This window comes from Spermophilus citellus, assembly GCF_964194105.1.
Source record: "Spermophilus citellus genome assembly, chromosome: 2".
In the NCBI taxonomy this organism is placed as follows: domain Eukaryota; kingdom Metazoa; phylum Chordata; class Mammalia; order Rodentia; family Sciuridae; genus Spermophilus; species Spermophilus citellus.
The window spans coordinates 147,515,179-147,587,267 of record NC_138183.1 but is presented as its reverse complement, the minus strand read 5'-3'; the positions used below and the strand labels follow the sequence as shown (position 1 = coordinate 147,587,267).

At 43.3% G+C, this 72,089-nt stretch overlaps 2 pseudogenes across 2 annotated transcripts; both read left to right on the top strand.

The window, feature by feature from the left end:
• The first annotated feature begins 43,065 nt into the window (after nt 1-43,065).
• On the top strand, nt 43,066-43,946 carry LOC308632804 (olfactory receptor 8G1-like; annotated as a pseudogene). Its single transcript has one exon. The product of its transcript is annotated as an olfactory receptor 8G1-like (transcript).
• Nucleotides 43,947-50,038: 6,092 nt separating this feature from the next.
• LOC308642651 (olfactory receptor 8D2-like) lies at nt 50,039-50,965 on the top strand (annotated as a pseudogene). The gene has a single exon. The product of its transcript is annotated as an olfactory receptor 8D2-like (transcript).
• Nucleotides 50,966-72,089: the final 21,124 nt, after the last annotated feature.

Sequence of the window (72,089 nt, the reverse complement as noted above, 5' to 3'; positions counted from 1 at the left end):
GTCTATTGAGTTGCCATAATATACCCCATAAAGATATATAAATGATATATTTGAATAAAAATTTAATCTGGGGGAAAATATGATTTGTGAGAAATCTAAAGCCATGCTTGCATTTTGTGTTGTTTTAAATATTATGCTGTAATAATATTGTATTTTATTATTACATTTTTAAATCTGAAAAAAAACATCAGAATTTTGTATCATAATATTGTCCAAAAGGGAAAATTTTATTGATTAGAACATATGCTTTCCTGTTTTTAGAGCTAACAGTTGAATTAAAGTTTTGCACCAGGCACCAACTCCATCAGAACCTCAGTCTGGTGAAACCACATCTTGGTGCCTGCCCAGGCCAGTGCCCATGAGCAGGTCCCAGAAGGAAATCAGGCTGGCTCTTCCCAGAGCCCTCTGGACAGAGGTTGGCCTCCTCCACTCTTAGTGTTATTTTTTTTCTCTGATTGCTTGGCTCCTCTCCAGGCTCTTCAAGCTGTCCTCTCCCATCTTTGTTGTTCAGTGACATCACCTGTCATTCATGTTTTTATAGACCTCTGAGAAAGAGAAAATCCACATGGGTTTCAGAATGGCTCAAGATGTAAATCACTGGTCATAATTGGACACCCTAAAAGGGGATGGTATTGATGGCACAGGGGTATAAATCTCATGATGGGCCAGAAAACTCATTTACAGAGCAGCCAAAGGTCTATGTAGATCCATAAAATGGCCACAAACAACCTGAAAATCTAGGTAGTAACTCATCTGGAGCAGTCATAACCTTTCTGCTGGAGAAATATCAGTGGCTTCTTTTGGAATTGAATTAGGTGTGAAAAATAGCTCCTATGCCATTTGGTCAGGAAAATGGTAATGATGATGAAGGTGATAATGCAATAGCTTATATTCATAGACCACTTTGCATACATTATTTCATTGTATATTCACAAAGTCCTTTCACTGACTGTCCTAGTCAGTTCTAGCTGCTAAACAAAATACCCGAAGCTTAAGAAACATTTATTTCTCCCCATTTGGGAGGGTGGGAAGTTAATGGTCAAGGTACTGATAGATTGAATTCTTGGAAAGAGCCCTCTTTTTGCTCATAGCTGGCTGCTTCTCACTGTATTCTCACTTGGTGGAGAGCAAGTAAGCCCTGGTCTCTTTCTGAAATTCCGAGAACACTAATCTCATCTTGGGAGACATGCCCTCCGCCCAGCAAATCAAAATCTGATTACCTCCCAAAGGCCCCACTTCTCATGCCATCATATTGGCATTAGGGCTTCAACATGAATTTGGAGGAGACACAAACCTTCAGTAGGGAATGCACTGTGGAGTCTTGGGCATATTCTGTATCTTCTCTGTGCTTCTGCTGCCTCATAAAGAAAAAAGATGGTAATAACACCTGATCAGTGTGTGTGTGTGTGTGTGTGTGTGTGTGTGTGTGTGTGTGTGTGTATGATTACATTGAATTAAAAACAGGTGATTAGATGATATATGCAAGTAATCCTCGATTTAAAAAAAACTGAATATACAAACACAGGTGTCAAAATAAAAGCTGAAACCAAGTTTAGGAAAAAATTTCAGTGTGGGAATAGAAAATATTTCCCAGGAAGAGGATAAAAGTGGAGTTTTTTCCTGATATCAACTTTTTAGGAGATCTAATAGATATTTATGAAATTTAACATGATAATTTAGAAACAATGATATATGCTTATATTACACATATATTACTTTATTCTGATTCCACATTTAGAAATCAATTTTTAACTAAAACTCATCATAGTCCTCTCCAACACTGGTGTTCTTTTACCCTCTCCAAAACAAATTTGGAGTCTTAAAGGCAGTTTCCAGGACTTGGGTTCTGTTCCCTCCAAGGCAAGGGAAAGACGGGTCCTTGTGAATCAGGATGATCTTGACAAACCACACTGAGGCCTTCATGTGGCTTAGTATATTTGCAAGTTCATCCTACAGGTGTATGTTTGCGACCACCACAATGTGTATTCCTTTTAAATGACTGAACAACACTTGTACACAACACTATCCATAGACTCAAACCCAAGGCCACATTCCAAGGAATCTTAGCAATCTGTACTTTCTATCTGATCTACCCCAAGCATGAATTGCTGATTTAATAAGAAATAAAACAAGAAATAAAGACTGTGTTTACCTTTGTTAGTAGAAAATAAAGAGTTTGGCCAACCTCAGACCTCAGGACCACTCAGGTGTGACCCACATTTGGTCACCCTGTCCATCAATGCAGTCAGTACCCTGACTCCAGAGGCAGGCAAGATCTAGGAGGGTGTCCATTTTTCCTCCCTATGCAGCAGGAAATGGTGACAGAAAGAGGAAACTGAGAATTTCCCAGCCTGTAAGCCTGTGGGGAGGCCTATGGTGGAGGACATAAACCCATCTTCCAGCCATTTTCTCAAAAGCACTATGATTTCATGACACTGGGGAAGTGAAGGAGCTTCTGGTTCTGGCCACTCCAGAGGAAAGTTCAAGATAAGTGCCAATTCAGCTGTGTGGCATGAGGAAGGACCTATAGACTGAGCCCCAGGACCATGTTCTTGGCAACCCAACTCCAACTTTGTCACCCACTGCATGTCTGTGCTGCACTGGCCCATCAGGTGATTCCATTACTTCCAGGACCCTGATTCCCAATGCAGCCTACTGGGCAGCACCTCGAACTGGGTTCAGAAGGATACCATGCCAGGAATTATCCCACCAGGAGAGATGAGCACTGCCACAACCTCACCCAGCGGCCTTCACTGATTACTGAAGGTCCAGTGGACCCAGAAAAGGCCATGGGCAATGCAAGGGGCCCAAGGAGCACCCACTTGGGACAACAGTCCCAGGTGAGGCTCCCTCCAACCTCACTCCTCCAGGTCCCCACTCACTGATATTTTGCCCAGTTCAGAAGCAAGCCCAGAACTCCACCAGTGAGGAGGAGGGACAGTTCTTAATAGCTGAGTATGGAGGAGCATACAGGGCTGCTTAGTGGGTTATGGGAAGCTTGAGCTTGAAACCTCACAGCTAACCCTGGCAGGGTGCCCTTCCATCCAGGAAAAGCCAAGACCCGTCACAACTGGAACCTCCAAAGAGTGAATGCTGAGTGGATCTCTGGGTCTGTAGGTGTCTGTGTTGGATTGGACTGGTGAAAGGTAACATATCTTACACTGTAGGAACAGTAGGAGGCCTAGTATTGTCCCCAGAACAGCTAAGCAACGAAGACAGTCAAACAATTGGAGAGCTGGGGTTGTGGCTCATTTGCAGAGTGCTTGCCTAGCACGTGGGAGGCACTGGGTTCAATTGTCAGCACTGCACAGAAATGAATAAAGGCCTGTTGACAACTAAAAAAATAAATTTAAAAATGGGAGAATCTTGATAACCAAAATTCAAAGGAAGCAACCCAAATATGAATAAAACTAGATTTTGTGAGCACACAGCTGGGTTTTTCTGTTTTTCACACAAAGAGAAAAAACACAGAGGGTAGCATTCCCTCCCAGCCTGCCCTGCTGAACCCCTCAGCCAGAGGCTGGGGGATGCCTTAAATGCATTCTCAGCAGCTGTTCCCTCCACTGTTCCCAGAGGAAGTGCAGGAAGACACACAGGTCATGATCCCAAAGCTGCCACCACCTGCAAATGCTGCTCAGCCAGGAAAATTGCCCCCCAGCAGTTCCCCTTCTAACTGGCCAGGCCCAGGCAGCACAGCAGACAGAAGTCTGACAGCTCAGGGGCGGGGCATGGGCTGAGGGATTCCTGCCATTGCAAGAGCTCCTGGCTGTCAAACTAAGCCACGCCCACCCTCACCAGAGCAAGGCTAGATACAAACCCTTGCTCACACCTTCAAGGAAGGACAAGGTGTCCTTGCCCAGCCCCAGCAAGCGAGATCCTGGAGATGCCACCACGACTTCCTCCCCTGCTGGTGCACCCCCTATCTAATGACATTGCTTTCATCCCTTCCGAGATGACCCTGAAACCTCACTGGGTCAGGAGGTGGACCAGCGGGATCTGCATCACCTCCCAGTGTCAGCACTCAACAGTCCCCCCAGGACCCACGCACCCACCAGGCACGCAGTTCCCTTGCCTATTTCATCAGCATCTGGTGCACGCACCTGGACTTTGCACGTGCATGCAGACTTTGCACAAGCACGCGGAATTTGCACGCGCGCGGCCATTCCTGGCGCAAGCCTGCCTCTTTTCCAGTACTGAGGGTTTTCCTCATGCGCTCGCGTGTTCTCCACTCATTCCTTCCTCAGCTGCACCCTTTCAACAGTCTGACAGCTCAGGGGCGGGGCATGGGCTGAGGGATTCCTGCCATTGCAAGAGCTCCTGGCTGTCAAACTAAGCCCCGCCCACCCTCACCAGAGCAAGGCTAGATACAAACCCTTGCTCACACCTTCAAGGGAAGACAAGGTGTCCTTGCCCAGCCCCAGCAAACGAGATCCTGGAGATGCCACCACCACTTGCTCCCTTGCTGGTGCACCCCCTATCTAATGACATTGCTTTCATCCCTTCCGAGATGACCCAGAAACCTCACTGGGTCAGGAGGTGGACCAGCGGGATCTGAATCACCTGCTAGTGTCAGCACTCAACAGTCCCCCCAGGACCCACGCACCCACCAGGCACGCAGTTCCCTTGCCTATTTCTTCCGCATCTGGTGCACGCACCTGGACTTTGCACGTGCATGCAGACTTTGCACAGGCACGCGGAATTTGCACGCGCGCGGCTGTTCCTGGCGCAAGCCTGCCTCTTTTCCAGTACTGAGGGTTTTCCTCACGCGCTCCTGTGTTCTCCACTCATTCCTTCCTCAGCTGCGCCCTTTCAACAGTCTGACAGCTCAGGGGCGGGGCATGGGCTGAGGGATTCCTGCCATTGCAAGAGCTCCTGGCTGTCAAACTAAGCCCCGCCCACCCTCACCAGAGCAAGGCTAGATACAAACCCTTGCTCACACCTTCAAGGGAGGACAAGGTGTCCTTCCCCAGCCCCAGCAAACGAGATCCTGGAGATGCCACCACCACTTGCTCCCCTGCTGGTGCACCCCCTATCTAATGACATTGCTTTCATCCCTTCCGAGATGACCCAGAAACCTCACTGGGTCAGGAGGTGGACCAGCGGGATCTGAATCACCTCCCAGTGTCAGCACTCAACAGTCCCCCCAGGACCCACGCACCCACCAGGCACGCAGTTCCCTTGCCTATTTCTTCCGCATCTGGTGCACGCACCTGGACTTTGCACGTGCATGCAGACTTTGCACAGGCACGCGGAATTTGCATGTGCGCGTCGGTTCCTGGCGCAAGCCTGCCTCTTTTCCAGTACTGAGGGTTTTCCTCACGCGCTCCCGTGTTCTCCACTCATTCCTTCCTCAGCTGTGCCCTTTCAACAGTCTGACAGCTCAGGGGCGGGGCATGGGCTGAGGGATTCCTGCCTTTGCAAGAGATCCTGGCTGTCAAACTAAGCCCCGCCCACCCTCACCAGAGCAAGGCTAGATACAAACCCTAGCTCACACCTTCAAGGGAGGACAAGGTGTCCTTGCCCAGCCCCAGCAAGGGAGATCCTGGAGATGCCACCACCACTTGCTCCCCTGCTGGTGCACCCCCTATCTAATGACATTGCTTTCACCCCTTCCTAGATGACCCGGAAACCTGCATGAGTCAGGAGGTGGACCAGCGGGATCTGCATCACCTCCCAGTGTCAGCACTCAACAGTCCCCCCAGGACCCACACACCCACCAGGCACGCAGTTCCCTTGCCTATTTCTTCCGCATCTGGTGCACGCACCTGGACTTTGCACGTGCATGCAGACTTTGCACAGGCACGCGGAATTTGCACGCGCGCGGCCATTCCTTGCGCAAGCCTGCCTCTTTTCCAGTATTGAGGGTTTTCCTCACACGCTTGCGTGTTCTCCACTCATTCCTTCCTCAGCTGCGCCCTTTCAACAGTCTGACAGCTCAGGGGCGGGGCATGGGCTGAGGGATTCCTGCCATTGCAAGAGCTCCTGGCTGTCAAACTAAGCCCCGCCCACCCTCACCAGAGCAAGGCTAGATACAAACCCTTGCTCACACCTTCAAGGGAGGACAAGGTGTCCTTGCCCAGCCGCAGCAAACGAGATCCTGGAGATGCCACCACCACTTGCTCCCCTGCTGGTGCACCCCCTATCTAATGACATTGCTTTCATCCCTTCCGAGATGACCCAGAAACCTCACTGGGTCAGGAGGTGGACCAGCGGGATCTGAATCACCTCCCAGTGTCAGCACTCAACAGTCCCCCCAGGACCCACGCACCCACCAGGCACGCAGTTCCCTTGCCTATTTCTTCCGCATCTGGTGCACGCACCTGGACTTTGCACGGGCATGCAGACTTTGCACAGGCACGCGGAATTTGCATGTGCGCGTCGGTTCCTGGCGCAAGCCTGCCTCTTTTCCAGTACTGAGGGTTTTCCTCACGCGCTCCCGTGTTCTCCACTCATTCCTTCCTCAGCTGTGCCCTTTCAACAGTCTGACAGCTCAGGGGCGGGGCATGGGCTGAGGGATTCCTGCCTTTGCAAGAGCTCCTGGCTGTCAAACTAAGCCCCGCCCACCCTCACCAGAGCAAGGCTAGATACAAACCCTTGCTCACACCTTCAAGGGAGGACAAGGTGTCCTTCCCCAGCCCCAGCAAACGAGATCCTGGAGATGCCACCACCACTTGCTCCCCTGCTGGTGCACCCCCTATCTAATGACATTGCTTTCATCCCTTCCGAGATGACCCGGAAACCTCACTGGGTCAGGAGGTGGACCAGCGGAATCTGAATCACCTCCCAGTGTCAGCACTCAACAGTCCCCCCAGGACCCACGCACCCACCAGGCACGCAGTTCCCTTGCCTATTTCATCAGCATCTGGTGCACGCTCCTGGACTTTGCACGTGCATGCAGACTTTGCACAGGCAAGCGGAATTTGCACGCGCGCGGCCATTCCTGGCGCAAGCCTGCCTCTTTTCCAGTACTGAGGGTTTTCCTCACGCGCTTGCGTGTTCTCCACTCATTCCTTCCTCAGCTGCGCCCTTTCAACAGTCTGACAGCTCAGGGGCGGGGCATGGGCTGAGGGATTCCTGCCATTGCAAGAGCTCCTGGCTGTCACACTAAGCCCCGCCCACCCTCACCAGAGCAAGGCTAGATACAAACCCTTGCTCACACCTTCAAGGGAGGACAAGGTGTCCTTGCCCAGCCCCAGCAAACGAGATCCTGGAGATGCCACCACCACTTGCTCCCCTGCTGGTGCACCGCCTATCTAAGGACATTGCTTTCATCCCTTCCTAGATGACCCGGACACCTCACTGGGTCAGGAGGTGGACCAGCGGGATCTGAATCACCTCCCAGTGTCAGCACTCAACAGTCCCCCCAGGACCCACGCACCCACCAGGCACGCAGTTCCCTTGCCTATTTCTTCCGCATCTGGTGCACGCACCTGGAATTTGCATGTGCATGCAGACTTTGCACAGGCACGCGGAATTTGCACGCGCGCGTCCATTCCTGGCGCAAGCCTGCCTCTTTTCCAGTACTGAGGGTTTTCCTCATGCGCTCGCGTGTTCTCCACTCATTCCTTCCTCAGCTGCGCCCTTTCAACAGTCTGACAGCTCAGGGGCGGGGCATGGGCTGAGGGATTCCTGCCATTGCAAGAGCTCCTGGCTGTCAAACTAAGCCCCGCCCACCCTCACCAGAGCAAGGCTAGATACAAACCCTTGCTCACACCTTCAAGGGAAGACAAGGTGTCCTTGCCCAGCCCCAGCAAACGAGATCCTGGAGATGCCACCACCACTTGCTCCCTTGCTGGTGCACCCCCTATCTAATGACATTGCTTTCATCCCTTCCGAGATGACCCAGAAACCTCACTGGGTCAGGAGGTGGACCAGCGGGATCTGAATCACCTCCCAGTGTCAGCACTCAACAGTCCCCCCAGGACCCACGCACCCACCAGGCACGCAGTTCCCTTGCCTATTTCTTCCGCATCTGGTGCACGCACCTGGACTTTGCACGTGCATGCAGACTTTGCACAGGCACGCGGAATTTGCATGTGCGCGTCGGTTCCTGGCGCAAGCCTGCCTCTTTTCCAGTACTGAGGGTTTTCCTCACGCGCTCCTGTGTTCTCCACTCATTCCTTCCTCACCTGCGCCCTTTCAACAGTCTGACAGCTCAGGGGCGGGGCATGGGCTGAGGGATTCCTGCCATTGCAAGAGCTCCTGGCTGTCAAACTAAGCCCCGCCCACCCTCACCAGAGCAAGGCTAGATACAAACCCTTGCTCACACCTTCAAGGGAGGACAAGGTGTCCTTCCCCAGCCCCAGCAAACGAGATCCTGGAGATGCCACCACCACTTGCTCCCCTGCTGGTGCACCCCTTATCTAATGACATTGCTTTCATCCCTTCCGAGATGACCCGGAAACCTCACTGGGTCAGGAGGTGGACCAGCGGAATCTGAATCACCTCCCAGTGTCAGCACTCAACAGTCCCCCCAGGACCCACGCACCCACCAGGCACGCAGTTCCCTTGCCTATTTCATCAGCATCTGGTGCACGCTCCTGGACTTTGCACGTGCATGCAGACTTTGCACAGGCAAGCGGAATTTGCACGCGCGCGGCCATTCCTGGCGCAAGCCTGCCTCTTTTCCAGTACTGAGGGTTTTCCTCACGCGCTTGCGTGTTCTCCACTCATTCCTTCCTCAGCTGCGCCCTTTCAACAGTCTGACAGCTCAGGGGCGGGGCATGGGCTGAGGGATTCCTGCCATTGCAAGAGCTCCTGGCTGTCAAACTAAGCCCCGCCCACCCTCACCAGAGCAAGGCTAGATACAAACCCTTGCTCACACCTTCAAGGGAGGACAAGGTGTCCTTCCCCAGCCCCAGCAAAGGAGATCCTGGAGATGCCACCACCACTTGCTCCCCTGCTGGTGCACCGCCTATCTAAGGACATTGCTTTCATCCCTTCCTAGATGACCCGGACACCTCACTGGGTCAGGAGGTGGACCAGCGGGATCTGAATCACCTCCCAGTGTCAGCACTCAACAGTCCCCCCAGGACCCACGCACCCACCAGGCACGCAGTTCCCTTGCCTATTTCTTCCGCATCTGGTGCACGCACCTGGACTTTGCATGTGCATGCAGACTTTGCACAGGCACGGGGAATTTGCACGCGCGCGTCCATTCCTGGCGCAAGCCTGCCTCTTTTCCAGTACTGAGAGTTTTCCTCATGCGCTCGCGTGTTCTCCACTCATTCCTTCCTCAGCTGCACCCTTTCAACAGTCTGACAGCTCGGGGGCGGGGCATGGGCTGAGGGATTCCTGCCATTGCAAGAGCTCCTGGCTGTCAAACTAAGCCCCGCCCACCCTCACCAGAGCAAGGCTAGATACAAACCCTTGCTCACACCTTCAAGGGAAGACAAGGTGTCCTTGCCCAGCCCCAGCAAACGAGATCCTGGAGATGCCACCACCACTTGCTCCCTTGCTGGTGCACCCCCTATCTAATGACATTGCTTTCATCCCTTCCGAGATGACCCAGAAACCTCACTGGGTCAGGAGGTGGACCAGCGGGATCTGAATCACCTCCCAGTGTCAGCACTCAACAGTCCCCCCAGGACCCACGCACCCACCAGGCACGCAGTTCCCTTGCCTATTTCTTCCGCATCTGGTGCACGCACCTGGACTTTCCACGTGCATGCAGACTTTGCACAGGCACGCGGAATTTGCATGTGCGCGTCGGTTCCTGGCGCAAGCCTGCCTCTTTTCCAGTACTGAGGGTTTTCCTCACGCGCTCCCGTGTTCTCCACTCATTCCTTCCTCAGCTGTGCCCTTTCAACAGTCTGACAGCTCAGGGGCGGGGCATGGGCTGAGGGATTCCTGCCTTTGCAAGAGCTCCTGGCTGTCAAACTAAGCCCCGCCCACCCTCACCAGAGCAAGGCTAGATACAAACCCTAGCTCACACCTTCAAGGGAGGACAAGGTGTCCTTGCCCAGCCCCAGCAAGGGAGATCCTGGAGATGCCACCACCACTTGCTCCCCTGCTGGTGCACCCCCTATCTAATGACATTGCTTTCACCCCTTCCTAGATGACCCGGAAACCTGCATGAGTCAGGAGGTGGACCAGCGGGATCTGCATCACCTCCCAGTGTCAGCACTCAACAGTCCCCCCAGGACCCACACACCCACCAGGCACGCAGTTCCCTTGCCTATTTCTTCCGCATCTGGTGCACGCACCTGGACTTTGCACGTGCATGCAGACTTTGCACAGGCACGCGGAATTTGCACGCGCGCGGCCATTCCTGGCGCAAGCCTGCCTCTTTTCCAGTATTGAGGGTTTTCCTCACACGCTTGCGTGTTCTCCACTCATTCCTTCCTCAGCTGCGCCCTTTCAACAGTCTGACAGCTCAGGGGCGGGGCATGGGCTGAGGGATTCCTGCCATTGCAAGAGCTCCTGGCTGTCAAACTAAGCCCCGCCCACCCTCACCAGAGCAAGGCTAGATACAAACCCTTGCTCACACCTTCAAGGGAGGACAAGGTGTCCTTCCCCAGCCCCAGCAAACGAGATCCTGGAGATGCCACCACCACTTGCTCCCCTGCTGGTGCACCCCCTATCTAATGACATTGCTTTCATCCCTTCCGAGATAACCCGGAAACCTCACTGGGTCAGGAGGTGGACCAGCGGGATCTGAATCACCTCCCAGTGTCAGCACTCAACAGTCCCCCCAGGACCCACGCACCCACCAGGCACGCAGTTCCCTTGCCTATTTCTTCCGCATCTGGTGCACGCACCTGGACTTTGCAGGGGCATGCAGACTTTGCACAGGCACGCGGAATTTGCATGTGCGCGTGGGTTCCTGGCGCAAGCCTGCCTCTTTTCCAATATTGAGGGTTTTCCTCACATGCTTGCGTGTTCTCCACTCATTCCTTCCTCAGCTGCGCCCTTTCAACAGTCTGACAGCTCAGGGGCGGGGCATGGGCTGAGGGATTCCTGCCATTGCAAGAGCTCCTGGCTGTCAAACTAAGCCCCGCCCACCCTCACCAGAGCAAGGCTAGATACAAACCCTAGCTCACACCTTCAAGGGAGGACAAGGTGTCCTTGCCCAGCCCCAGCAAGCAAGAGCCTGGAGATGCCACCACCACTTGCTCCCCTGCTGGTGCACCGCCTATCTAATGACATTGCTTTCACCCCTTCCTAGATGACCAGGAAACCTGCATGAGTCAGGAGGTGGACCAGCGGGATCTGCATCACCTCCCAGTGTCAGCACTCAACAGTCCCCCCAGGACCCACACACCCACCAGGCACGCAGTTCCCTTGCCTATTTCTTCCGCATCTGGTGCACGCACCTGGACTTTGCACGTGCATGCAGACTTTGCACAGGCACGCGGAATTTGCATGCGCGCGGCCTTTCCTGGCGCAAGCCTGCCTCTTTTCCAGTACTGAGGGTTTTCCTCACGTGCTCGCGTGTTCTCCACTCATTCCTTCCTCAGCTGCGCCCTTTCAACAGTCTGACAGCTCAGGGGCGGGGCATGGGCTGAGGGATTCCTGCCATTGCAAGAGCTCCTGTCTGTCAAACGAAGCCCCGCCCACCCTCACCAGAGCAAGGCTAGATACAAACCCTAGCTCACACCTTCAAGGGAGGACAAGGTGTCCTTGCCCAGCCCCAGCAAGCGAGATCCTGGAGATGTCACCACCACTTGCTCCCCTGCTGGTTCACTGCCTATCTAATGACATTGCTTTCATCCCTTCCGAGATGACCCGGAAACCTCACTGGGTCAGGAGGTGGACCAGCGGGATCTGAATCACCTCCCAGTGTCAGCACTCAACAGTCCCCCCAGGACCCACGCACCCACCAGGCACGCAGTTCCCTTGCCTATTTCTTCCGCATCTGGTGCACGCACCTGGACTTTGCACGTGCATGCAGACTTTGCACAGGCAGGAGGAATTTGCACGCGCGCGGCCGTTCCTGGCGCGCGCCTGCCTCTCGTCCAGTATTGACGGTTTTCCTCACGCGCTCGCGTGTTCTCCACGCATTCCATCCTCAGCTGCCCCCTTTCAACAGTTGTGACAGCCGTTCCTCCTGAAGCTGCGTGAGCCACCGAAGAAGGCCTTCTGCGATCAACGCTAGAATTAGCCACTAGCGCCTTCGCTGAGAGTGCCATGGAGACTTCTCACAGCAAGTGTTGTCCCTCACCCCTGCCCCCGGCGCTGAGGGCCAGAGACCTGCCAGAAGGGTCCCACCAGAAGCCCGATCATGGGCCGCGCCGACATCCCTATACTGGTGGGCCACTAAGGGCTTCCTGGGCTGTGCGCAGGTCGTCTTGCCGCCATCCTGCAACTGCTCCTCAGCGGTTGCGAAATGTGCCAGCTGGGTGCTTTTCCAGGGTCCTGAGGGCCCTTGGATCTTTTCTCGGAGTCTTGGATATTGCCTCCTCCCTTGGCATGCCAGGTCTCCTGAAGAGGACGCTGCTGTCAACTGCAGCTTTCATGAATTCCTGCATCCCAGGCCGCAGACTCAGACAGCCGCCTTGTAGGGTGCAGGGGCAGGAAGTGGCTCCTTGCCAGCTTCCAGCACCCCAAGAACCCTGCCCAGGGAGGACTGTGATCACAGCCCCTGGGGACAGTGGCCAAGTGGTGGCTGAGCAAGCAGAGCACCCTGTAGACAGAGACCATCAGAGGGGGCGCCCTCAGGTCATTGGAAGAGCATCTGCTTTTAGGCCCCTGGGGGCCCATAGCTGTGTGCCTGCCTTTGTGCCCAGGCCTGGGCCTCTGTGGAGTAACCTCTGCACCCAGAGCTCCCAAGACAGAGCTGAGAGCTCCCGGGCCATCTGCATGAGCTCCTGCCCCAAAAGAAACCCCATCAGCAGCTCCTACAGCTCCACGCGAGGTCTGCGAGCCCTGAAGAGGAGGGCTCCAGACCCATCCAACGGGGAGCCGCCCCTGGGATGTTCTTCATCCCCAGGGATTGCCCCAAAGAAGGCCCAGGGTGAGAAAGTGGCAGAAGGCAGGGCGGGACACCCATTTCCCAAGAAGAAGTCCTCACCCACGGGAGACACCAGTGGGCCACGGAAACGCAAGTTTCCTCTCCTGCAATGCCGCCGAGGGGAACCTCTGAAGCTGCCACCACCTCTGTTACTGGCCTGTGTAGTGACTGCTGAAGACCTAGACAGGGAGAAGAAGAAAGCTCTGCAGCGCATCAACGGTTTTCTGATGGGTGAGACCCAGGTCATTGGGAACAGCTGTGCCATGGCCCCACAAGCCCATGGGGGGGTCCCCTCTCCACCGGGAGGGGCCAGGCCTCTGGCATCAGTGGGCCTCAGCCAGACCTTTCCCCATCCCCCCAGCAGCACAACCATGGTGGCCCACACCCCAGTGTGGGTCAGCTCTGCTGTCTCTTCCCAGAGCCATCCTCCCATCACCAACCTTACAGGACCGCTCTCCCCCAGCCTGCCAATTGCTGCTTTGGCCCTTCCTCCCAGGCCCTCTCTCAGCACATTGGCAGGCTTGGCTGCACAGCCAGTGGCCCCCTTTGGGGTCACACTTTCGAACACCACTATGCCTTCACAGCCCCCACATCTGGGGCCTCCCTCCACCTTGGGTAGGAGCTTCCGGCGCTCTCACCAGGGCCCAAAGCCCTACTGTACACACAGGCCCTCACCTGTAGCAAGCTCCAGCTCTCCAGCTCCCAGGGTGCGAGGACACATTCTGCAGGGGAAGCAGCCTCTCACCCCTGGAGCCACCGTCTCACCCAGTTCTGGGGTTCCTGGTGGGATGAAGCCTGGAGCCCCTAGCTTTGTCAGCTGTCGTCAGCATGGACACGTAGGAGCTCCAGGTCCAGGGGGGGCAGCTCCGATGCCACCCTTGAGCGTGGGCAGCCTAAACTACTCAGCCCTTGGGTCTGAGAAACATAGAAACTCCACTGTGGGTCCTCGTGGCAGCACCCAGACACATGCAGTGACCTCAAAGGCAGATGGGAGGAGAGACTTGTCCTTGGGCCGTACATCACGCAAGGAAATATCAGGCTCAGAAAGTAGAGAAACCCCCAAAACTAGAGAGCACCGTGGGGCAAGTTTGGGAAATGACACCTCCAGTGCCCCTAGCCAGAGCACCACCATGGCACCCAGAAAACCCACAAAAGAGGGTAAAAAAGGGCAAGGAAAGAGTGGAGTTCCTACCCCGAGTGCCATTCCTCAAAGCCTGCCCACCCAGAAACACCAAAGCTCACCTCAGGGGACAAGTACTACAAAGGGTATCTCTAGTTGCCCTTCAGTCCCTGGGACATCAAGGAGATCAGAGAGCCCAGACTTGCTTCCTGACCTCATGTCAGCCTTTGGGGCCTGGTGTAGCTCCTCCCAAAGAGGAGAAACCCCAAGCAACAGGCAGCAACAAGGAGCAATGTTGGAACAGAACACCTCCAGTGCCCCTAGCCAGAGCACCACCATGGCACCCAGAAAACACACCAAAAAGGGTAACAAAGGGCAAGGAAAGAGTGGAGTTCCTACCCCGAGTGCCATTCCTCAAAGCCTGCCCACCCAGAAACACCAAAGCTCACCTCAGGGGACAAGTACTACAAAGGGTATCTCTAGTTGCCCTTCAGTCCCTGGGACATCAAGGAGATCAGAGAGCCCAGACTTGCTTCCTGACCTCATGTCAGCCTTTGGGGCCTGGTGTAGCTCCTCCCAAAGAGGAGAAACCCCAAGCACCAGGCAGCAACAAGGAGCAATGTTGGAACAGAACACCTCCAGTGCCCCTAGCCAGAGCACCACCATGGCACCCAGAAAACACACCAAAAAGGGTAACAAAGGGCAAGGAAAGAGTGGAGTTCCTACCCCGAGTGCCATTCCTCAAAGCCTGCCCACCCAGAAACATCAAAGCTTACCTCAGGGGACAAGCACTCCCACTGAAAAGGGTATCTATAGTTTGCCTTCAGTCCCTGGGACATCAAGTAGATCAGAGAGCCCAGACTTGCTTCCTGACCTCATGTCAGCCTTTGGGGCCTGGTGTAGCTCCTCCCAAAGAGGAGAAACCCCAAGCACCAGGCAGCAACATGGGGCAAGTTTGGAACAGAACCTCTCCAGTGCCCCTCACCAGAGCAGCACCGTGGCACCCAGAAAGGACACCAAAGAGGGTCAAAAAGAGCAGGGAAAGAGTGGAGTTCCTACCCCGAGTGCCATCCCTCAAAGCCTGCCCACCCAGAAACACCTAAGCTCACCTCAGGGGACAAGTACTACCACTGAAAAGGGCATCTCTAGTCTCCCTATGGCCCCTGGGACATCAAGGAGATCAGAGAGCCCAGACTTGCTCCCTGAAATGATGTCAGCCTTTGGGGCCTGGTGTAGCTCCTCCCAAAGAGGAGAATCCCCAAGCAACAGGCAGCAACATGGGGCAAGGTTGGAACGGAAAACCTCCAGTGCCCCTAGCCAGAGTACCACCATGGCACCCAGGAAAAACACAAATGAGGTTAAAAAGGGGCAAGAAAACAGTAGAATTTCTGCCCTGAGTGCCATCCCTCAAAGCCTGCTCACCCAGAAACACCAAAACTCACATCAGGGGACAAGCCCTACAAAGGGTATCTCTAGTTTCTCTTTGGTCCCAATGACATCAAGAGGATCAGGGAGCCAAGACTTGCTCCCTGAACTCATTACAGCTTTGGGGGCCTTGTGTATCTCCTCCCAAAGAGGAGGTACCCCAAGCAACAGGCAGCAACAAGGGGCACAGTTGGTACAGAACACCTCCAGTGCCCCTAGCCACAGTACCACCGTGGCACTGGGGAAACACACAGAAAAGGGAACAAAGGGGCAAGGACACACTCATGTTCCTACACTGACTGCCATCCCTCAAAGCCTGCCCACCCAGAAACACCTAAGCTCACCTTGCGGGACAAGCAGTACAGCCAGTAAGGCTACCTCTAGTTACCCTTTGGTCCCAATGACATCCAGAGGATCTGGGAGCCATGACATGCTCCCTGAACTCATTATAGCTTTTGAGGCCTTGTGTATCTCCTCCAAAAGAGGAGGTACCCCAAGCAACAGGCAGCAACATGGGGCACAGTTAGAACAGAACACCTCCAGTGCCCCTAGCCAGAGCACCACCATGGGGACCAAGGGACAGAAAGCAAGGCACACCCCAGGGAAAGCAACGTCTGGTGTGGCCACAGTTACTGCCATCCCCCAAAGCCTGCCCACACAGAAAGGCTTAAGCTCTCCTGGGGGAACCAGCACCACATCCTCAAAATCAACCTCTACTTTGACGTCCACCCATAATGCATCTATGAGGCCTGGGAGCCCAGACTGGCTCCCAGATCTGATCTCTGCTTTTGGAGCCATGGTCATCAGCCCACGTGGAGAAACAAGAAGCGCCAGAAAGCGCTAAGAACACACTTGGGCTTTAACACCTTCAGCCCCTCTACCCAGGTAGGACTGACGCTGCCTAGATCCCAACAGTCTTCCACTGCCCCCATCTGGGCCTCAGCTGGCCCTGCCTCCACTCCATGGGGCCACTGGGCATCCTATCACCTCTACCATAGGATGGTGAGTCTGGCATGCTGTAGCCCTTGAAGACTTGTGAGGGCACTCAATTTGGCCAGGGCATCCACCCCAGTGAAGCTCCATGTGTCACTCAGCAGGAGTGAGACTTTTAATATCACAACTTTGAAACTTTTCAAAATAATTGTGAGATTTAGTGGGGTTATATGGGATTTTGTTTCCCCCTTTTTGTTTTTAAAATTGTAGAAAAAAGTTGATATAAACTGGACCACCATTAGCTTTAGAGAATGGCCCAGCACTGTACAAGTATTTAAACAGCAAGAAGTGACAATACATATTTTTATTTGGCCAGGAAAATTAGCAAGAGTGACCTGTGATGCAAGGGAGGATTGTTAAAGTCCATGCTGTCGAACCAAAGAGGGCACCACAGCAAAAGGAGGCCTAGATTTTTGTTGTTTTGTTTGTTTTTATGAGTCTTATGATTTCCCTTTGTCTCTACTAATGGGCTAAGCAATAAAAGTATAAACTGGGGCCAGTATAGATACTAAAATACAGAATTACAACTTGTTTGTCTTATAAGTAATCACCTTATTATTATAAATTACCTTCAGTTGTTACATTAAAATTTGTACTTGCATAAGGCTTTACGAGATAATAGTTTTGAAACTTGTAAGGATACTACAATATAAAACTAATAAGAGTAAAAGATTTAATTTTATAATAGTTATAAATTAAGGAATATAATTTTTATAATTTGAAACATTTACTTATTTATATATAGTGTTTTTGTTTACTTTAGGAATAGAGTAATCTTTATGACAAAAGCCTATCTTCTGAATTTAATTTTAAATAAACTTGAACAATTGTCTTATCTTGGAATGATATGAAAGAATTTTAACGTAGGTATGGTGGCCGCTTGTTCAATCTTAGGCAAGATGTTTTGATTTTGAAACTAATCTTAATTTTTTACTTGAATATTATTTTATAAAAACTTATACCTAATTTAAAAATTAATATTAATTAGTGAACATAATTTATCATTATGTAAAGGTAAGAGAGCCTTTAATTCCCTCTTAAGGGAAAGAGGCAAAACATTTTTAAACTTTAAATAAGCTAGGCTCTCTTTGTTGTCTTTTAGAGATATATTTGAGTTGACTTCTCAGGAGAACATAAAATTTTATAACATTTCTCGGTAGTCATCATGAACCATAGAGTGAAGCTGCTTGAAGAGGTATCCCATCGGCTTATAGGAGGGTGCAGTTGGCTGAGTGAGGAGGCCAGTGGTGATACCCTGTCTTTCATCCATAACGAGGTGGAAAGGGTGTTTAGGGTTAGGAAGAGAGAGAGAGTGTAAGAATATGTAAGAGCATTCCTGAGCTTGTAAAAGGAATTGGCTACTAGCTTAGGGGAGGTGAGGGTCCAATGAGGGGGTCTCCTTAGTGGCCTTGTATAAGGGGTTGGTAAGAAGTGCAAAGTGGGGAACCCAATGCCTGAAAAAGTCTGCCAGACCCAGGAAAGAGAGGATGTATTCCACTGTTTTGGGTGGTTGTAGGTCATGGAGAGCTTGAATTCTGTCTGATGTGAGGCTTTTAGAGGTTGAAGTGAGAAGTGTACCTAAATAATTAACTGAAGAGGTAGTAAGCTGGGCTTTGGCTGGAGAGGCCCAATAGTCCAGGGACCCCAGGAGATCGAGGAGCTGAGCAGTGTGAGTTCACAAGCCTTGAATGATGAACTGCATAGAAGGTCATTCACATATTGTAAGAGTGTGCTGCCCCAAGTGTGCTGTCACAAGCAGTTAGATCCCATGCCAAGCCTTGCCCAAAGAGATAGGGGCTGTCCCTGAAGCCTTGGGGTAGGACTGTCCAGGTCAGCTGATGATACCTTCCCATGTGAAGGCAAAGAGCTAATAAGAGTCAGGATGGAGGGACACAGAAAAGAAGGCATCTTTAAGATCCAGGACAATAAAGTGAGTGCTCAAAGGGGGGACATGAGAAAGAAGAGTGTCAGGGTTGGGAACCACCAGGTGGATGGGACTAACTGTCTCATTCATTAGGCGAAGATTCTGGACTAAGTGATAGGCTCCTGAGGGTTTGCATCCTGGCAATTTGGGAGTGTTTCAGGGGGAGTCAGTAGGAAAGCGGGGTCCCTGGGCAAGTAAGCAGTCTATAATGGGTTTAAATTGCTCCCTATAGGTTTTGGAGATGGGAAAATGGTCTTGAAGGGTCTGAATCATCTGTCTCATCCACTAGGGGCCCCACTGCCCACACTTTGCCCTTTCTGAGGTGGCCTCTTCTTTTGGATCCTTTGTGCAGTTTGTGAGTCTTGGGCCAATCACCATCACAAACATCTTAAAAGAGAGTGCAGGCCTGGCATCAGAACACCTGGGCCAGGAAGAACAAGAAAAGAAAACTCACTTGTTTTTGAACCTAGGGAAAAAATCACTTCAAGGGTGTAACATATTCTTGAGGCATTGGTGTCATTCTGCTTTGACAGAGGAAGAGTGCCCCCTGAGTACATCTTCCCACTTTCTGGAATTGGGATGGCAGTAGAGTGTTTTCTGTGTGAACAAAAAACTTAATCACAGTAGAATACACTAAGATGGTTATTCTGCACCTATTTTATAAATTTCATGAGAAAAAATCAAACGGTCATAACTACTACCCAAAGTGGGGGTGGGGGAATGTAGTATCCAGGAGCAGCTCTTGGTTGGGTCATCACCTCTAGGATTCCAGCTGTCCTTTAGCTTGATTTGGATCACTTCACATTTCTACCAGGACACTTAATTTACTGAGAGCCATGTTGCCTGCCTCAGAAAGCTGACACCTGTGAAGACTTGTGTTGGAGTTTCTTTTAGGGCTTCCTCCGATGCCATCAAACAAATATCTTGTGGCATTTTGTCTCTATTAAAGGGTAGGCTAATTGACAAGTCCCCTCTCTCCCCACCCCCCAAAACAAGCAAACAGTGGTTTTATGCGAAATGAGATACCTCTCAGTTTTTGAGAGCTGTTCCATTCTCTTAATGACTGGTTGTCTCAGTTGTTGGGGTTAGTATCAAGACTTCCGGGAAATCTTTATCATTTTCCCCATATTTTTACTGATGCAATATGGCTCAGTTCCCCTACCCCTACCACTTGGTCCCTTTTCTCTACTCATCTTTCCCACATTCCTTTTCCTTTTTGTTCTTTATTTTTTTTGCATATCAGAGAAAATGTACATCCAATATTTGTGCATCTAAGTTCTTTGGGGATGTTGATGTGTAGGTTTTTTTCCTTGATGTGTCCTTATCTGGTTTGGGTATGTGTGCAATGCTGGCTTTATAAATTTGGAATGTGTTCCATCCCTTTGTATTTCATGGAGTAATTTGAGGAGTTTTGGCATCACTTCTTCAAAGATTTTCGGTAGACCTCAGCTGGGAGTCCAGCCAGCCCTGAGTTTTTCTTTGTTAGAGACAGTAATGAAAAGCCTTCCATCTCATTACAAGTCATTGGTATGTTTGGGTTTTCTTTTGCTCTGGATTCAGTTTGGGGAGATCCTATTTATCTAGAAATGTATTCATTTCTTCTAGGTTTTCCAATGTATGGGAGAACAAGTTTTCAAAATAGTCTCTAATGATCCGCTGGATTTCTGTGATATCTATGATATCTATAATCTCTAATTTTATAAACTTGGCTTTTCTCTGCTTTTTTCTTGGTTATTTTAGCATGGGGGCTTTTCAATCTTGTTTTCCTTTTTAAAGAAACAACTGTTTTATTGGTCCTTAGTGTTGTTATGTTTGTTGTCAAGTTCATTCATGTTGGCTCCGATTTTATTTCCTTCCTTCCTTCAGTGTTTGCTCCTCCACCATAGCCTGGATTTACATCATTTCCCATTTACACAGTGCATGCTGTCGGCTTCCTCAGTAGAGGGCGCTGAAGTGACACCGCAGGAAGCAGAGGCCTCTTGTGGTTAAGCTACTGCACCATTGCTCTGTGATGCTGGTATGAGTCCATGTGAGGGCAGCGTGGATCAGGTGAGGAGATCCTCAGATCCTGAGTGAGGCTTTGGTCTCCAGGAAAATTTCCCAACACTTTCCAAGCTGATCTTAGGTGATGGTGCCCTCCTAGTGAATGGTCCAACTGCAGTTGGAGGCACCTGACCCTGAGTTCAGAACTTGGCAGTCCCTGGCTCTACCCATGCCCACCTGAGTTGTAGCACACCAAACACACTGCCCTTACCAGGCACATATTCCCAAGGGTCCCCCATCCCTTTCTGTTCAGAGGACACTGTGAGAGCCATGGCTGCTGCTCCCTCAGGTAAGGAAGGTCAAGGTGGGCTGGGGAGTGGACAGCCCTGGATGCTCCTACCATGTGGTCACCCATGCCCACCGGCTTGTCCCCTAGAGATGAAGACCTGGCATAAGGCAGAAGCTGCTGCAGAGTATTGAAGCTGCTGCTGACCTTGAGGAAGAAGGTAGGTGCAGGCCGCACATCTGGGAAGGCACAGCCAACTTGGGTGGGGGCCAATGGTTCTTGGAGGGGTGCTCCCTGGTGACAGGAGCTGCCACACTGTAGGCAGGCTCACCCAGGATGAGCATCTACCTCTGGAGGGCTGGAGGGATGACCCATGTGTTTAGGGTTCTGGGGCTGGAGGTATGGGGTACCTGTGGTGTCTTTAAGCTGTGTGCAGGGGTGGATGCAGTGTGAAGATCCTCCAGGTTGGGGGCACACCTTGAGGTGTCTGGTTGGGACCCCCTGTTGTGCAGGAACAGTTGTGTGGGTCTCAGTGAGGGGGCCTTAAAGGAGAGAAAAGCTCCTGGGGACAGGTAGGCCTGTTTGGGGAGGACCATGTTGAGTGGACCTGCCAAAGAGGGCCCAGCATTCAGCAAAGGAGAGGTTCAGTTTGGGGACAAAAAGACTCCCTCCTGCACACACACATTCTCAGTACCCAGAGCCACCACCACCAGGAGACAGAGGCCACTCCTTGGGGGTCTCAGGTCTGTGGACTGCTCCATTGGCAGGCAGCATCCCATCATCTTAACCACCTAACACAGGAGAATGACAAACAGACTTCTGCTGCCCTGCTGCCCATTTACTGTCCCTTGGGCCATGGTGGAGATTAGTTCAGCCTCTGGATGTATAGCTAGTCACCTCTGAGGTCCCTGTAGAGGTAGGGAACATTTAGAGTGGCCGGGCTGAGGATGGCATCTGCAGGTCTGGACTGAGTGTGCGTGGGTACACACATGGCTGTGTGTGTGTGTGTGTGTGTGTGTGTGTGTGTGTGGTGTGCATATGTGTGGAGTTTGGGCTGCAGTGTGTGAGTATGAGAATGTATGTGCATCTGTCTGCAGATGTCCAAGTGCATTTCCAGACATTGCATGTGAATCGGTGTGAACAGTTTTTGTGAGTCTGTTTAGTGTAATGCATGAGTATATATGAATAAATAAGGCTATGATTTGTGTGTGTGTGTATGTGTGTGTGTGAGATTTGCCCTTCTCTTGTCACCCCCACCATTGCTCAGCCTGGCACCCCTTTGCAGCCATGTTTGCATCTTGTGAGCTGTCAGCTCGAGATCTTACAATGTGTAGACATTTTGGGCCAGCCTGGTCTGTCTGTCTGTCTGTTGTCTGTCTGTCTGTCTGTCTGTCTCTCTCTCTCTCTCTCTCTCTCTCTCTCTCTCTCTCTCTCTCTCTGTGTGTGTGTGTGTGTGTGTGTGTTAGGGGTGGCATCATGTGGTGGATGAACTGAACACCACTGAGGCTCCCCTCCTCGTGCAGATGCAAATTGAGCACTTACTCACATGCTTTCATTGAGAGTACAATCCAGTCTGAGGACAGGTAGATAAATAATAAGTTCCATGGCAGACATGAAGGTCAGAAAGACAGGGAAAGGGCTCACCAGAGGTGGTGGTCAGCTTGGCCTCGCTGAGGGGATAATGTTTGAGCAGAGCGTTGAAGGAAGGGAGGACATACACTCCTTCAGGAAGGGTGTTCCTGGCAGAATTATCAACACCTGCAAGATCTTGAGCTGGGAAGACAGAGTAGCAAGGTGGCCAATGAAACCAGAGCAGAGTGAAGGAGGAGAGTGATGATGCTGTCAGAGAAAGAACAGGGTCCACCTTGCAGAGTCTCGTGGCTGCTGTGGTCTTTGGCCCTCACCCTGGGTAAGATGGGAGCCCTGGGGGAGTTTGGACCAGAGGAGGTACATGGAAGTATCAGGGACCAGTAGGAAGGAAGCACGGTCACTAGGGTGTCAGGCCAAAGAGGAAACTTGGGCCTATTCTTTGCAGAATTTTGCCTCTGGGCTGGGAACCCCAGGCTCAGCCTCCACTTTTCAGCATTCAGAGTAGGGGTGGCAGAATCCTTGTTCATTGAATGGGCACAGAACTTCCAAGAAGGACATTTCTGGGTCCCTTGAGTCCTGTAGGATTGACTCAGTTGAGCCTGTGTGTAGGCTCATGGGGGCAGAACTTCTCATGAATAATGCTGTCCCACCCATACGATGTGTTTTGAGGCTGTTTCGGGACTCTGGCAGCACAGCTCCTGGGAGCTTTGGATAGTGTCGGGTGTCTGGTAGCCTTGATCTTCCTGGTTATCAATAGTGAGAGTGGCAAGAGGGGCCTGGCTTTCTTGTTTGCTTGTGTCTCCTGTGCCATGCTGTTGGGTCTCCCTGCAGAAGCCTCGTGAGGTGCTGTAGTAGCTTGGGGGAGGATTTTGTCATGGGTTAACAAGTAGGAAAGGGCACTTTTGTCACCCCCATGGGCCTGCAAAATTGCTAGGGCTTCAGGCACCTGACGCAACAGGACATGGCCTGAGCCTTGTTCCCAGGCCTCTGTCCCTAACAACCATGTGATTCCTAAAAAGTCCCTGCTCACATCCCCTGTCCCTGCTTTCTAAGCACAGGAGGTTCTAGAGCTGACCACCACCTCTGGTGAGCCCTAGGTTCTAGCCACCAGCTGGCACCACGCTCTGTGACCGGTCCTCCCTGGAATTTGCCAAGGCTGTACTTAAGATATAATAAAACAGCAGCTGATAAGGCTTGCTCCCCTCCAGGAGGCCTAGGATTCAGTTAAAGACATCCTGAGTAAATAAAGGCATAAAAACAAACAAACAAAACAAAAAATTACCATATGATACCTAGCTGTTCAATAGACCATCTCATTTAAGCACCCCCATGCTCTGTGGAGTGAACAACACACCTTCACTGGTGCATTAGAAAACTGGGACAAGGACATGGCAGGTATCTTGCCTAAGGTCACAGAGATAGTGAGTAGTTCACCCAGGGATCTGGCTGCAAACCGTGCTTTACATTGCTCTGCAGCTGCAACCAACAGCCCACAGGCGGTTGTGACCTATGCTGGGAGTGTGAGTTGGAGTTGGCAAAGGGCCAGAGTTTGGAATCAGACAGTCCTGGGTTCAAATTGTGGTCCTGCCCATTTAGCAGCACCTGAACCTCTGGAATGACAGTCTCTTTTCCCTTGTGCAGCAGTGTTGCTGACCTGTTCTAGTGGTGCCATCTGTATGCAGGAAGGACTGCTTCGCTCACTCCAGTGGGAGCAAGATGGACTCAGCTGCAGGGGGTCAGTTTCTGCCATGTGCTCACAGATGACTTTGCAGATGCTCTCAGAGCATGAGCTTGATCACCTGGATAAGCCCTTGGTAGGGGTGCCGCAGGCCCCAGAGCTGTGCTATATGTTGAATGCAAGGGGTATTTCTTGATGTCCAAAGGGAAAAGCTCTTTGGGGGGAGCCTCCTGATCCTGCCATGGAGTTGTCCTGAGCCCTTGGGTGAGGGGTTTCAGAGTTCTAAATTCAGATGGGTCACTGTGTTTTTCTTTTAGTGATATGAGAAGATGGAAGATCCATATTTTTATGCTTTTTCTGTTCCTGATGTTTTAGGAGCTCAGATTGTGGGTGTTCTACGGAATGCAACAGTTGCTGCCATACCAAGGCCACATTGAAAAATCAGATAGCTGAGGCCCTAGGAGTCAGACACTCAGTGATACTTGGGTCTTTGAAAGCATTCCCTGTAGTTATTCTTCAGTCAATCATGCTTAATTAGTAGACTAGAATTATAGAATCTTCAGTTCATCAAACATCAATCCTAAGTGCTTTGCCTTGTCTCATATAATCTACAAGGCTGACTTCCTCTTGTGTAGGTGAAAGTAGCAACTCCTCTTTACTAGGAAGGAAGTTGAAGCTCTGAGGGTTTAAGGACTTGAGCCAAGGCCAGACAGCTATGAAGCAGCAAAGCGGCCCACCTTTCAAATTGGATAAACCCTAACACTGTTAGCTAGATCAATAAGTAAACAAGCATAAGTTTACAGGAGAAAGAAAGGCTGACAAGTGGATTGCTTTGGTTCACATGTTTGGGAGTTGTGGGCTGAACACAACAGATTCAGGCACAGCTTTATCCAGAGGTTGCAGTGTCATCATCAGGACACTGCCTCGCTCCATCTCCCGACACTGCCTTCTTTGCCCACCCTGTCTCTGGGGGTGGTGGCATGTTGCCAAGCAGCTTTAGAGACACGATCTTCTAGTTTGGCATTGGAGGAAAAGACAGTGTCCTAATGATGAGAGTGAAAGTCATGGGCCAGCCTGGGTCACTGCTTCTTTCTGCCCATCATGGTGGGATGGGTTGATCTCAGTGGTCAAGCCTGGAGGGGCTGAATCATTGTGTGAGAGAAAGAAAGAGTCACCAAAAATATTCAAGGGTAAATGATGAGACAGGGAGATGAAAGCCAAGCAGGCAAGCCACAGATGTCCCCACTGAAGGGGTGAGAGCAGCCACATTTAGAACACAGCCCCTTGCAGTAGAGGTGGCTGATTTTGCCCCTGTGCCTGTCTGTGGTCTTAAGTGCTGCCTGCAGGCTTACTATTTGCCAGGTGTCCACTGGATCATGTGAGCAGACCCTGATATTGTACAAACAGACACCAACTGGCTGCATGGACAGAGCATCCTCAGCTTTCCTGGGTACCTCCAAGTGTCCTGAGTGCAGTACCCAAGCCTGGCTCAGATTGCCCAGGTCTTAATCAGTGGAGGCAGTTGTAACTATGACCATCAACTGTGTGGCTTTGAAACATCAGAAACTGATTTCTCACAGATCTGAAGGCCGGCAGGCCAAGATCAGGGGGCCAGGATGGCAGGGTATGGTGAGGGCCCTCCCTCAGGTTGCAGCTGACCCACTTCTCATTATATCCTCACCCTATGACTTTTCCACAGCTTCCAAGCCCTCCTTTCCAATCCTGGGGGAGCTTTGGAGACAACAGTGAGCACAAGGAAGGCCCCTACCCTCTTGGAGCCCACAGTCTAGAAGGAGAGACCGAGCGAGGACAAGTAAACTGATGAAGAAATAGGATGAATTCAGAAATGGTTGAGGAAACAGAGGAGAGAGAGGGTCAGGGTGTTCCTAGGTGGCAGTCAGAATGGGCTTCTCAGAGGAAGTGTCATGAGCGCTGAGAGCTTATTGATGGACAGGAGCTGCTGGGCCAAGAAGTGGGAAGGGCAGCTCAAAGGTGCTCAGGCAGCAAGCAGCTGGCAGCCTCTGAGGGAGCAGGGGTGGAATGGAGATAAGTAGGGACAGCCCAGGGACAGAGAGGGAGAGGTGGGCCACCCTAAATCTGAGTCTCCCCTCATGGCCTTCTGAGGAGGTGTCAGGCAGGGCTTCTGAGCTGTCACCATCAGACAGCTTCTCTATAAAGACCCCAAAGCCCCTTGAAGACCATGCTGTGCTGAGCTTGGAGAGAGGCAGGTTGGGAAGGAGGTGCTGGGTCTGTTTGCCCCAAGCTCTGGTTGCCTGCCCTCAGCCTCTCCCGGTGCAGAGTGACAAAGCACACTTCTTCCTCCTCTTGTTTTTTACTTGATAACTTTTGAGAGAATTTTTAAGCTCAAAATTGAGGGGAAGACAGAGATTTCCCAAACGCTCCCATCCCTGCCCAGCCTCTGCCTCTGTCACCATCACTACCCACCAGAGAGTCACATTTGTTCCAGTTCAGAAACCCACATCATTGTCACCTAGAGTCTGGAGCTAACCTTAATCTTTCCTCTTGCTGATGCACATTCTGTGGGAATGGACAGTTGTAGAATGACATGAACCCACCTTTGGCCATGACCATGATGTTTCCTGGCTGTGATCTGAGGAAGCAGGTGCGTTGGCCATCAGGAAAGAGCAACCTGAATCCATGTGGAGCTTCACTGATGCAAAGTGCAGTCTCCTCACAGGCCTGATGGGCCTTGCCTTCCTAGGTCAGCAGCCTCATTGGAAGCTTGGGAATGGTAAAAGTGGGACCTACATTGCATGGGTGCTATGAATCTTTGGGCTTACACAGGAAGCACTCACTTCCAGGAGGCACCCATAGGGGTTTGTTGAATGAGTGAATAACGGTACTCTCTTCCAGACTTGGTGTGGGACAGCCTGGATTTGAATTCCCACCCTGGCACTTGTAGCTGAGTATTCTGTGGCAAGTCATTTCATCTGACCATGACTCATTTTCCTCATCTCTAGAGGGGGGATATACCCATCACATTGAGTTACCATGAAGAGTTGAAGAAACCATATCCATGAGCATGGGCCAGAAACACAGTGGTAGGTGGTGCTACTAAAACAAATGTATGCACACTTACTATGCAGCAGCTACTGTCTTCAATTCTTGAAAGGTACTGCATTCCTCCCCAAATTTGGACATTCCTCAGAAGGTGCTGGAGCTGCTGTGTAAAAGATGTGTATTGCTTCCAAGCCCTGGCACATGTCCATCTCCTGCGTGGTGCTGGGAAATCTGGGAACTCAGTCAGCTCTGGAGAAAGTAGTGTTTTCAGAGGAGCATCCTGCCTGGATGTTTAGAAAACCGAGTAGGATGAGCCCAAAGAGTGTCTGCCTCAGGTCTGGTTCTGTGTAACTATAGGCAGCCTATAGCTCTGGCCTTACCCTGTGGGCATATCCCCTCCCTGTGAGAAAGTTCTCTGCCTCGGGCCTCACCACTCTGAGGCTTCAGGAAAAACAATTTCCACATTTAGGAAGGAGTCTGTGGATTGCATCTGGGAGCATTCCAACCTGCATGTAGCCAGAATAGGGACACCTGGGGAGAAACGAATAGGGTCCTGGCCCTGAAGAGCTAGGCAGTAGGTGGTTTGGCTCAGTCATCACTCAAATGTATGTGTAGCACCTCCATGGGCCATCATTTGGCCTATTCTTTAGGAATCAATGCAGACAAACCTACTAGTCCTCCTGGAGTTCCAGTATTGTCAGGAAGTTAGTCAAGCCCACCAGCCATCTTGGCAGATGAGGGGCACAGGATGTTAGAGGTGTCAGCCTCCTCACCATCTCTAGGTATAGAAACATGCAGCCAGATGTTTGTGAGGAGTAGCTTCAAGGAAAGAAGGGGGTGTTCTTTGGGCCAGTCAGGAGGGCTCCTGTTTCATGGGGAGCTCTTATAAATGATGGCTGGGCAAATCCCAATTTCCACCCTGTGTGATTTCCTGCAGAGGACTCAACTCTGGGGTTTACCCTGTAGAAAGAACATATTGTTCTGCATTTGATTCTGGGCACCAAAGGAACAGAGTAGTGGTTGGGGCCTCAGAGCCAAGCCCTGTGTGGATCCCTTTCCAACACAGCCAATCCAAACCCAGGATGCCACTAGTTATCTGTACAGAGACCGGAGAGCAAGTGTGGGGAGCCCCTTACCCACACATGTGCCTCACAGGTTGCCCTTTTGATCTGGTGCATGGACTTGCCTGGCTACTGTTTGGGAACCCATGATGCAGGGACCTTGGGAGGTTCCAGTTAAAAGAGAGGCCCTGTCCATCATGACTCCCTGTTTCACTCCACATTCCACAGCACCCTCTGCTCCATCATCAAAATGCAGCTGTACCTCTATCCAGAATATCTTTGAGGTCCCAAGACTTGGACAACCTGAAGCTTCTCAGGACCTTCCTGTTGATCATTATGCCTGAATCAGAGGGGAACTTCCATGTGCTTCCCGAGCTGAAGAACACAGATCCTGTAAGTCTGAGCTCTCTGATGATGGGGTCTGGGGTGGATGAGTGAAGGTGTGTGCAGAGGAATCTCAGCTGGTGCCCCTGGGATCTGCCATATGTTCCCAAGACACACAACTCTGACATCCTTCAGCTGGTGGAACCTAGTCTGGGAAGATGGCCAATTGTGGAGGAGGGCCAGGACTATTCTCAGAGGCAGGGTTCTAGTGTGAATTGGGAAAGGCCCAAGGAAAGTCAGTCATGTTGGGTGTTTTCTCCTGCAGCTCTAGCACCATATCAAGTGATATAATTGCCTCCAGCAGCCATGGCTCAATTTACTTGCTTACATTTGGGGGAGCATATCATCACATTCCCTGTGAAGGAGAAGAAATAGCCCTCAAAATCAGAGGTTGGTCCTCCACCAGCATTGACCACACAGGAGGATATGGAGCCACCAGTGGCCACTGAACCTTCAAGAAGAGGAGGTAGCTTAGCTGCCAATAAGCAGGTCAGTGGATATTGAACATTACCTTCCACTTGGTATATATGTATGGTACATATGGTGCTCCAAGCTGCCATCCCATCCTCTGAAAGAGAACCACCTTTCCTGGCAGCAATATAAATTCAGGGTCCAAAACAATAGAGGCAGGAGGTCAAGAAACTATTAGGCCACAGCCCTCCACATCTCCTAGAATCTATCCTCACTTCCCTAGTTCTGAACTTTTCAATGGCATCTCCCACATGTGAGCTCCTGAGCATTACCCAGTGCCATAACCCCAGCACAGCTATCCTTCCCCTCCCCTCTGAGATTATCTACTTTATTTTTTCTGATGCTAATTCTTATGGCATTGTAAGTATTTTTAGTGACATTCTTTTATGTTGACCTAAAAGTGCTTAATACATTCACCAGGCTGTGCCACCACCAGTACTACAAAGCTGCTGATGGAGCCCATGTAGAGCTCATAGGTGCTGTGAGAGAGGATACAAACAGGCCATCCAGGAGGAGGTGAGATAGATGCCCCTGTTATGGAGCAGAAGGGACTGCCTAATGAGTGTTGAAGATTTCAGGCCATTATAACTCATACTATGATCTACTTTAACTGTCATGTGGCACTACAAATCCTTCTCATATAAGATGAAAACCTTAATATGTACATTCTTATTGCTCCACAGATCATGGCTCACCATCATCTTTTTCTTCAAGACACAATATTGAAGTTAGAACCGTTAATGACTCAGTAACGGTCTGTATTGTTTACATAAAAAGAAGAGTCTTACGTTTTGCACTTCAAATAAAAAGCTGTGCATCTTACACTACTTTGTCACACTGAGAATGCAAAGGAAATGTTCAAGAAGGAAATTAAATTGCTGCTCCAGGGCATATGCAAATGACTAGAAAGCAAAAACAGCCTTATTGCTGATCTGGAAAAACTTTTTATATTCTGAAGAAAATAAGAAACAACCCACGTTCTATGAAGATGAAGTCAAATCCAGATAAGGCCATCACTTTAGATTGTTATACTGACAAGAGAAGTGAGAAAGCTACATAAGAAGTTTGAAGGTGCCAGAGTTTGGTCCATTATGTTTTTGGCAAGAGGCCCCTCTCCATAAAATAAAAGTGCAAGGCAAAGAAACAAGTGCCGATGCAGAAGCTCTCGCAAGTCATCCAGAAGGTCAATCTTGGGACAGCAGGCCTCAGAGGGGCTCCTCCAGGCAACTGGTATTGCTCCTGGTAGGGCCTGCCTGCCCACGAAGCAGGGCGCAGGAGCTGGTGGTACCCAGACACCTGGTGAGGACCTTATGCTGCTCATTCCAGCAATGCCTGGCATTGGCCTTGAGTCCACCAGGCTGCTCACTTAATCCTTGAGTTCACCCTGCCCCTCCCTGAGTTGCAGCCTCTGAGGGATGAGTAGGCCTGCTGCCAGCTGGGGAGCCATGGGAGAAAGCCCCCACCCTCCCCATCTACATCTCCCCTGGGCTGTGGTAGCAGAGTGCAGAGGTGGGAGGTGGGGGGGCCTAGAAAATCCTCACCCTCCAAGTGCATCCCTGGGGCGGGACAAGGGTGGAGGGCACAGGTGGCAGTGGGAGTCTAAGAGCAAGCAGTTCTCTGTCTTGGTCTTCTGCCACCCCCAGCCACAGAAATGCACTTTGGGCGTGAAGATGTCCTAGGACCTCTGCTTTCTGCACCCACAGTCCATGCAAGATGTGGCTGGGGATGGTGAGGTTCTCTCCCAAGACCGCCCCAACCTAGCAGACAGCCTAGTTCCTCAGTAGAGAGGCTATATCAGGTGATGGGGTGAGCAGACACACAGTGGGCTCATGGCCAGAGCGAGACATGGCAGCTCTGGGAAGTATAAGGTCATGGGCTGCTGCCTGGGTACCACCGCCTCCCGCATTCTTCTTCCTGAGCAGCCCAGTCGACGAGGCGCAAGACCAGGTCCTGGAGCCTCCACCACAGAGGACATCCCATCTACTGGTTACCTTATCACTCTGACACCCACTATCCCATGCCCTTGCTGCCATGCCAGCCAGGAGCTCTTCACTGTAGCCAACCAGACTCCCCACATGGCCACTGGATGCCACCTTCACTGTCCTGCAGCTGGACGCCAGTTATTTCTGCAGGATCAAGATGCTCACTGCTGGACGCTGCCTGTTGTTGCTGCCCCTGCTTCTGAACTCTTATGGTGTCACCACCATTGTGCAGCACTCAAACTTCCAAACTCCAGATGAACTCCAACACTGCCCACCAAGGCCCCAGTGTCATTGTACTTTATCCCACACCTGGTGCCCGACCCCTATACTGAGGCTGGACCCCTGATGCAGCTGCATGTTGCTCCCGCCCCTGCCAGACTCTGGAGCTCCACCCTGCTGCCACCAGACTTTAACATGGATACTAGACAGTGACACTCAGTACTGGGGCCAACTTCATTGCAACTGCCAGAGTTTGGTGCATTATGTTTTTGCCACGAGGCCCCTCTCCATGAAATAAAAGTGCAAGGCAAAGAAACAAGTGCTGATGGAGAAGCTCTTGCAAGTTATCTAGAAGGTCTTGCTAAGCTATTCGATGAAGATGTGTTGTTCTTTACGTAGTAGGGGTCCCCAGAAGCTCATGGGTGAGCCAATACAAGAATTGTCAGTGAAATGATTCAGTTCTGAGAGCTTTAACCCAATCAACGGTTAATTCCCCTGACAGATATGAACAGGCAGCAGGCATGGAAGGGCATGTGCTGGACCCTTCCCAAGCCTGGAGGTATAGGTGGCACCTGCAAGGGCATCTAGTGGCTGTGAAAGAAGTCTGGTTTCTAGGACTGAAGCATATAGAAGCCAAACTCAGCGTTCCACAGCAGGGTTTCTTTTGGAGGTTCCCAGTGACCAGGAGCAGTGTCAGAATCCTGTAGCAGGGGCATCCATCTGTGGGGAGAATGTCAAAGAGCAAGCCTATGTGTCTTAAGGGAGTTTGAGGAGCCCAGATGTATCAGTAGCAGGATGGAGAATTGGCCTCAGGCTTGGAGGACAGCCATGGGCAGGAGCCTGGGCAGTGAAGCCTTGGCGTTTGGAATCTGTGGAGGTATTGGTGTCTGAAGTGCAGTTATGGCAGTGGTGGCAAAGGCAACTGAGGAGTCTGTAGGTGGCAACGTCAAGCCAGGCATCCAGAGAGTTGCATTCTCATCCTCTGGCAGTGGCAGGAGTCTGGCCCCAGTGCAGTGATGGTGGCAGCGGCATCACTGGTGGCCCTGTGGGGACTCCAGTGGCTTCAGTATGGAGCTCTGTTAGCGGTGATGGTTACAGCTTGGGACAGCAGGCTTCAGAGTCAGAGGGCGACTGGAGGCTGTGATGGCCTCTGTAGTGGCTCCTCCAGGCAACTGGTATTGCTCCTGGTAGGGCCTGCCTGCCCATGAAGCAGGGCGCAGGACCTGGTGGTACCCAGACACCTGCTGAGGACCTTATGCTGCTCATTCCAGCAATGCCTGGCATTGGCCTTGAGTCCACCAGGCTGCTTACCTAATCCTTGAGTACACCCTGCCCTTCCCTTAGTTGCAGCCTCTGAGGGATGAGTAGGCCTGCTGCCAGCTGGGGCAGCCTTGGGAGAAGGCCCCCACCCTCCCCAGCAACATCTCCCCTGGGCTGTGGTAGCAGAGTGCAGAGGTGGGAGGTGGGGGGGCCTAGAAAATCCTCACGCTCCAAGTGCGTCCCTGGGGCTGGACAAGAGTGGAGGGCACAGGTGGCAGTGGGAGTCTAAGAGCAAGCAGTTCTCTGTCTTGGTCTTTTGCCTCCCCCAGCCACAGAAATGCACTTTGGGCGTGAAGATGTCCTAGGACCTCTGCTTTCTGCACCCACAGTCCATGCAAGATGTGGCTGGGGATGGTGAGGTTCTCTTCCAAAACTGCCCCAACCTAGCAGACAGCCTAGTTTCTCAGTAGAGAAGATATATCAGGTGTTGGGGTGAGCAGACACACAGTGGGCTCATGGCCAGAGCGAGACATGGCAGCTCTGGGAAGTATAAGGTCATGGGCAGCTGCCTGGGTACCACCGCCTCCCGCATTCTTCTTCCTGAGCAGGCCAGTCAACGAGGCGCAAGACCAGGTCCTGGAGCCTCCACCACAGAGGACATCCCATCTACTGGTTACCTTATCACTCTGACACCCCCTATCCCATGCCCTTGCTGCCATGCCAGCCAGGAGCTCTTTGCTGCAGCCAACCAGACTCCCCACATGGCCACTGGATGCCACCTTCACTGTCCTGCAGCTGGACGCCAGTTACTTCTGCAGGATCAAGTTGCTCACTGCTGGACGCTGCCTGTTGTTGCTGCCCCTGCTTCTGAACTCTTATGGTGCCACCACCATTGTGCAGCACTCAAACTTCCAAACTCCAGATGAACTCCAACACTGCCCACCAAGGCCCCAGTGTCATTGTACTTTATCCCACACCTGGTGCCCGACCCCTATACTGAGGCTGGACCCCTGATGCAGCTGCATGTTGCTCCCGCCCTGCCAGACTCTGGAGCTCCACCCTGCTGCCACCAGACTTTAACATGGATACTAGACAGTGACACTCAGTACTGGGGCCAACTTCATTGCAACTGCCAGAGTTTGGTGCATTATGTTTTTGCCACGAGGCCCCTCTCCATGAAATAAAAGTGCAAGGCAAAGAAACAAGTGCTGATGGAGAAGCTCTTGCAAGTTATCTAGAAGGTCTTCCTAAGCTATTCGATGAAGATGTGTTGTTCTTTACGTAGTAGGTGTCCCCAGAAGCTCATGGTTGAGCCAATACAAGAATTGTCAGTGAAATGATTCAGTTCTGAGAGCTTTAACCCAATCAACGGTTAATTCCCCTGACAGATATGAACAGGCAGCAGGCATGGAAGGGCATGTGCTGGACCCTTCCCAAGCCTGGAGGTATAGTTGGCACCTGCAAGGGCATCTAGTGGCTGTGAAAGAAGTCTGGTTTCTAGGACTGAAGCATATAGAAGCCAAACTCAGCGTTCCACAGCAGGGTTTCTTTTGGAGGTTCCCAGTGACCAGGAGCAGTGTCAGAATCCTGTAGCAGGGGCATCCATCTGTGGGGAGAATGTCAAAGAGCAAGCCTATGTGTCTTAAGGGAGTTTGAGGAGCCCAGATGTATCAGTAGCAGGATGGAGAATTGGCCTCAGGCTTGGAGGACAGCCATGGGCAGGAGCCTGGGCAGTGAAGCCTTGGCGTTTGGAATCTGTGGAGGCATTGGTGTCTGAAGTGCAGTTATGGCAGTGGTGGCAAAGGCAACTGAGGAGTCTGTAGATGACAACGTCAAGCCAGGCATCCAGAGAGTTGCATTCTCATCCTCTGGCAGTGGCAGGATTCTGGCCCCAGTGCAGTGATGGTGGCTGAGGCATCACTGGTGGCCCTGTGGGGATTCCAGTGGCTTCAGTATGGAGCTCTGTTAGCGGTGATGGTGACAGCTTGGGACAGCAGGCCTCAGAGTCAGACGGCGACTGGAGGCTGTGATGGCCTCTGCAGTGGCTCCTCCAGGCAACTGGTATTGCTCCTGGTAGGGCCTGCCTGCCCACGAAGCAGGGCGCAGGACCTGGTGGTACCCAGACACCTGCTGAGGACCTTATGCTGCCCATTCCAGCAATGCCTGGCATTGGCCTTGAGTCCACCAGGCTGCTCACCTAATCCTTGAGTTTACTCTGCCCCTCCCTGACTTGCAGCCTCTGAGGGATGAGTAGGCCTGCTGCCAGCTGGGGCATCCTTGGGAGAAGGCCCCCACCCTCCCCAGCTACATCTCCCCTGGGCTGTGGTAGCAGAGTGCAGAGGTGGGAGGTGGGGGGGCCTAGAAAATCCTCACGCTCCAAGTGCATCCCTGGGGCTGGACAAGAGTGGAGGGCACAGGTGGCAGTGGGAGTCTAAGAGCAAGCAGTTCTCTGTCTTGGTCTTCTGCCACCCCCAGCCACAGAAATGCACTTTGGGCGTGAAGATGTCCTAGGACCTCTGCTTTCTGCACCCACAGTCCATGCAAGATGTGGCTGGGGATGGTGAGGTTCTCTCCCAAGACCGCCCCAACCTAGCAGACAGCCTAATTCCCCAGTAGAGAGGCTGTATCAGGTGATGGGGTGAGCAGACACACAGTGGGCTCATGGCCAGAGCGAGACATGGCAGCTCTGGGAAGTATAAGGTCATGGGCAGCTGCCTGGGTACCACCGCCTCCCGCATTCTTCTTCCTGAGCAGGCCAGTCAACGAGGCGCAAGACCAGGTCCTGGAGCCTCCACCACAGAGGACATCCCATCTACTGGTTACCTTATCACTCTGACACCCAGTATCCCATGCCCTTGCTGCCATGCCAGCCAGGAGCTCTTCGCTGTAGCCAACCAGACTCCCCACATGGCCACTGGATGCCACCTTCACTGTCCTGCAGCTGGACGCCAGTTACTTCTGCAGGATCAAGTTGCTCACTGCTGGACGCTGCCTGTTGTTGCTGCCCCTGCTTCTGAACTCTTATGGTGCCACCACCATTGTGCAGCACTCAAACTTCCAAACTCCAGATGAACTCCAACACTGCCCACCAAGGCCCCAGTGTCATTGTACTTTATCCCACACCTGGTGCCCGACCCCTATACTGAGGCTGGACCCCTGATGCAGCTGCATGTTGCTCCCACCCCTGCCAGACTCTGGAGCTCCACCCTGCTGCCACCAGACTTTAACATGGATACTAGACAGTGACACTCAGTACTGGGGTCAAGTTCATTGCAACTGCAGCCAGACCCTTGTCACTAGGGCAGATGAAAACACTCATGGCTGGATGCATCTGTTGTTACAACCACTGTTTCTGGATTCTTCCACTGTCACCGCCACCATGAGTAGGAAGCACGGAACTCCCAAATCACAGCTGCATGCTGACACCGCCACGGTCGTCCCCACCCCACGCCAATACTCAACTCCTGACTTTTGACGCCTGATGCCCTGTGCCCAAAAGAGCTGGATGCTGCTCTTGCCACCATATGCCACCATTTCATGATGGTGCCATTGCAGTGAATTGACCCCAAGGATGCTTCTCTGCTCAAGACGTATAAGAGCCAGGAAACTGATCATTCTCCATTACAGTCACGTCACCAAGTTCCACTGCATGCTGCCTGCCTTTTGTCACCCCAGGACCAGCCACCAGTCCTTAGGACCCTTGAGGAGTTGTGGCTCTAACTGAGGGAACTCATCCAAATAAACAAGTGAGCACTTTCAATAAAGGCTGCAGTCCTCACAGCAGGCAGTGGGTGGGGCTAGGTGGGTCCAGCTCACTGGTGAGAGGGTGGGGTTAGAGCCTGGTAGCTGCTGGCCAGGTCTAGACCTGATCCTGTAGGGCAAGATAGAGAGGGATCTCTGGCTGCTCTTGGAGTCTAGCCCTGGAAGAACCTTCTGGTCCTTTCTCCTGAACTTTCCATGGTGTCTCCTTCCCCTACTCCTCCACTCTTCCCTGAGGAGACTCTGTGTCCTTGACATAGGGTCATCTGGGCACAGGGTCTCTGGGCAGTGGTGTGAGGCCCCAGTACATTGCAGCAGGCTGGGGACAGCCAGACTGGCCATACCTGGACTTGTAGGAAAAATAGCCTATTGGGAAAATACCCTCCTAGATCTACCAAATTTAGCCTAACACTGGCTTCTTCCAAGAGATTATCAAGAAAAGAAAAATATAAGTAAGCAAGTCTGTCTGGCTAAGTGGTAGTGTGAGGAGAAGTAAAGACTTCAGATTGGGTAGAGCTGGATTTAAATCCCTCTTAACTGGGTGACCTTGACCAGGGTGCAGAACTAGGTACAACCTTGGGTTTGCATCTGGTAAAGTAAAGTTGGTGAGGAGCATAAGCCAGGGGTAAAATTAAGCTGTTGAGCAGTACCTAAACTTTGGGAGCCAGGAAGGCATTTGACATGAATTCCATGCAGAAATATATTCTGAGATTAAAGTCAACCCACTTAGAGGTGCACCTTTGGAAGGCAATTGACCTGTGAGCAGGCGATTGAATTTACTTCATTTTTTAGATGAAATGATAATATATGGAAGATCATAAGCCAATGTTGGGTCAGGCTTGTGAAATTATAGGCTGTTTTTAAATTTGTTTAAAGTTACATTGAGTTAAGTCTACATAGTTCAAGCCTCCTGGGATATCCCCCACCTCTTGTCACACCCCCACATAGAGTACTATCTACAATCCCTTACTCTAATTTTTAGAGTGTCACCAAATATGTCAATGCATGTATGTACATATGCAGAGATATACATTATGTAATACTTTGTTCCTTTTAGCCTGCTTTGGAACCTCCTGAAAATAAAATCTCTTATTCTTACGTACATTCTTTTGCAGCTTTCCCTCCTTAACTTGTACCCCTTAAGCTGAGCATCAGGAAGAAGGAAACACCAGAGAAACTCAAAGATCCGAAGGACACCAACCCTGCTCAAGTCACTCTGGAAGCTGACTAGCCTGAATGTGCCCAAAGCTAGAGGGAACATCAGCCCTGCTTCAGCCACTCTGGGTTGGATGTACAAGGTGAAAGATATACTAGCCAAAAGGAAAATGGACTGTTTCGCTCTTTAAGACAGCTCTTATAGTGTCATTGCCACCCCTTACTTCTGTCATATACAGAGTCCCTTGTTTTGTCTTGACTCTAGGACTGATAACAATCAAACACATAGTTAATAATATCAGAAAACAAACACATGTACCAGTTCAATCCTGAAAGGGCATTGCAGTTGAGATCCAAGCTCACTATTGGGAGGATGGTTTCCTTTTCTTGGTGGATTCAAAAGCTTAATTGACATGGCATGGATTGTGCTATGAACTTGTGTATTGCTTCCATGTTTGTTTCCTCTTTTCATTAAAACTAGTGGTTCTACAATAGAAGCAGGTTTCTTTTTTAAAAAAGAGAAACAACAACTATGATATTACATCATATAAACCTTTAAGCCAAGAAGATAATAATGCCCTTTGACTTAGTGGATTAAATAATGAGCATCAAAGGGGGTAATGCTGTAGTTTCCAAAAGACTCCCACCTTAATTGTAACACACAAGTCTCTCTCCTAATCAAGAAGAGATTATTTTAAGAAGTCAACAAAATTTCCAGAGCACTCATTGTGCTTTGAGCTCCTTTTTGTTGTAAAGGCCAGGTTTCTCTTTCTTGTAAGAGTTAGGCCTGCAGGGCTGGGGTTCTGGCTCAGTGATAGAGCACTTGCCTCGCACATGTGAGGCCCCTTGTTCAATTCTCAGCACCACATAAAAATAAAGGTATTGTGCTCATCCACATCCTAAAAAAAAAATAGTCTCCAATCAAGTTTTTTGATGTGTGAAAATTTCTGTTTTCTGTGTAAAAAATTGTGAAACCTCTGTCCAACCTATGAATGTGGAACAAAGTTAAGTTATATTAAACATTGTGCTGTGTAACCACCCACTGAAATCTTAGAGAATTTCCAGACCTGGGGTCCAGAGCTTGTTTGGTGTTAGCTCCTCTGGATTGCTGCAGCTTAAATAAATCTGCTTCCTCCAAATTCCTCAGGTGTCCAGACTCATCTCTCCTGCATCAACGCCGCCTACTTGAAATGCTAGAATGTCCTAATTCTTGAAGGGCCTGAAGAGACAGTCTCTCAGACTCTGTCACAGTATGAATTCTAGGAAAAGTAATTCATCACAATGAAACTAATTTCAGGTTTCATTATAGGGACTTCCTGGATGTAATATCAAAGTTGCATGATAAAACTTGTGTACGTCTATTGAGTTGCCATAATATACCCCATAAAGATATATAAATGATATACTTGAATAAAAATTTAATCTGGGGGAAAATATGATTTGTGAGAAATCTAAAGCCATGCTTGCATTTTGTGTTGTTTTAAATATTATGCTGTAATAATATTGTATTTTATTATTACATTTTTAAATCTGAAAAAAAACATCAGAATTTTGTATCATAATATTGTCCAAAAGGGAAAATTTTATTGATTAGAACATATGCTTTCCTGTTTTTAGAGCTAACAGTTGAATTAAAGTTTTGCACCAGGCACCAACTCCATCAGAACCTCAGTCTGGTGAAACCACATCTTGGTGCCTGCCCAGGCCAGTGCCCATGAGCAGGTCCCAGAAGGAAATCAGGCTGGCTCTTCCCAGAGCCCTCTGGACAGAGGTTGGCCTCCTCCACTCTTAGTGTTATTTTTTTTCTCTGATTGCTTGGCTCCTCTCCAGGCTCTAAATTACCCTCTTATACATGATATAAAATTAATATCTGTGTGCAAAGAAACAAATGGTTCATTATTTTAAATTTTCTACCCTGATATCAGTAAGATATAACTTGTTAGGATGGTTACTGGTCCTCTAATATCACCAATTACACTGTGGCCTATGAACCAATAACATTGAGTAGGAGCTTGTAAGAAATGTATATTCTCACACCCCACTGAGATCTGCTGGACCACAATATACATTTTAACATATATGTCTCTATGCACAAATCTTTACCACTAATTGAGAGAGAAAACCCTCTCTCTCGATGTCCTTAAAATATTCACACCCCAAAGCCCCTCTGACCATTTTTTAATATATTCACAATTTCTAGAATTGAAACTGTGTAGTATTACAAGTTCAGACTTGATAGAGAAAATTAAATAACAGGGGAAATATCAGTGTCAATTACTTTAGTTTTCAAGAGTTTGATGCCTCAAAAATGTAAATCCTCAGAGAGTGTTTGCCTCATGTAATTTGGTCCCTGGCATATCTAAACCAAGAAATAACCTTAAGAGCTGGCAACCAGAACTGCTGTGGTAACTGTGAAATTGAGGAGGTTTGCTAATGTGAAACTGGATAAGCAAAAAATGAAAAGCAAATATTGGAGATGCTGAGGGGTGATGTAGACCAACATTGAAAATAACTATAACTGAGAACCAGAACCTGCCCTCTCAGCTCTGAAGATTACAGAATGCTGAGAAACTGTGACTCCCAATAGCATTAGTACTGTTTGCAAATAGCAAGTAAAATTTAATAATGAGGCTTCAACAAGAAGAAGGGTGAGTGTGCTTGTCCCACAACTGGGATTTGAAACTATTAGTTCTGGGAGTAATCACTAAAAATTTAGGTAAATATTCCCCAATGCCTCCATTTATTCAGTTATCCAGAGCATAATTTTTATACTTGTCATTTTATTACAAAATATTTTTTGAACTTTCTACAATGTACTAGCCCTGAGGCTTCCTGAAGGTAGAGAAAATTGGTCTGTTCTTTATAGCATGCTACAGAGTCTAAAATTGAGCTGTTTAGAAATTAGTTTCTGAGTCTAGAGTAGGAAGTTCTAACCAGTTACAGGGAGTTGGAGAATGTTTCCATGATGATTTCAATTTTAATGAGATTTGAAAAGAAGTATAAACATGTACTACACAACAGAGAGAAAAATGGTGGTAAGACTGTCTCACTGTCCCAGGAACAGTGAACAAAATGTGTCAAATATAAATATATATTTGAAATATAACAGATGTCAAATATAAAATGAGGTAGGACGTAGAGGCACTGGTTTAATTGAAGTGATTGCACATGTAATATGGAAAGTTGGTGAAAAGTTCAAAGTTGATAATTTCAGGAACAACAATATGAGCAAAGTGTTTAGAAGTACATAGATAACTTTCAGCAGAATTAAAAACAAACTGTTTATTGGAGCTATTCAACAGAGATTAAGTTTCTCTAAAGGACAGGATAAGAATATAGGTGAATCAGAAACTTTTATAGATTAATAAGTTCACCTATTTAATTCATCTTATTTTTGTTAAAGCTATAAATTCTTTAGGTGACTCTGATGTTGAACTATACAGGAAATTCCTGGATTAATAAAAAAATACTTTGTATTCAAGTGAATCTGTGAATCTGACTGTAGAGCAACAGCCCACATTACCCTCTCATCCACAATCAAACTAGAAAATGCCATGCCGTCACTGCTATGAAATGAGGATGGACTGCATCTGTTCCAGATCCTACTGAAGTATTAGATTTTATATAAAATGCTCTGATTTGGAACAAGTCAGATGCTAAAATTACATAATTTACTGAACCTACATAAGGACCTTAAGTGGAAACAGATTCAAAGTGAAAGGGGGTGCAGAGCAGGAAGGACATCATTACATCCATCCTGACTTTGTAGATTCCAGTATTTGTAACTGCTTATGATTCAATACCTTAACTCTATCCCAATGTCAGCCTAGGCCAACATTTTCTGTAAATCCTGAGAGATATTCAGAAATAGCCGATTGATATTATAAGTACCTAAGGTACTTATTTGGTGTCTCAAATGACTGCTTATCTGTTTAGTAGTAACACACAGTAATTGGATATTTTCAGTTTATTCATATGTGTGAGAGTCTAATATCTTTGCAATATTCAGTCATCAAGTCATGTAGGTCAGTGGTAGAGCGCTTGCCTCACAATGTGTGAGGTACTGGGTTCGATCCTCAGCACCACATAAAAATCAATCAATCAATAAAAATATATTTTAAAAAGAATAAAATAAACTTACTTGAAAGTATTCAAATAACAAGCAAATATATAACTCATAAAATCAGCAAAGTTCAAACTTACTGTGCTTAAACTGATTTATAAAATTAGACAACTTCCAGAATGAGCAGTCAAGACCAGAATATCCACAACTTAGCTACACTGAGAATGCAAGGACAGAATCACTGTAAAGTCTACAATTTAATTAAGGAAATAATTATTAAGAATTAATGCAATGTATCTGATCATTTGCAAAGAGGTAAAATATGTTGAAATATCAATTTAAGAAAATTGACAATTATAGCGGTATTCATCACATAAATGTAATTCATTGCTAAAAATTATCACACAAAGAAAATCCTATGTCTACACTGCTCCACTGGTGAATATTTCCAAATATTTGAGAGAAAGTTTTTCAATCTATTGCAAAACTAAGAGTGTTTTTAAGATATGTATTATTTTATGTGTATGTGATTTGTTCCTTTTTAAATACTGAGTAGTATTGTATTCCATATGTATTAAGTACACTCTTTCATCTATTTCCTTGTTGATGAACATTTGAGTTGTTTTTAATTTGGGTTGCTATGTAGAAAGCTAATATGTACATTTTGATACAAATCTTTGTATAGACCAATGTTTACATTTCTCTTGGATGAAAACTGAAGTGCATATATATTAGATTATGTAGTAAATGTTTGCTCAAATTTATAATAAATTGCTAAGCAGCTTCCAAGTGGTTGAGCAATTTTACATAATCAACAATACTTGGCATTGTCAGGTTTCTTTTCTATTTAGGATTTTACTTTGGTATAGAGAAAAATCAAATTTTATGTTCAAAGTTTTAGACCATGGGGATGCCGCTTAAAACTGCATGTGTTCCCAGTCTCTGCTTTGAAGTATATTCTAATTCATAAAAGATAAAGAAGTAGAATGGAAAATGGAGCTATGAAGATGTCTGTTTTTAATGAGTGACTGCTTTAAATGAGCAACTATAATTTGCTTCCAAAAATGTTTATGGTAATAAGACAATCATGATTTTGCTCATTATCTGATAACAGTCTCTAATTATGAAGTAGGTATCACATTTTTTCTCTATACAGTTGTAAAATTAAGACCAAAATACATATATTACCTTCTCAAAGGTATCAATGAGTGAAGGATTGGGTCTATGACCCAAGCACTTTGACTTTAAGACCTGGGCATTAACCACTATTGATTCTATTTCCCTCACATGTTGGTCCTGAGAACACAAACTGGCTAAATGTGAGGCGACACACTTAGCAGATAACACAGTATGTGTTACAGATGTTGTTTATTTTTAATAATATTGACAAACCTAAAAATTTGATGGAAATGCAGATTTCCTAAGAATTATTTTAAAAATTAAAATAGCTGGTGATAGTAAGAACTTTGCTCACCACTGGCGGAAACAAGTTTTAGGCTATTAAAAGCCTTGGGCAGGTCCTTCTCTCTCCAAGTTTTCACTCAGAGAGATATCCTCATTGACATTGGCTTCTATAAGAACGTAGGTTTGCAAATCTCAATGTAGGAATATGGGCTTAATCATTGAAATGTTCAAAATAATAAAAACTTCAAAACAGATCAATCTTTATAAAATGGTGTAAAATATTAAAGGAAGTATAAGTATAATTCTAAAAATAATTCAGAAGCTGAACAAAGGACATGGCAGCAGGAAATCATTTCCATAGTTACTGAGTTCATTGTGGCTGAACTCTCAGTGCAGCCAGAGCTCCAGCTGCCCCTCTTCCTCCTCTTCCTAGGAAGCTATGTGTTCACATCATTGGGGAACCTTAGTATGGTCACACTGATTGGGCTCAGCTCTCACCTGCATACTCCCATGCACTTTCTCCTCAGCACTCTGTCTTTGATTGACCTGCCATTTCACCGTTCACCCCCAAAATGCTGGTAAACTTTGTAACAGAGAGAAACATCATCTCTTATCCTAAATGCAGGACTCAGCTCTACTTCTTCCTCCTTTTGAATATGACCACGACGTGGCCATCTGTAGCCCACTGCTTTACCATGTCATCATGTCCTCTCAGGCCTGCCTTTCCCTGATTTTAGGGGTATGTAATGTAGGTGTGGTTTGTGCATCAGTCCATACAGGCTGCATGATTACAGTCCAATTCTGCAAATTTGATCTAATCAACCATTATTTCAGTGTTTCTTTTCCCCTCCTGAAGCTTTCTTGCTCAAGTAACTATGCCAATGAAGTGCTGATTCTATTTTTTGGTACATTTAACATCTTTGTCCCAATCTACATCTTCATCATTTCCAGCATACTACACATTCACTCGACTGAGGGCAGAGCCAAAGCCTTCAGCACGTGCAACTCCCACATCTCAGCTGTTGCTGTCTTCTTTGGTTCTTTCCTATCTATGTACCTACAGCCATCATCAGCAAGCTCCATGGACCAAAGCAAAATGTCCTCTGTGTTTTATACCATTCTTGAACCCATGCTGAACCCTGTGATCAACAGCTTGAGGAATAAAGATGTCAATGTTGCCCTGAAGAAAATGCTACACAGAAAAAAGTTTCTGTGAACAGAAGTAATGAATGCATGATTTATTATATCTAGGTCATTGACTATCACATGTTGTGAATTGATGTTATGAAATTTAGTCCATTTGTAAATATTTTTCCTCTTCTGATAGGATTTTATTCTTGTTATTATGGTACTTTAGTGGCATTTTCTGAGCATGATTTTATCTTATGTGTATCACAGAGGCAAAGTTAGAAAGAAATGCTAATGATGGTAAATATCCTTTTAACCAATTGTGCTCACTCCATCACTTTACAACTCTTCTATACAATTGATAACTCTGTTCTCAACTCTAAATGAAAATACCATCTGCCAAAGATGATTACTACCCTCTTTTCTTCCATCTATATAAACTACACAAAGTTATAAATATTGCAGACATAATTTCTAGCTTTGAGGTTCCTCTTTTCTGCCATATTCCACATTTGTCTGTCTAATTTCCAAAAACCCAATGTGGATGACAATAATTCTGCATACCCAGACCAGAATATAATTTATTGGGGGCTCCCCTTTCTTCCATATGCCCTACATGTCTTTCTAAGGTAGTGTCTCAAATAGGAAAAAATTGGGAATTTTCGTCAGAATACAAATCTCTTGGAGCTGTCTGAGATCAACTAGAATAGAGATTCAGACAAAAAAAGAGAAATTGTTAGGAAGGATAATGCTTGGCAAAACATTTTGTAAATTCCTAGTTACAGAAGAACAAAATCTATTTTATCATTGATTTCTACTAACAGAAATCAATCCCTCGTGGGAGAAAATGTTTTTGAGATCATGGGAATCTCTAATTTATTTTTTGATTAATGTTGTTATTGCATGTGGAGCCAAATCGTGGGAGATTTTGAAATCCATTGAGAATTAATTGTATATTTCTAATCCCCATTGCAACACTTGCAAATAATACAGGATTCCAGTTTCTGATAGCAAAAATCTTAAGGTAAGTGAACATCAATTTCTCAGCAGGTCGTACAACTCCTATAAGGTGTTTAAGTTGTGTATTTAAATGCTGTAATTAATAATTGGTTCTTCAAGATAATGCATTTACTTCATATTCACTGATCATTTAATTTTATTCAACTTTTAGTGAATCATTTTATTCTCAAAAGTAAATGTTATCTGACAAGCTTTGTAGTTGAGGATATTGAGTCATATACAATATAGTTTTCCTAAAGTCACATAACTGGTAAGTAATAAAGTCATGATTCAATTCTTGCTATTTTGACTACAGAATGGCTTTGAAACTCATAACACTATGCTATTGTATTGATTTATTTATTTTGAGATTGTATTCATTTATTTTATATGACTCCAGAACATACATTACAAAAAAGACCACCTATTATAAAATTTAACATATGCTTGTGTGTTTATTTTCTGTCCATATGTACTCTGGATAATTTACTTTCCCATTATCTGAACTTCAGTGTCAGTATTCCTTTCAGAACCACAAATGAGTGAAGCAAATCTTATAGAGACTGGGGTTCTAATGTCTTGCTGCCTTAAAAATTGGTTACATTTGCTGTGAACGTCTAGAGTCCCTGGGTAAGGGTCGCAAAATAACCGGGACACAGGGGATGCAGAGCCAAGGCAGCAATTGCAACTGCATGCTGAGGTTTATTTGCAAGTTCCTTTTATATTCTTCTTCTAACAAAGCAAGCAATTCTTCAGTAACACTTTACCCGCATTGCCCAAAAATCATGCCTCAGAGGGTACACAGAGCTAAATTCAGATTGTTCCTGTTCATTTGATAAGTACCCTCCCAAAGTTCTTTGTAGACATTATCTAATCCCCGAATGTACTGTTCCCAGGTCCAGTATGCAGGAAGCTTCTTCCTCTTGGCCAAACCTTGCAGAACTTGTGACTTGCGATAAGGGGAAGAGAACTTTTCCTCCTCCTAACTGAGGTTTGCCTCAGCTGACCTAAATCACAGCCACAGCTCTTGCAAAAAGTCAGGCCTGAGGGAGCTAAACTCTGCAGACTCAAACCCCAACATTAGGCTATCTGCAAGTTCTTTCTTTGTAAATGGCTTTTCCTATTTAAATCATGTCCTATCAAAGGCACAGTTACAACTGTCATGCTCAATGATCAACTTGAGTTGTGAATGGGCTCCTAACCATCACTATAATGTTCAAGACACTGTTGGGATTATTTTAGATGTGGAAGATCCACAAGCCTGGACAAGCTGACAGCATTCAATTGACACATTCTCCTGTTGCTCTCAGTGCTTTTCAGAGCAGCTTACTGCCATAGATGTCCCTGATGGGAGAAATAGCTCCTTTTTAAATCTAAATCAGAATGTCATGCTTTTCATGGTCTGCAAAATGCTCAAAAAATCATTATAAATTTTCCATTGTCACTGTAGGGATCTCAGGGATCTCTTGATCTCTTTGCTTCTTGGTTTTTGCATTTCCTTTTGAATGCAGTCTGTTCCGTGACAGCCAGGAACCAACTTACTTCTCCTCCTGATCTTGAGCAGAACATGCTCTCACCTGCTTTCCCATTTATATCTCTGGTTGAGGCTACTTGCTCCTTTTGGAAGAACTCAAGTCAATCAAATAGAAAATTCAGAAACTATTTTCTAAATTAATAAAAAACAAATAAAATAATTACTCAGAGTCACATAGTGGTTTAAAACTTGCAGATGTTGATACAGACTTTGTCCTCAAAATGCTCTTCTTATTGATGAGGAAATAGACTCAGGGGTAAATGACCTGTTACACAGACCCTACACCAGGGAGTATAGTCCTGCTTTCATCCGATTTCCAAACAAGAAGCCTATGTCATCATTCAGTCATAGGGGATAGGATGTGAAATGAACAAATATTTCATTCAGATGAAATTCATACAGATGTTTTGTAATATTTTGGGGGGATAATTTAATAAATATTGGAAGATCTCCTTTCCATTGTATTTGAATCCCTTGAAAAGGTGGTCCTCATTCACTACACAGAAGATTAAATTTATGAACTCTATTCTCTTGGCTAAAATGCCAGCTTTATCAGAGTCCAAAGGGACAACTGCAATGGCATTTGAGATTCTGATATCTAGTGAATATAATTTAATTGTATCACTTAAAAAGAAAATACTTCCACAAAAGGGGAACCCTGGGATTTCTTTGACAACTGTACTCTATATTTTATAGCACTCAGGAGGTTGGTATAGGCAAATTTTTACTAAATACAATGTTTCCAATACCTACTTTACATAATTGTATATTTTAAAAGTAGGAATTTATAAGAAGGATTGTTCATACATGTTAAGTCATAATCATCTATGTTCATCTACAAATTTGTTCATCTATGTTAAATTAAAAAAGTAAAACTCTAAATTTAATTTTTATTCTAATGAGGCTCACATATAATTATATATATATATATATATATATATATATATATATATATATATATATATAATTTCATTTACATACTGACAATTCTGTGGGTAACTTGTAAGATCCGAATAAACTGCATGTACTCTCACATTCATGAATTGCTGATGTACAAACAACCAGATACTTTTCTTGGAAATGCATTTATGTTTCTCAAGGTGAATAGCAAGCACTTTACTTACAGTATTGTTGTTTTACAAAGCTTTAAAGGCAGTAGAATTGTAGGTCACCAAACATGGGTAAAATCTGTTGGAAAATCAAAGCAGTACCTTCTTATAGGAGACCACATCACATATGGTCACCTGTGCTGAAGGAAAGCATAGACCCATGCAAATAGTAACCAATTATTTTCACTTTCTTTTAATGAAATAACATTTTATTTTCAGTGAAATCTCACATACGGAAATACCTTATTTTTAGTCATTTTCAAAGTGACTCAACTACTAAATTACTTTGATAGGAAATTTAAATATTGCCATTCATGTTCCCCTAACTTTCTAAGTTCAAGATATTGGATATAAATAAATGTTCTTTTGATGATGATTCAGGGCAATGACAGTTATGCAAATTGGCTATTTTATGTATTTAGGTGCATTTTTCCTGGTCCCAACTTTCTGGAGATTTAGAGAGCTATTTGAGGATTTTTTTTAAATTATTAATTTTTCTGCCACCCTCAATTTTGTTTAAAATCTTTGTCTGCCTACTCCTTTCAAATTTCGTGTCTTCATTCTGCTCTCTTTCAGGTATGCTAAATGATTTCCTAACAAAAATGGTGATATAGTTTTAAGAAATATCCAATTTAGGCTGGTAAATTAATGAACATTAATAAATGGATAACGTGATGCTTATAATTGATTTCTTAAAGGTGTTTTACTTACATTCAGTTGTTTTGTAAAAATGAGATTGTAAGTCACTGAATAAATATCGGCACATAAATTATGTATTCCTGCCCATCTGTGGATTCCTCAATCTGCTGGGCACTGTCAAAGCATAAACTAATGTGTTTTATTTACTCTGACAGATAAGCAATTTTTGTCTTCAAATCAGCAGGAATGTTTCATTAGTCAGAGAGATAGGATTACTGAGGTTCTGATTTGTGGATTAGCCTTCCTAATGGAAAGGATTTTTATATTATCTGAGATTACAAAATGAAATTTGGAGCTATTCGAGCTTAGCAAAAACCATGGTACCCAATAAATGGGTCTGAACCCAAATGCTTCATCTCTGTCTCTACTAACTTTCACAGTGTGTTGATTTCTCTGTATCACAAATATTGTGTCCATGTGAACAATTCATTGAAAAACTTCACACCCTTCATGTGATGATGGTCCAATTTCTTGGACATTATCAATGGGGCTGCATGGTGTTTCATTCTGGCAACTCTGAGTCTCTTTCTCTTATTGTATTAGCTAATTTCCTGAATTTAGAGATTTGGATCTCTTCTTGTTTTCTTGGAGATAACATCCCACCTAATTCATCCTTTAAATCAACATACATATTGAATACAATTAACATGCTGTAAGTTATATAGTAAAAATATATTGCAATGAATTTCACAATTTTTATGTTGTGATCATGAAAATATTTTGTTGTGAAAAATAAAAGCAAAATAATGTATTCTTTTGTGTATGGAATTTTTTCTTCATTAATATTTTTTTTATTTTGGAAAAATAAAATTTAAAGCCACATCTTGGTCCTGATTCTTAATGTTTCTCTCTTCAGTGTCATGAATTCAAATAATACTTTGTTATTCAAATGTCCCAAAGAAAATTATCAATATTGATTGACTCTGTATGCAATATACAATGTTTTAGCTCTGCTTGAAGTTTAGGAAAAACAAATTTGGTGAACAATAAGACCTGCAACTCTGATCTAAATTTTTGAAAGAAATGTCAGTGAGCCTTTGACTTTGAAAGATGGATGGGAGTGCAGGTGCAGGGCAGATGTAATGATTTCTTGATGGCTAAAGTGTTTCACCTGAATGTTAACACTGCTGTTTCTGTAAAAGAAAGATCTAAATTATAGTCAAAGATGGCCTATGGCCCTGCAATTTTATCAATCCACTTTCCCACGAAAGGGGAAATGTCCTGGCCTACTCAGATTTTCCTTTCAGAAATCGGACATAACAGAAAGACTATCAGAAGGGATTAGAGCCATTTCTATAAGTTCTTTTCTATATTCATGATCTCTACAGAGAAATCTTCATGTTCCACAGTCCCCAGTTTAGAGAATGCCAAGTATGCTGGCTGATTCATGGAGGTCATAGAGAACCAAAATAGACAACTCTCACATGGTCACAGCTAGATCTGAAGCCATGAGCTCATGATGTCAGAAGGTTCTATTGGCATATGCTCAGACAAAGAGAGTAAGATGTCTTATTTTAATAATATAAACAAAAAAACTACTTTATGGAAAGTTTGTGGTTTTTCTCAATGTGTAATCATTAGAGGCTTAAGCCTGGGAACCAAATGAAGTGACGTTGACTTCAGCATGGTTGGGTTTGGATGGAACCGTGGCTCTGGGTTACATTTAGAGTCTTTGTCCTTGAGGTTTTAAGATGTTCTTGGTAAGGATGAAGTCATGTTATCCATGAGGGTGTCAGAAATGCAATCCACCAAAAGAGCATGAAATTCTGCTTTGGAAATCAGAAAATAAGCTTAATGTCCCTCTTTTATCTCTTTTAACAGATACTATTTTGTAAGAAAATGGCTACTTCAAACCTCTCTTCAGGGACTGATTTTATCCTTGAGGTGTTAACAAAACGCCCAGAGCTCCAGTTGCCACTCTTCCTCCTGTTTCTTGGAATATATGTGGTCACAGTGGTGGGTAACCTGGGCATGATCCTCTTAATTGCCATCAGTTCTCAACTTCACTCTCCAATGTATTACTTTCTCAGTCATTTGTCCTTCATTGATCTCTGTTACTCTTCTGTCATTACCCCTAAGATGCTGGTGAACTTTGTGTCAGAGAGGAACATCATCTCCTTTCTGGAGTGCATGACTCAGCTTTACTTCTTTCTTTTTTTTTGTTATTGCAGAAGATTTACCTTCTAACAGCCATGGCATATGACCATTATGTTGCTATCTGTAGCCCACTGCTTTACAACATTGTCATGTCCCACAGGGTCTGCTCCATCATGATGGCTCTGGTGTACTCCCTGGGTTTGTTTGGGGCAATGGTCCACACCTCCCGCATGTCAATGCTGTCCTTCTGTGAGTCTCATATTGTCAGTCATTATTTTTGTGATATTCTGCCCTTGCTGACTCTATCTTGCTCCAGCATCCACATCAATAAGATATTGCTCTTTATTATTGGAGGAATTAATACATTAGGTCCTACTCTGGCCATTCTCATCTCTTATGCTTTTATTCTCTCTAGTATCCTCCATATTCGCTCCACTGAGGGTCGAGCCAAAGCCTTCGGCACCTATAGCTCCCATCTCATGGCTGTGGGCATCTTTTTTGGGTCTATAACATTCATGTATTTCAAGCCTCCTTCCAGAAATACTATGGACCAGGAGAAGGTGTCCTCTGTGTTCTACACCATGGTGATTCCCCCTGATCTACAGCCTCAAAAACAAGGATGTGAAGAATGCACTGAGAAGATTGTTTGGGGGGAGGCAGTCATCCTGATGAAGTGGGTACTTGTAGGGATCAAGAAGAAATGAACCAGATGAAATGGTGTCAGATGATTTTTGACATTTCTTTCTGTCTTCCAAAGAGAAAGCCTTCTTATTTAAAAAATACAGAGTCTATGCTTGAAAATGACTGAGATTTTTAATATTATTGAGCAATTCAGTTTTCTGATATGTTTCAAAGAAATAGGAGTTAGCAGCAGAGGGAAGATAAACATTAAGATTTTTATGATTATAAAAACAATATTTTTTGTTGGAAATATTGATGGATATAGTTCCATGGGAAGGACAGTCTGAGATAAAATTATGTATCAGTGAGTTTATGTGCTAATTTAGTTGGTAATCCAGTTTCCTTTGAATTCAAAGTACTACTTTCTATGTGGTGTTTTATCTAGCATGAAGAGGCATTGCACAGAAGTATCTGGCTTAGTCATCTGAGGGAATAGTTAGCCTTTATCATGACATTCCTTTAAAAAGAGATTAAATTTGATTATACTATATAATTTTTTTTCAGTTTAGTCTCATTTTGACAAAATTGTCAAGCTGCAGACTATAGGACTTAAGTTAAACATTATAGAGACTGTAAGACAACAGTCCAGATGATCAACGAAAAATGTATTCTTCCTTTTAAGTAAGTGAAAAATTTACTTCAGTGGTTAGTTTCAGTTTCCAGACAAGTGTGACTACAGGAGACCTTTTCATTTTTACCACTCTATCCTTTTCTTAACTCTCACAATTCCATACTATAACCATGTGTATGTTATATGAGACCCTGTTCTGCCTCCAGTCTCAGCTTGTCAGTCTTTTGACCTGCACATGGCTTAAACCTATGTATGTGAAAGAGTGGAAAGCTCTTCCATGTAGGTAGCTAATAATGAATCATAGTTTTGGACTCATTAGATTCCACAATAATCTGGCATAAACATTTCCACCAATGTAGTGTCTCCAAACAAGATATTTATTCTCCTACAATTCTAGAGGTCTAATTTAAAAATAGTCTTAATGGCCCTAATCAAGGTTTCAGTTAGGCCTCATTTCTTCTATGTGTTATGTTTTAGATATGAGGTATTCCCCACAAAGCTCATGTGTTAGACAATTCAAGTTAGCAGAAGATAAATGGTTGGGTTATGAGAACTTTAACCTAATCAGTGGATTACTCCACTGATGAGAATTAACTAGGCAGTAACTATAGGCAGGTAAGTTGTGACTGAAGAGATAGGTCACTGGGGGCATACCTTGGGATTTATACTTTGTCCCTGGTGAGCAGAGCTGTCAATCTCTGCTTCCTGATTGCCATGCTGCTTTCCTTCTGCCATGACGTTCTGCCTCATCTTGGGTCCAGAGCTATGGAGTAGCCATCTGTGGACTCAGACCTCTGAAACTGTGAGCCAAAATAAACTTGTCCTCCTCTACATTGTTCCTGTATGGTGTTTTGGTCACAGTAATGAAAAAGCTGTCAACATCATGGAGTATCCAGGGGAGAATCCATTCTTTTCTTTGTCTAGCTTTCTGGGGCTGCTGGCTGCCTTAGCTTGTGGCTGTTCCACTCCAATTTCTGCTCTGTGGTCTCTACTATCTCTTATCAGGATATATTTGATTGCATGTAAGGCCCATCTGAATGACAACTGATGATCTCCCCATATCAGGATCCTTACATGTCACATGTGCAAAAAGTCTTTCTTTCCCTTGTTTTCCATATAAAGTAACATTCAAACATTCAAGTAACATTCACAGATGTTGGGACACTGGTATGGATATCTTTAGGGAGAATTTTTTTTTTTTAGTCTACCAATGGGTCTTCAGGGACACAAGGACCTCTGAGATCAATTTAAAAGTTACATATTCTCTCTGGGATTTTTAGAGTATTGATTGGGCAATATCACAGGAAAACAATTATAAAATTCTGTTGGTCCTAAAACCACAAAACATTACTTGAACCTTTTTAAGATATATGTTCAAATGTTAAAAGGGAGCATGTGTTCCGTCCAAGTTATTATCAGTGTCTGTCATTATATAAAAATGGTATCTTTCTTTGATTTATATTCTACATCTTAGAGACTAGTGGTTAAATACATTCATAGCCCATCAATACCTGTCATTTATAACAAACACCAGTACCATGACCACTACAATGATTTCACTTCTTTATGTTTTTGAAACTGTTTTTTCCCCTGATATTAACTAGAAGTGGAGACCTTTCTAAGTTTTGTGAACTTCTTTACTTTAGTCAAATACATTCTTACCTGGAGAAAGGCAGAATAGGTCCTATAGGCTTCCTGTATGCTAATTTCAGGCAACAAATCTACCTTCATCATCATCTATACACAGAATGATTTTGTCCAGAAAACTATCCACATAAATGAGAGGAGAAAAGGGTATTAATGGCAGAGTACTACTTCCTGGGTTTTCTTTGGGGTAAATGTTGGAGTTTATTACAGTACCGTGATTTCTATATTGTATGTGGTATTATATATTACATGTTTGTATAACTTCCCTGTGAAAGCTGCAGATATGAAAATTAAAATTCAATAGATTTAACTTGACCACCAATCATAAGTATAAAACAAAGAGTATACATGAGTCTCCTATGTGTCCATCCAGGGTCCTTTCTATCTTTTCATCAAGAATAATTATTGGCATGAAATTCTGAATTAAACAACAATTGGACCATAAAGATTGCCTTTCTGCTTTTTGTGTGAATTTTCTTATCATAAAGGTATAGCACTAAGAAATTTTTTAAATGATATATTGATTTCTGTAATTTTATACATGAATAATCTAAGTTTAAGAGTCTCAATGATTTCCTAAGAAATAAGTACTTTGATAAAATTAGTATTATATTTGTGAGGTGCTTACACCAATATCTACCACATAATAAGCATCTCTAGATAATATTGCCAAAAGTAATAATATAAAGAACAATTATTATAGTTAACACTGCTATTTTTATTTGGGGATATTTGAAACTTTACTAAGTAAGTCAAGTTCTGAGTCAATTATGTTTATGTACATTTATGTGTAAAATTCATTAGAGATTCTTGGATGCTTTTTAATCAATTACCTTAAACAAAGTAGTTCGTTGGTGAAAGCCTGGTATTTGTGATTGGTAGGCACAAAATATCTGAAGTGACTCTAGGTCAGAAGGATATATTTCTCACTTGTCACAAATGGGAAGAACCTTAGGCAGGTGGAATGAGGAAAGGTCGATGGAAGCCACTAGAATCATTGAATGAAAGAAATTTCAGTCACAGGAGATGTTATAGGAGGAGAGGCAGAATAGTGATTGGGACTAATAATTAAAGTTTGATTCAGAGCGAAGAAGTCCATGGACAATTTTTCTAAGGGTCCTAGAAATTTTCTGACCCAAGCCCTTGGATGGGAAGGGAAATAGAATATTTTTTCCTATGTTCATCATTCTGTCCTATATTAACCACTCTAATTTTCAGAATTTGGATTTTCCAAGAGAACAAAATTTCAATAAGGAACTAAGTTTTCCTAATATATGGTTTTCTAACTAAATCATCCAGCCACAATACACAAATATAAGCAAACAACAAAATATATGATTATCTACAATGGCAACATATAAAATGAGAGAATATTTGGGATCTTAAAAACATTTTAAAAGGTAAGCAAGACAACCTCAAAGAAGAAAAGTCTTTAAATTGAATAAACTCTGCTTTAGGAAAAATTTCATATTACTCTTATCCTTTCTCCCATTTTTTTAACCAATTGATGAACTCTTTAGTAAAAACCTAGGAACTGACTTCTGATTCACTTTGGGAATCATTGTCCTGAATTCTCCACATTACAGAATCCTCATCAACAACTTGAGAATATGAAATCTGGAAATTTTTTCACCACTCTTGAGACAGGTATCAACAGAGGCTACAGAGCATAATAAGATGACTTTTGCAGAGGGTTATTAAATACTGATCACTCTGTTAATCTTGGGCTCTGTAGGTCTTGGGCGACTTATATGTGTATGAGTGTGTTTGATCTTTCTAATGAGCTCCCTAAGCTCACTAAAACTCCCATTAAAAGTGCTTTTCATACCACCCTTATGCTTTTCAGACTGGAAAAGCTAAGCGTTATTTGCTTGAGGGTTTCTACTATTGGATAAATAATTTAATGTTTTATTTTTAGCCAACCAATAATTCTGTCTTTAACATATAAACGTGTGCATCAGGCAGTAGGAAAGGATTGCTTTTTGTCAGCCATAAGAGAGATCTGCAGGGTGGGGTCGTGGCTCAGAGGCAGAGCACGCACCTAGCATGCGTGAGGGACTGGGTTCGATCCTCAGCACCACATAAAGTAAAATAAAGACACTGTGTCTACATATAACTAAAAAATAAAAATATTGCACAAAGTGAGCAGTTTCTATGAACATCAGTCTCTGTGCAGGATCCAGGTAAGTGTCTAGCTTTTTTATGGCAACTGTGTCATGTCTATTAGGAGGACATTTGGAGACAGTAACAGTACCACCCCCATACAACATTTAGCTTTACTTGGGAACATTCTTTCTATCGTCCTCTCCAGTTGGTCATGTCCTTCTAATAACTTTTCTAGCAATCCTGCCTTGTCACATCTTTATGACTTGGGTCACAGAATCTGTGGGAATGATTCCAAGTATAAATGTAAGCAACATTGATGCAGGCGTCTCCCCGGGTTTCCATGACTCTGAACTGTTTGCTTCCCTGAAATCCTCTGGTTTTTGCATTCATTGGTATTTCTTGTCTTATTGAGCACCAGTCTTCACATAGAAGTCTCCAAGAGATACAGATAACAAAGGAAGACATGATCTCAAGTAGAGTGTTCATTTTTTCACAGAATATTAAACATATTTCTAACTTCTTGTTTATCTTGAATGAATATTGTTTAGACAATAGGAAACAAAAATTATCCACTCATCCCAAGTAGCCTTTGTTCATTGCTACTAGTCTTTCATGCCTTTGTATTGTATTGTATTGCTAGAAAATCAATCTTTGAAAGGAATATCCTTGATGTCCCATCTTCTCCAAAAGAGCCCAACATTTTTAATCTGCCTCAAAATTTTTGATATAGAGACACAAATGTTTAAAACCCTGACCAACCACAAATGTTTAGCATATTTTCATCATTCAAAGCAAGATGAAGGACCTGGCATGAACAGGAGACACGAGTCCATCTTCTTACCAAGATGGCATTTCCATCTCCTCATATTATGTGCCTTTCTATATTCAATCATATTTTTTTTTAATTTTGATTAGTGCTCTTAGATAACAAATCTTTACATTTATTATTTTAGTTGATCATAACAATCTGAAAAAAATAAAAGGTATTCTAATTCTCACTTCACAATTTAGATGAGAGATTTACAGCAAATAGCTTTCCCAATGTTGCAGGATGGTCAGCAGAACAGTCAGCCCTTGAACTTAAGGCTGTCTTGACAACAAAACCTTCATGTTGATTTGCTGGGAAGAATACCAGTTCACCTTGTTAAGCTCTTTTACAACTTTTTGTTATTAAGTAGGTATGGGAAGCACTGAGCTCAGAATTAGGCAGATTACTTTCCAGTTGCACTATTTACGGTATTTAATGTTCACATGTTCACTGTGAACTTCCATGCAGGTACATGGAAACACTTATTTGAAAATGCAAGCACTCCTTTTTTTGTACTGTTTGTTACTAATCTTTACAGAGCATCATCGACATTGTCTGGAAAATGTAGCTCACAACTATGGACAAAGTGTCTTAGTGTGTATCCTTTAGGATACTGTGGGAAAATGTTCTTTCAGCCATTTTTTATGTTTACTATTCTCTTGCATAGTTTCTTCCAAAGCCAGAAACATCTCTTTTCCTCTTTCTGTACTTTCTTATCACCTTAATCAGTTGTATATATAAATATGAGATGCAGAAATTTGTGCTTGATCTCTGCTATTCCTGCTCTGAGCCCCCTTCAGGATGAGAAGTGTTCTCAGACTGCTTACCATGCATGAGCCCTAACTCCTTTTGTTCCCCATCATCTAGAATCTCCCTTTCCCAGAAAGTGCTTTGAAATCTGGTCTATTGTATAGTATCTAAAAATGTTCACATTTCCTTGTAGGCTCTCATCCTCGAAGTTTTGTGACAAGTTAAAAAACAGAAGATATGAAGACATTAATCCATATGTGAAGTAAACTGGGTCAATGAGGGACTCTGGCAGTCTTACTTCTTGGACTGTAGCTCTGACTCTACAATACTTTGTGCCTATAACTTTTAACCATGAAAATAAGGACGTAAATTGTAAACAGTATTTCAGGGAATTTTGAAACATTATATAAATTATAGAAAGCATGTGAAAGTAATATGCAATCAGTGAGGAAGGAAAAGAAGGAGAAAGGAAGGACAGGAAGAGGAAGATGATAATCATTATTCTCTCTAGTTGCCTTTTATAATACTTAAAAAAAAAACAGAATAACTGGTACCCTAAAAACACATACACTCAATCAAACTGTTTCCTTCAGGGACCCAATTAATGTTGGAAGAATGTGAACCAACTCACTGCTTCTTCTGGGAAGAACACAGACTCTTATTTCTTCAGGTCCATGGCCTTAACACCCATTGGTACTGAGCATAGGAAAATTCAAGGTTTACACCAATAGCACCATTCTTTCAGGAACCCAAGCATCATCTTTTTCTGCCATGTAAAAGCTTCTCAGTAGGGCATAGGTATCTTGTAAATAAGGGGATAGTTGTTCACTGATAAGGTTGCAGCCAACTGACTGTTCTGGGAATCTTGAGGTGTGAGAAGACTCATGAGCTAAGCACGTGTCCTTCAGTGCTGAGTGCAGTGGTGAAGCCATCTGCCTGCCATTCTTTGCCAGTTCAGTGGAGAGCAAACAGGTGCTTCAGGAGCACTTTCACTTCTTCACCACGGGTGTCTTGGACAGGGATTTTCACCCAGGGAGTGATAATTAGATGTGTTATACACAACTTCATGGTCATCTTCACTCCAACTGCAAGTTAGAGAATATTTTCAATGCTGTGTCTAAAGTTTCATTCTTTCCTTGTTTGCAGATATTATGGGAGATGTTTTGGCCTCAGAATGTGAGAAAATTGGGAACAATGAGACAATGATTAGAATCATCCATTATTTTTTCTACTGTCAGTACATAACTATCAGTAATTCTCCCCATACAGCATGATTTTAATTTGCTGCCAATTTAGGACAAAGGTTTCTGAGTCAGTCCACTAACACATTTTGTGATCTGAACTCTGGATCAACTTGGAGAAAGTCCAGGGTGATTTGGGAGATTGGGCACAGACATGGGAATCTCAGATGATGAAAATTGTGACTTAGTCTTTCTGTCCTTGTTAACTTTCTTGTGCATCTTTTGCTTCATTTGAAAGGGGAATGATGATCTTTAATATAATTCTCAACTTTCATTTCTACAGAAATCTCAAAGAAGAATGGCCATAGCAAATCATTCTACATCCACCTTGTTTGCCTTACTGGGTTTAACACAGCAGCCAGAGCTCCAGCTGCCCCTCTTCCTCCCACATCAATTACTTCTGTGATGTTCTTCCCCTCCTCAATCTCTCCTGCTCCAGCACACACCTCAACGAGCTCCTACTCTTTGTTGTTGCGGGGTTCAACTCCTTGGTGCCTACCCTGGCTGTTGCCATCTCCTATGCCTTCATCTTCTACAGCATCCTTCGCATCCGCTCCTCAGATGGTCGGTTCAAAGCTTTTGGAACTTGCAGCTCTCATCTCATAGCTATGGGGATCTTCTTTGTGTCTATCACCTTCATGTATTTCAAGCCCCCTTCAAGTAATTCTCTAGACCAGGAGAAGGTGTCCTCTGTGTTCTATACCGCAGTGATCCCCATGCTGAACTCTTTAACATACAGTCTGAGGAACAAGGATGTGAAGAAAGCACTGAGGAGGTCTTATTGGGGCAATGAGATTATTTTTTTGAGAGTTTATAGATGGGAAAAATGAATAATATGTTTTTGCTCATTTTTATTTGTTGTTCTGATGCAATATGCATAATTTCAAGGATTTATATTTTTTCTTTTTCTTTTCTTTTCTTTTTTTTTTTTCTCCTGGGAATTGTACCCAGGGCTTTCTGCACTTTGTGTAATTAAGTACTCTACCATCAAACTACATCCTCAGTTCCAAGATCTATGTTTAAAAGGTACTTTTCAATCTAGAGTCAACTCAGTGTTTAAATAAAATAGAAAACATTTTGTATTAGCATTCCTGTGTTTTGACAGAAAAATTTGTGTTTAGATAGTTTTGTTTTCTTACTGTGATATAAAGGAAATGTTCTTCTCTTCCCAATATTCCATGCTTGCTTATTGAAGACTGCTATGTGAAGGGTACTGAGTTATTAATAGAACAACAGAAATTGACTAGAAAAAGAAGAAAAGAAAGAGAGAGAAAAAGAATTAGAGAAAGAGAGAAATCAAACAAGCAAACACAGGAGAAAGAGTTACAGAAGAAGAACTGTAATTTTAGTCAAAAGGTCTTATTAAATTTGCTTTCATTATTTGTTTTCCATTTAACATATGCAAAAAGCCTTTATTTCCATTTATTTGGTTGTTTTGAGCCCTCTCTACTGAAATACAGAACAAGGGAAGCTTGTGCCACATTTTATCTTAATTTGTTATCATATTTATATTGTTAGTCAATGTAGTTAGACATGAGAAACCACGTAGGAGCATAAGAATTAGGAAAAAAAGAAAGAACATATCTTTAGTCCCAGATGATATAATTTTCTATCTTGAAATCCCTAGAGACTCAATGTTCAAACTAACACAAGATAAGAAGAGGCAAATTAACCCTCAGAAATTGTTTAAAATAGCAGCAAGAAGATAAAATACATGTTACTATATTTTTTTAAAAAATGTAAAATCAATTTAAGAGAAACATTCAAGTACTCCTGAAAGGTAGAGAGGTAGGGTTGAACAAATGAAAAGATACTTGCTTTTCTTAGAATAATTAAACATTTAAATATTCTAGTTTATCCCTGAGCATAGTGGTGCATGCCTGTAATTCCAGCAGCTAGGGAGACTGAGGCATGAGGATTGAGAGTTCAAAGCTAGCCTCAGTAAAAGTGATGCACTAAATAACTCAGTGAGAACTTAACTCTAAATAAAATACAAAATAGGGCTGAGGATGTGACTCAGTGGTCAGTTCCTGGTACCCTACATAAATATAGTACTTTTCCCTAATTAACTTATACATTTAACACAGCTTCCATATAAATATCAAAATATATTTTTATGGTTCTAGACAAGTTTCTCAAATTTACTGAAATATCTTTATACATTAGCTTATTGAAGTACATTTGATATATATATATGTGTGTGTGTGTGTGCGTGTGTGTGTGTGTGTGTGTGTGTAAAATATAAAATTTCATTAATTTTAACACTTAAATATACCTTTGAAATTTATTTGTCACCACACTCAGGATAATAAACAATTAGTTCAACCTCAAGAGTGGTTTTTTTACATCTATCCCCAAACAATAACTGATTTATATTTTGTCTCAGCGTATTATTGGCATTTCCTATTTCATGCAAATGTAATCATACAGTATGTATTAATGTGTCCTTGGCTTTTCTTCACTTATAATAGTGATTTAAATATACATCCATGAATTCATTTTTATAGCTTATCATTTACCTGTTGCCACAATATATCCACTTATTTGTTAATGATCATTTGGGTCATTTTAGCTATTACAAATAAATTGCTATGAACTTTCATGTCGGGTTTTATGTGGACAACATATATTGATATTTCTTTTGAGCAAATACTACAAGTAAAAAACATGGATTGTATGATAGGTACATACCTATTTTTAAAACTGCCAAACTATATTCTGATGTGGAAAATTTTACATTTTCAGTAGTTATGCAAGAGAGTTACAATTGGTCTATATCATCACCCAACATTTGGTTTTATATTTTTTATTTGAATTTTAGGAATTGAAATCTGTAGAAATTAATGTCTCATTTTTTTTACTTTCCTCCTAACAAATGATACCAAACTAATGATATTAATGTTTTCATGTGCTTCTTGTTCATTTACTTATTTGGGAAGTGTCCGGCTAAATTCTTCTGCACATTTTGTTACTGAGTTTTTGAGTTCTTATTATTGAATTGTACTTAACTATTTATTCTGGGTTTACTCTCTTTCTGGATGCAAGACCTCTATCACATGTGTGTCCTGCAAATATTTTATCCTAATCTCTGACTTGCTTTTCCTATTTTAAATAGTGTGTTGTTTAAATAGAAAGTTATTTAATTTTGATGTTTAATTTATCATTTTTAAATTATGTGTTTGTGTAATCCTCTGGAAAGCATTTATATACTTCAGAGTTACAAAATATCTTCTCAGAGGTTTTTTTTTTCTCTAAAATTTTTATAGTTTAGGTTTCACAATTGGGTCTACAACCCATTTTGAGTAAATATTTATACAAGCTTTTAAGAGTCCTCAGGGGCTCTTCTTTTAAGAGTCCTGAGGGTCTGGGGATGTAGCTCAGTGTGGATGCACAAGGCTCTGGGTTTGATCCCAAGTGCTACACACACACACACACACACACACACACACACGTATAATATCCTCAGGGAGTTATTTTATTGTTGTTTTTGACCAGATTTCTTTTTTTTAAATGGGTCGGGCGATCACTGGATTTCTGATTGTCATTACTGAGACTGGTGGGCATTGCTGGTCATATTTATAATGGTTCATGTCAACATCATTGTTTCTGGACATCAGAAGTAATATAAATGATCATATATAAAACATTATTATTTTTCCAGCTTTACAGAGGCACAATAGTTTTGAACTGTGAAATATGAATCAGAAAAATCTACCAAATGAACTAGATAGTACATCCACACAAAAAAAAATTTTGATTTTTTGAGTATTCATTTCACTTAGACAGTGAATAAAATAAAAGAAAAACCACAGAACGAGTAATAGATCTGTGAAGGAATATAAACAGAAACAAATCATCCCAACTGAATTTTAAATTGATAATATAAGCACAGTGGTGGGGGAAATAGCTTTGGGTTGTAACTTTAATCATGTTGTTTTAACATTGTTTCTTCAGGTCAAAGAAAAACAAAAACAAAACTAAACAAACACACACAAAAAAAGAAAACCTTGTCAACCAATACATAGCTTTCCTAATAGGTGTTTTGTTGCTTTTTGTTTGTTTGTTTTTTAGTTTTTGTTTTTTCTTCCAATGTTCTGGGTTAACACAGGTCTCCAATATTAGTAAAACAAAAGCAAATGAGAGCCAAAGAAGAAGAAAGAAAATAATCAAAACAACAGCATAACTAATCAAAACAAATGAAGAAATGAACAAGAAAAATAAATTAAATAAATTATTAAAATATAATTAATAAATTAATTATAATAAAATTAATAAAAACCAAACAGAAAACAAACAAACTTCTTTATTTCTGAGATCAATAAAAATCAATGTCCTTCTAAATAGACTGATCAGCAGAAGAATAAAAAGATAAATTGCCAATATAAAGAATGAATGATGTAACATCTGCAAATTGTACACATTTAAGAATTAATAATATAAGTAATTATGAAACATGACTGAGCATGATTGAGAAATTTATGGAATGCAGATGAACATAGATAATACTGTGACGGATACAAACAACCAAAATTCACTGAAATGGAAGTGGATAACTAGGATTTCCCTCTATCTTTTTAATTGAATTACAAAATCTTCATACAAAGAAAATGAATCAGATTGTTTTTATAGTAAATTCTATTAACCAGTAAAGGAAGCAGAACTACCAACTCTACAAATGCAGTTTCAAAAACTTGGAAAAAGACTTCCTACCAAGTTCTATGAAGCTAGAATACCCCTGATATCTAAACCTTATAAAGACATCACATAATGGAAAACTGTAAGCAAACTTCTGCCTTGAATAGATGTGAAATTCTAAAAAAAAAACAGATCTAATATGTTAAGGAGAAATATGTTATGTTAAAGTGTAGTTTATTCCAAGGAATTAATATTGGTTTAACTTTTTTATTTTTTTGAATATCAATGTAATTGATAATATTTTAAAAAACTAAAAAAATTCAATAACAAAAAGATAAAACTCAGCATTATTTTCTGATTTAATTGGGAAAGCTCTTAATGAACTAGAGAAATTCTTTATTCTGAAAAAGAAAAAAAACATAGAGTGAATGTCATATTTAATTATGAATGACTGAATGATTTCTCCCTGAGACTAAAAGCAAAAATATAAGCATTCTTCACTCCAATCAACTAGTTTGCTGGAGATTCCAAGCATTTCAGTAAGTAAAATAAAAAATAAGAGATACCAATGTTGGAAATGAAGAAGTATAACTATAGAAAAATCTACTGAAATCCTCAAAACCACTGTTGGAAATAATGGGTACATTTAGCAAAACTTCAGGATATTAATATACAAAAATAAATTGTGTTTCTACATACTAACAAGAAACCACTAAATCTTAATATAAAAATAAATCTATGGTAGCATCAACACATGGGAAATATTTAGGTATATAGCTGACAAAACATGTATTAAAAACTCTCTATACTGAAAAGACAAAATATTGCTGAGAATAGATGTCAAAAAAGGTATGGTGTGCCATGTTCGTGTATTCTTATTATAATGCTCTTCAAATTGATCTTAACATTCACTATGATCACTAAACCTACCCAATGTGAAAACCTATTATAAAGTTGCTGTCATAAAGACAGGAGTTTGGCATCAAGATTCACAAGTAGACAACAGAAAAGAACAGACAGTGTAGAAATTGATCCACACAGATATAGACAACCAATGTTTTACAATAGCACAAAGGCATCTTAGTGATCAAAAGGTAGTCTTTTCAACAAGTATTATTAGAACCAATTAAGTGATGCAAAAATTAAACTTTGATCCATACTTGACACACACATGATGGATAGAATACCTAAATGTATAACCTGAAACTGAAGTTTCTCGAAGAAAGCTTTCATAAAAATTTCTGTGATCCTGGTTTGGGCAAGTATGTGTTGGATATAGCACTCAAGGCACAACCCTTAAAAAACATAAGGATGAACGGGGCTTCATTAAAATCTTGAATTTTTATCACTCAAAAGGCATTCAAAGGGGAATGAAAACAAGCCATCGACAGTGAGAAAATATTTCACATCACTTAACTGACAAGTAACATATTCAGAATATATAAAGATATTAAGACTACATTAAAAAAAGAAAAACTTTAGAAATGGAGCAAACTGGACAGACATTTTACTAAAAAATATATAACAGTTAGAAAAGATGTTCAAAATTATTACTCTTTAGAGAAATGCAAGTTAAATCACACAATAAAATACCACTATATATTTATTAGAAAATCAAAATAATAATAGTTCAAGAATGATCTCATGAAATGTTGCTGAAACAATGAACTCAAAACAATTGTTCTAACTAAAATAAGGACCATACAGAAGTTCAATAACTGAATGACTTGATTTGCATAAAATTCTTGCAAATGAAACTAACCTATATTGAAAGATAACATGGAAGTGTAGGAGGAAGGAATTGCCAAGGAACAAGAGGAAACATTTAAATATAATGGCTACATTCTCTATGCAGACAGTAATTATGACATACTCTATACATATGTCAACATTTATCCAATTATACCCTTTAAATATGTAGTTTAGTGTACGTCTATTATGCCTCAATAAAGTATTAAGAAAATAAGAAAGAATGATAGCAGCTGAGTTGGTCAGTTCCTCTAAGCAAGCATAGCTTTTAAACTCTTGTTTTTACAGGGAATATTGAGAACTGGGTGGAATGCATGGTGCACTATCTTTTAATATGTTTTTCAATGCAAGATTTGCCAGCATTTTATTAAGGATTTTTGCATCTATCTTCATCAGGGATATTGTTCTGAAGTTTTCTTTCCTTGATGTGTTGTTGTCTCATTTTGCTATGAAGGTAATACTAGCTTCATAGAATAATAATTTGAGGAGTATTGGTTAAGTTCTTCTTTGAAGGTCTGGTAGCACTTCGCTCAGAAGCCATCTGGTCCTGGGCTTTTCTTTGTTGGCAGGCTTTTAATGGTGTCTTCAATTTCATTGCTTGAAATTCATTGGTTTAAAAAATCTTACAAAGACACAAAAATTACTTTTAACTTTACTTGGATATCTTGAAAATTTAGATTATTTTAAAAATTTTATACTTAGCAAAAGCATTCTGGTTTCTCTGTTTCAATGTGCATTAATGTAGAAAGGAGCTCTGAGAAAGACATGCTGAGAAAAATCAATTATCACCACTGTTATGAAACAGAGTACAGGGAAAAAACAACAAAAAGTATACAATGTTCTTATGAAAAGACAGTAACTGTGCTAGGGACCTTGCAGGTGTAATGCTATTTATTGTTCATAAGGCAATGGTATTTACATCTCCGTATTCTAGAGATGTGGAGAACTAAAATAATTTTTCCTAGTCACCTAGCAATAATGAAGTTGACCTGGGATTTGAATCTAGAAATAAAATGTCACATCACAATTTAAGTGCTTAAAGATAGAAGTAATTATTGCATTAAACTTAAATTTCTGATTGTATGATGTATGAGTTCAACTAGTCAGACTATCATCTCCAGCTTTTACAGAGGAATGCATGAAACACAAATTATTGAAAACACAACAGAGTGATCAGCAGAGAAGACTCTAGGGTTTTTCTTGCAAACCTTTTCATAGTTTGGGAATTTGAGTAACTCTGACCACTACACTTAATCATGAAATCCACCTAATGTAGAAGACTGCAGCATGGTGGGTACCTGGGACTGCAAACATCAGGCTAGAGCTCTTTTCCTCCAAGTCAAAGAGGACACTGGAAATCAAAGTTGGCCTTGAGGTTTCAGGCAGAAGAGAGGTGAGTGTGTTCATTCACCTGTATTTGGAGACTCCTTGGTCTGGGAGTAAGTGCTGTGAACATTTAGGAATATATTCCCCAATAATAAAACTCATTTATTTAATTATTCATATTTTCACAAAATGCTTTTTTATCTTCCTATGATATGCCAGATGTGTGTTAGTTAGTCAGGAAATGAGAGAGAATAACTAATCATTATCTAGCATATAATGTAGTTCACAGTTTTAAAAAAATGCGCTGTTTATCTCCAGGTGTGGCGCCTGTAGTCCTGGCTCTTGGGAGGCTGAGAATCACTTGAGTCCATGAGTTGGAGCATTTTGTGTAACAGTGAGATCTTGTCTAATTCAAAATAAATAAGTAAGTAAATAAATGCTGTTTAGAAATTATAACATTCTGAGCATTAATAGGAAAGCCTGCTCAATTACAAGAAATTGAAGAATGTTTCTATCATGACTACAATTTTAAGTTATCATAACTGATTTGATAGCTCAATTTATTTTATTTTATTTTATTTTTGAAGAGTTAAAATGTCTAAACATCATCCTCAAAGATGCTGATTTACTATATCTAGTATAAGGAGAGCAAGGTATAAGGATTCAAGAAGTAAAACATCCAGAACCTCTCTATCTGTGTTAAGAAAATTTTGAAAGTTGACAAATAGAGTTTTGAGAATATTTTTTAAAGTTCCAGAAGCTATTAAGGACACATTTAGAATAGAATTTGAATGTCAATTATTAGAATGAGAAAGGAAGGGGTGGTACCAGTTTAATTCAGGTACCTTCACATGTGATGTGGAATGTTGATATGATATTCAAAGTTGTTAGTTCTAGAGACACCAATATGAGCAAATTTTTAGAGTTACAGACATAATCTTCAGGAGAACTGGAAAAAAATGTTTGAGCTTTTCTACAGAGAATAAGTTGTCTCTGGAGAACAGGGCTAAGAACACAGGGAAGTGATTCAGGAACTTCTATTTTTATTTGTACACACATTTACATATTTTTTTAAAAAAAATATAATTGTAGATGGACAGCATGCCTTTATTTTATTTGTTTCATTTTTATGTGGTGATAAGGATTGAACCCAGTGCCTCACACATGCTAGGCAAGTGCTCTGCCACTTAGCTATAGCCCCAGCTGTATATTTTTATATTCATAATTTTTAGTTAATACCACAATCTTCCAACAATCTCTGACTCTGAGGATGAATCATACTGAGAAGCCCCTCAATTAATAGTCTTTGTTCTCAAAGATGTTGTATGTGTGTGTCCTAGAAGAGCTGGGGATGTTGCTCTGTAGTATAGTTTAAGGTCTGGTATAGTGATGTCACCTGCTTCTTTCTTCCTGCTAAGGATTGCTTTAGTGATTCCGGGTCTCTTATTTTTCCAGATGAATTTCATGGTTGCTTTTTCTATTTCTATGAGGAACGCCATTGGGATTTTGATTAGAATTGAATTAAATCTATATAGTTCTTTTATATCAGACAAAGGTACCAAAAACATGCATTGGAGAAAAGATAGCCTCTTCAACAAATGGTGCTGGGAAAACTGGAAATCCACATGCAACAAAATAAAATTAAACCCCTATCTCTTACCATGCACAAAAGTCAACTCAAAGTGGATCAAAAACCTAGGAATTAAACCAGAGACACTGTGTCTAATAGAAGAAAAGGTAGGTCTAAATCTTCATCATGTCAGATTAGGCCACAACTTTCTTAATAAGACTCCTATAGCACAAGAATTAAAATCAAGAAACAAAAAAATGGGATGAATTCAAACTAAAAAGCTTCCTCTCAGCAAAAGAAACAATCAGTGAGGTGAATAGAGAGTCTACATCTTGGGAACAAATTTTTACCCCTCACACATCAGATAGAGCACTAATCCCTAGGGTATATAAAGAACTCAAAAAAAGCTAAACACCAAAAAGCAAATAACTAATCAATAAATGGGCAAAGGAACTGAACAGACACTTCTCAGAAGAAGATATACAATCAATCCACAAATATATGAAAAAATGTTCAACATCTCTAGCAATTAGAGAAATGCAAATCAAAACTACTGTAAGATTTCATCTCACTCCAGTCAGAATGGCAGCTACTAATAATACAAACAACAATAAGTGTTGGCGAGGATGTGGAGGGAAAGGGCACACTCATACATTGCTGGTGGGACTGTAAATTGGTGCAACCAATATGGAAAGCAGTATGGAGCTTTCTTGGAAAACTAGGAATGGAACCACCATATGACCCGGCTATCTCTCTCCTGAGTCTATACCCAAAGGACTTAAAAACAGCATACTACAGAGATGCAGCCACATCAATGTTTATAGCAGCACAATTCACAATAGCTAAACTGTGGAACTAACTTAGATGTCCTTCAGTGGATGAATGGATAAAGAAATGTAGTATAGGGGCTGGGGATGTGGCTCAAGCGGTAGGGCGCTCGCCTGGCATGCGTGCGGCCTGGGTTCGATCCTCAGCACCACGTACAAACAAAGATGTTGTGTCTGCCGAGAACTAAAAAAAAATAAATATTAAAAATTCTCTCTCTCTCTCTCTCTCTCTCTCTCCTCTCTCACTCTCTCTTTAAAAAAAAAAAGAAATGTAGTATACCTACACAGTGAATATTACTCAGCAATAAAAGATAATAAAATCATGGCATTTGCAGGAAAATGGATGGAGTTGAAGAACATAATGCTAAATAAAGTTAGCTAGTCCCAAAAAAACAAATGCCAAATGTTTTCTCTGAAATAAGGAGGCTGATTCATAGTGGGGTTGGGAGGGGAAACATGGGAGGAATAGATGAACTCTAGATAAGGCAAAGAGGTGTGAGGGGAAGGGAGGGGACATAGGGACAGAAAAGATGGTGGAATGAGATGGACATCATTACCCTATGTATGAGGACACAAATGGTGTGAATACACTTTGCATACAACCAGAGATATGAAAAATTGTGTTCTATATGTGTAATTTGAATTGTAATGCATTCTGCTGTCATATATAACAAATTAGAATAAAAAATCAATTAAAAATAATAAATAGGGGCTGGGGTTGTGGCTCAGTGGTAGAGCACTTGCCTAATATGCATGAGGCCCTGGGTTCGATCCTCAGCACCACATTAAAATAAAGGAATTTTGTCCAAATACAACTAAAAAATAAATATTAAAAAAAAGGACTAAGGCTATAGATCAGAGGAAGAATGCTGCTGGGTTTGAGCCCTAGAACAACAAAAAAAGTGACTTTCTAAAAATACCAAATAGGACCCTTACTATTGTAAGATTCTAATATTTTCAGAAAGTAGCATGATACAATTTTAAAATAGACTGATTTAATGATAAATTAAAGATGTGTATTATAATCTCTAAAATGCCACTAATAATTTTTTTCAGTACTAGGACTGAACCCAGGAACAATCTACAACTGTGCTACATTCCCAGTTCTTTTTATTTTTTTAGTTTGAGGCTGGTTCTTGTTCATTTGCCCATGCTGGCCTTGAACTTGCAATTGTTCTGCCTCGGCCTTCTGAGTAGCTGGGCTTACAGACATGTGGCACCATACTCAGCCAGGAACCAATTTCTGATACATGCTACATAACATAGATGAACTTTGAAAAATTACATTAAGTGAAATAATTCAGACACAAAGAGAAGATATTGTATGGCTGAAATAGCAAATTCACAGAGACAGAAGTAAAATAGAGTTTTCCAGAGGCTAGAGTTGGGAGTAATGGGAAGCAATTAATGATTACCATTTCCATTTGGGATGTTGAGTTGTTGTGGATATGGATTGTGAATGTAATTAAGGTTACTGAATTCTACTTTACAATGAATAAAAGTGTGAATTTTTATTTAATGTATAGCTTACCACAATAAAAAATTTGAGAATAAAAATCAGACCTGATTCCTCCCCCTACTTATACTCTCATTGATACTTAAGAATGTTTTTCATATTTTATTCAGATATTTATATATTTTGTCTACTTTGGTAAATGGTAAACAGAGCTCTAATTATCTTTCATGATTTTCTTGACCTTAATTCCTTTCTTGTACGTGCAGGTGTGCATATATACATTCCCTCTATCATTCCTTCTTACTTTTCCCACTCCCTCCCTCTCTCTTTCTCTCCTATCAATCATCCACACTGACCAAGTGACTTTTCTTACTTACTTTCAGGTATTCCTCAGCACACTGTAACCCGACTTCTGCTACTCCGCTGCCCTTCCTACTTAACCATCAATAAGTCTTTTATCTCCCTTGCCAAATCCAATCATTACTTTTCAGGCATTACCTTAATTGACTTCTCCAACTCACTTGGCCTTTTTAATACTCTCTCAGGCCTTGCTTTCTATGAATCTGTATTCTCCTGGTCTTCTTACCTCCAACTCTTCCAAATCTCTTTCACTGGATCCTTTACCCCAAGTCAACCCTTACATTTTCATATCTCCTAAATTTCTATTAAAAATATCTTTTATTTTTACTCAAAGGAACTATCCTAGAATATCTCATCTATGTTTTGTTTGTTTTGAACCATCACTTCCATCAGAAAAGGAACTGGGTTTTTTTTTCTTTATTTGATCGATTGTTTTCTTTTTTTAACTTAACATCTAAATAGGATTTGAAATTTTAAGTTTGCTACTGTCTCTACCACTTCATTTATGTTTAAGTTTTTAAAGTTTGCATGTCTGTCCTGCTAACTTCTTTTTTCAGCCTCAGACCTATAAATCTAATTGCGTATTAGGTGTTTCAGCTGGGATGCCTTTAAGAACATGTCCAAAATTGAACTTATTCTTCCTGACAAACCTGCTCTTCCTGCTATTGTTCCTCTTTTGAGGAACCAAATAAGTAACCAAACTTAAACCCAGGAGTTGTTCTTTAGATGTGAGGTAAAGAAAAAAACAAACATTCAATTGTTCAATATTATCAAATGTATATCTGCAATAAATCCAGACCTAAATTCCCCTGCTCTATCCCTGTAATCTCTACTTTATTTTAGATGTTTGTGATTTTTCAACTGGATTCCTGGAATAATGTCCTAATTTGTCTCCCTACCTGTAATTTGCCTTCTTAAAACTTTCCCTCTCAATTGCTTTCAAAATTATTTCCTTCTCTCCTTTCTTTAAGATTCTTTAATAACTCCTCATTGGTTACAAATAGAGACCCAGCTCCTTTATACCATCTAAAACCATCTGATCTCATCTTTACCCATCTTTCTACCTGTATCTGGGAATTCTTTGTTTTATACATTGTACTCCAATAATTCCAAATTACTTAAGACTTTTTTTTTTACACATCTTACACTTCTATATCAGGAACCCTTTCCTCTGTGCCTGATAATTTATTATTTAAAACCTCATTCTCTATGGCCCCTGACTCTGTATTCTGTCTGAGATTTCCCCCCATGGATTTATTGCTCATTCACATATGACCTCTATAGTTTTGATGCATTATATAATATAATTATATGTTAATATAATTATATGTATAACATGTTATATGGCCTGAATTTTTCATTTTTAATTGATATATAAAGCATGCACCATAAAATTCACCCTGCTAAGATGTACACTTCAGCAGTTTCCAGTTTATTCACAGACCTGTACAAACATCACCTCTATCTAATTTCAGAATATTTTCATCATTCCCAGAAATAATCCCATTACCATTAGCAAGTCTTCCCACTCTCCCTGCCCTCTAGTGTCTGAAAAACACTATCTACTACCTGCTTCTATAGATTTGCCTATTCTGAGCTTTCCATATAAACGGAATAATATAATATGTGGCCTTTTATTTCTTCATAATGTTTTTCAAAATTTATTCAAATTGTACTATGGACCAATATTCATTCCTTTTTATTATCATATGATATTCCATTTTGGTATGGTGAATATACCTTGATTTATTTATCTGGTCACTAATTGATGAACACTTGGATTGTTTGCACTTTGGGGCTATTATAAATAATATTATTATATAATGAACATTCAGTTACAAGTTTGTGTATAGAGATACATTTTTCAACTCTCTTGGGTATATTCTACAATTCTTTTGGAATTACTAGGGAACATGCTAGTTCTGTGTTTACCATTTTGAGGAATATGTTTCCAAACTGCTCCAAAGTGTTGAAACTCCTTAGATTCCCATTAGCAATGTATGAGAGTTCTAATCCTCCATACCCTTGCCAACTCTTATTATTAACTGTACATTAAAAATTATGGC